Below are 72089 nucleotides of genomic sequence, written 5' to 3'. Positions count from 1 at the left end.
TTCGATTGACATGGAGACCCCTTTTTTTTTTTTTTTTTTTAAAAAAAAAAAAAAAAACTGAATGCGTCGTTCACCACATCATTCTGTTTCCAAGTTAAATTCGTGAGAAAGATTAGGACAAACAGTTTTCAGTCAGCGTGGACTTTTATTAGCTTGTACCGTGGTCAAAGGTCAAAAGGTTTTGAAAGAAAGGCCACACGTCACTCTGAATCTTGTTTGTCTGGCTTTCTCTTGAATTTAAACCTGAAACAAAACTATGTAGTGCTTGACACCTCCACTTCATTTTTCCTTTGCTTTGTTTCCTTTTTTTTTCTCTTTTTTTTTTCTCTTTATATCTCCCTGATCAACGGATTATCGGTGATATGTAACATAATGAAAACTGCCCCAATATTAGGCGTATGGCGAAATCCTTCATCTTATGGGAAACGAAAAAATTAGGGTTCAAGTAATGTGAATGCAGATGCTTTATCAAGAAAAGAACACCGGTTACTCCCAAAACCTTGAATCAGGGAAGTACTCACCAACGGTATTTTTCAAAACTTTTTTTCGAAAATACTATGTCCTTGACAACTTTATTAACAACAAACTCAACATGTAACCTTTTTTTTCTTTTTTTCGTTTTTCCTTTTCGACATCCTCCAGGACCGAGCTTGCCAACCTGATATACCTGTGATGCTTTTATCAACACGCGTTTACTTATTTTCGTTTTTATTTCCCCTTAACTACTTAACAGCTCAGCGTGGCATGCAATATTTCAGATGGAATGCAAACAACCAAAATATGAATGAACTCACGTGAAATTTATTTATTGAATAAAACACAGAGTACAATAAGCGTTGAAGATAATATCAACATCCCCTTAATAGCAACCACTATCACGGAATCATCATGCGTAAAACTTTTTTACTGCATCAGAATTAACTGGCAATGGTAACTCCTCTCCGTCCATTCTCGTGAGAATTAGTGCCCCACCAGAAAATGCTTTCTTCACTACAAATGGCCCTTCATAATTTGGAGTCCATTTTCCTCTATGATCCTTTTGTATGGGTAGAATCTTCTTCAACACCAGCTCACCTTCATGAAATTCTCTTGGGTGTACCTTTTTGTCAAATGCCTTCTTCATTCTTCTTTGGTACAATTGTCCATGGCATACTGCTGTTAGTCTTTTTTCATCGATGAGATTGAGCTGGTCGAAATGAGCTTGAACCCATTCCGCCTCTTCTAATTGGGTTTCCATTAAAACTCGTAAGGACGGAATTTCCACTTCAAACGGAAGTACTGCCTCCATTCCATATACAAGCGAGAAAGGCGTTGCCCCAGTCGATGTTCGTACCGAAGTGCGATAACCATGCAAAGCAAAAGGAAGTATTTCATGCCAATCCTTATATGTGACCACCATTTTCTGCACAATCTTCTTGATATTTTTGTTAGCAGCCTCTACTGCCCCATTCATCTTTGGACGATAAGGAGAAGAATTAAGATGATGAATTTTGAATTCCTCACATAACTCTGTCATCATCTGGTTATTCAAGTTAGTGGCATTATCAGTGATGATCCTGTTAGGGAGCCCGTATCTGCAAATCAACTCCCTTTTTATGAACTTGGTCACCACCTTTCTGGTCACATTAGCATAAGAAGCGGCCTCAACCCACTTGGTGAAGTAGTCGATTGCGACTAATATGAAACGGTGTCCATTTGATGCCTTTGGCTCTATAGCTCCGATGACATCTATTCCCCACATCGAAAAGGGCCATGGTGCAGACAACACGTTCAAGGTCGTGGGTGGAACATTGATATTACTTGCGTATACCTGGCATTTCTCACACTTTCTCACATGTGTACAACAATCATTTTCCATAGTCAACCAAAAATACCCCGCTCTCAGTATCTTCCTGGCCATTGAGTGCCCATTCATGTGCGTGCCAAATGTACCCTCGTGCACTTCTTTTAGTATCAGCTCGGCTTCTTTTGCATCTACGCATCTAAGGAGAACCATATCATGATTCCTCTTATATAGAATATCCCCACTCAAAATGAAACTGCCAACCAACCTCCTTAACGCCCTTTTGTCGTTTTCTGATGCCTTCTCTGGATATTCTCGGGTCCTAAGATAATGCTTGATATCAAAGTACCAGGGTTTACCATCTACCTCCTCTTCGATGAAATGATAATACGCTGGCTTCGCATGACTCTTCATTTCAATCATTGGCAATTCTGCATCTTGATCAACTTCAAACATCGAGCCAAGGTAGCCAATGCGTCTGCTAATTGATTATCTTCTCGTGGTATATGATTAAACGTGATGGAATCGAAATACTCAATTAATCCCCTGATGTAAGCTTGGTATGGAATTAATTTAGTATCCCTAGTCTCCCATTCTCCCTTCAATTGATGGATGACCAAAGCTGAATCTCCATATACATCCAGAATTTTGGCTTTAGACTCTATAGCTGCTCGAATTCCCATGGCACAGGCTTCATATTCTACGATATTATTCGTGCAATTAAAACACAACCTTGCCGTCATTGGAATGTATTGATTCTTAGGAGAGATAAGCACTGCCCCTATTCCATGCCCCATTACATTCGAGGCCCCATCGAATAATACCGTCCAGGCTTTTTCATTTTTGTCCTCTTTATTCTCAGCAAATAAAGCCATGATATCTTCATCAGGAAATTCAGGTTGCATTGGCTGATAATCATTAATGGGCTGATGGGCTAAATATTCCGCTAAAGCGCTACCCTTGATAGATTTCTGAGTAACATATACAATGTCGTACTCTGACAATAGCATCTGCCATCGAGCTATCCTTCCAGTTAGAGCGGGCTTTTCGAAAATATACTTGATAGGATCCATTTTAGATATCAACCAAGTAGAATGGCTCAACATGTATTGCCTTAAACGATGAGTAGCCCACGCCAGTGCACAACAAGTTCGCTCTAACGACGAATATCGTTGTTCGCAATCTGTGAATCTTTTGCTCAAGTAATATATAGCATGCTCTCTTTTCCCGTCTTCATCATGCTGACCCAATACACAACCCATTGAATTATCCAATACGGTCAAATCCAAAATGAGCGGCCTTCCTGGCATAGGTGGACGCAATACAGGAGGGTCTTGCAGGTATTGTTTGACCTTTTCAAAAGCAACTTGACAATCTTCATTCCAGACTACGGCCTGATTTTTCCGTAGTAACTTGAACATTGGTTCACAAGTAGCAGTTAATTGGGAGATGAACCTAGCAATGTAGTTCAATCTTCCCAAAAAACCTCGAACCTCCTTTTCTGTTCTGGGCACAGGCATTTCCGTTATCGCTCTTACTTTGTCAGGGTCAACTTCTATCCCTCTTTGGCTGACAATAAAGCCCAACAATTTTCCAGACTTTACTCCAAACGTGCATTTGGCAGGATTTAACCTGAGTTTGTACTTTCTCAGTCTCTCAAATAATTTCCTTAGATTGAAAATATGCTCCTCTTCTGATTCCGACTTTGCAATCATGTCATCCACATAAACTTCAATTTCCTTATGCATCATATCATGAAAGAGTGTCACCATTGCCCTTTGGTATGTTGCCCCAGCATTCTTGAGTCCGAAAGACATCACCTTATAACAGAATGTTCCCCACAACGTGATAAAGGTCGTTTTTTCCATATCTTCCGGTGCCATTTTAATTTGATTATATCCCGAGAATCCATCCATGAACGAAAATAACGAAAATTTGGCCGTATTATCAACCAGAGTATCGATGTGTGGTAACGGGAAATTATCCTTCGGACTTGCACAATTCAAATCACGATAGTCAACACACATCCGAACTTTCCCATCCTTCTTAGGCACTGGTACCACATTCGCTACCCATTGTGGGTATCTTGCCACAGCCAAAAATCCTGCGTCAAATTGCTTTTGGACATCCTCTTTAATTTTTAGTGACATTTCCGGCTTCATTCTTCTTAGTTTTTGCTTGACTGGAGGGCATTCTGGCTTGAGTGGGAGCTTATGCTGCACAATATCGGTATCCAGACCCGGCATGTCATTGTAAGACCATGCGAACACATCTTTAAACTCCTTCAATAGGGCACGCAATCTTTCCCTCACTTCCATTTTCATACTAGTACCGATTTTCACTTCCTTTATCTCATCCTTCTCTCCCAAGTTGAGTATTTCAATCTCCTCCTGATGGGGTTTTATCTCCTTAGATTCTTGTTCCACTAATCTCAACAATTCTGGAGAGGGTTCCACATCATCTTCGAAATCATCTTCCGTATTATTGATAGGGTGCTCAAAATTAGGAACATTGATATCGTTATTTTCAAAACAATCATTGTCACATCTGCATCATTTAAATTTATGAAAAAGTATAAATAAATAAGATAAACAAAGAAAAATGCCAAATGATGATGAAATGCAACTTTATTATCACGCTGAGTGAAAAGTAAAAAGAATCAATCCGCGAAACCTCAGTTCTAAAGCCCCAATCGAAACTATAAGCTTAATTAAAACTATTACATTTTGTTCACATTAAGCATCACAGGTAAATCCAGTGTTTCCCAATTGTTGAGTTGAGTATCAGGGGAGCAAGCCCACACAAAGCTCAAACTTTGAGGCCTTTCTTCATCCTCCACCGCTGCTATCTGACCAGTATTGATCCACCCAGCACTGCGGAAACTTTCCTTGATGTCAACAATGTGAATTTTGCTCTCTCTGGGCCCTCGTCTTTCTGCACGGGCCAGATTGCGCTCTTTTCTTTCTTCAATCATCCTTTTCCTGTCTTCTTTGGTAGGTTTGTACCCCAAGCCATATCTGTTCTTGTTTTCAACGATTTCTAGAGGGAACGCTCGCCCCTGCCGATATTTGCCCAAACCTTCCCCATATACATAGCCCTCTTTTATCATAATCTTAGCCATCATAATAGAAGCACATGATAGACGAGGATTTACTGGAGACGGTTCCACACAAGCATTTCCCACAATTTCCAACAATTGGAAGGCTGTCTCGAGAGCTTCTTCAGCTGCCTCGATGTAGCGTGTGGATGATGGCCCACTCACTAGAAGATCCTCTTCTCCTGATACTATCACCAGCTTATCTCCTATCATATACTTCAACTTCTGGTGTAGTGTAGAAGGCACAACTCCCGCCGAATGAATCCATGGGCGCCCCAACAGACAACTATAAGCTGGCAGGATATCCATAACGTGGAACGTTATTTGAAAAACACATGGGCCAACTTGCATTGGTAATTCCACCTCTCCCATCACTTCTCGTTTACTACCATCAAACGCCCTCACAATCATTGAACTAGGCCTCATATGCATTCCTTCGCAAGGTAGCTTTTCCAGAGTTGCTTTCGGCATGACATTCAAGGAGGACCCATTGTCCACTAAAACACGCGCAATAACATGGTCCAGGCATTTCACAGAGACGTGAAGAGCCTTATTATGCCCTCTTCCCTCAGCTGGTATCTCATCATCCGTAAAAGTGAGATAATTATTAGCAACAATATTGCCAACAATACCTTCGAATTTATTCAACGAAATACCTTGCTCCACGTGAGCCTCACTGAGTATCTTCATTAGCAACTTTCTGTGTGATGCCGAATGCATAAGCAAGTCTAACAAGGATATACGAGCAGGCATACTGGTTTAATTGTTCCACCACCTTATATTCACTTTGTTGTATGAATTTTAAAAATTCACAAGCCTCCTCTTCAGAAACTTCTCTCCTCTCTTCCTTGTCGGGGATTTCCTTTGTCTGTGCACCCTTCCCCTTTAAGAATTCTTTTGCCTTCGCGGCCATCGTTGCTTCATTATCATTATCCCTTTCTCGTGCCAACTTAGGTGATGTGAAAATTCGACCACTCCTAGTCATTCCCCCTATCCCTGATATGTTTTTGACGACAGGGTCAACGCTTTGCGTTTCGCCTGACGCATGCGTCCCATATCTCCATGGGACGGCTTTTTCGTTCTTGTAAGGAAAAGGAGCTGGTACACGGATAACAACTGGCGACCTTCCTTGAGCTGGTGGGATAGAGGTAGTCTTAGTGAAATGAATCACCAATGGTTCTGGTACAATCATACCGGATTCATCACCAGTTTGTGCAAATACATCACCCTCATCCCTCTTGTAGCGTACCTGCATCAGACCACGATCTAGCAGGTCTTGCAGAATTTCTTCAAACTTAATACACTCCTCAATAGAGTGCTCAGCATCTGGGTGGAGCGCGCATGCCATACTCTCATCATAATCACCCTTCAAGATACCCACTTTCAGCAACGCCTCCAAAATAAACCTCCTAGAGCTCCTGATTTCTTTCACATTTCTCACCAGCTCATGTTCTTTCACTTCGACAGCATTTGTCGAAGCACTTCCATGCCCAGATAAAGGATTGGCCTCGACACTAGGCTTATCCTCTTGGAACTTTAACCACCCAGAATCAATTAGAGTCTGTACTTTATGCTTGAAAGCCAGACACCTCTCAGTGGAATGACCAGCGGCCCCTCCATGATAACTACACTTTGCATCTGCATCATAACCTCTTGGGTACGGAGGCTGCAAAGGCTTCAGGGGACAAACGACAACTAGACCTTGTTTGATAAGCTGAGGCAATAATTCCGTATAAGTTGTAGGAATTGGAGTAAAGTTAACATAATTTCTTTCCTGGTTCCTTCTTGGATAAGTATTGGGACCCATATTCATATGGGAACCTACATTTGCCCCTCCCCTCCAATTATTCGTCAGGATGTATTGTGGTTGATAGTACCCCGGTTGTTGTTGAGGCCTAATTTGATGACCGAATGACGCGTTAGCTGCATGTGGATGTTGACCCCAGTATGGTCGATAGTTATGAGTGGGAGCCTGACCTCTCCACACGGGGGTTGCAGATGTTGCATGCACATCTCCCTCCTTTCTTTTCCCTGAGTTGAAATTGGGTTTTTTGGAATTTGCAACCATCGACGAGCCATATGCAATCTTCCCATTTTTCAACCCGATCTCTATTCGTTCACCTATCACAATGATATCAGCAAAATTTGAAGATACATTTCCCACCATATGTTCATAAAATGGTGGTTGAAGTGTATTTACAAACATTGCCACCATTTCTTTATCATACAAAGGTGGCTCAACTTGTGCAGCCAATTCCCTCCACCGCTGAGCATACTCCTTAAAAGTTTCGTTGTCTTTCTTCGACATGTTTTGCAGCTGTAAACGATCTGGCGCGACATGTGTATTGTATATGTACTGCTTCACAAAAGCATCAGCCAAGTCCGCCCAACAACGAATTCGAGTCGGCTCCAAATGTGTATACCAGTTTAATGCCACTCCAGCCAAACTATCTTGAAAAACATGAATGAGCAGCTGCTCATCGTAAGCATATGCGGCCATCTTTCTGCAAAACATGGTCAGATGGCTCTTAGGGCATGTATTTCCCTTATACTTCTCAAAATCTGGCGCCTTGAACTTATGTGGAATTTTGACGCCAGGAACCAAGCTCAATCTAGAAACATCCCCAAATCCATAACTTTCATACCCCTCCACAGCCCTCAATCTTGCCTCTAGGCTCTCAAGTTTATCCTTTGCCCCATCGACATTACCAGTTACCCCCTGAAACAAAGTATGTGGCGCAGCCCCTGTAGAAAAGCCCTCTCCGGTAATCACAGGCGGCACCGGAGTTACTCGTATTCCATCAGACATGTTTGCATGCATTCCTTCATTTACCATAGGTGCGGACATTATAACAGGTCCCTGAATACTGATTGGCGGTACGTTGGCAGTGGTAGGGAAAGAGAATGAAGTCTGCTCCCCTTCTGTGTATTCTCCCACAGGTGGGGTGTAACCTGGAGGTAATCCATACATTGGGAACGAAACAGATTGGCTCCCAGCATTGAACAACGGAGGGTAATATTGAGCATTTCCCTCAACTTGCGAAGACATCGCCCCTCCCGTAGTCTTCAGGGCTTCGAGAGCCGCCAAAATCTGGGCCATTTGATCCTTCAACTGGCTGACATCAGCCTTAATAGATTCGTGTGACTGCTCCCAATTCTCCATGACCTTCGAGTTAGCTCTGGTCCTGTACGGATGTCGTGGAAAATTTGCCGTTGTTTTCTCACTTGTACTGCTGATTATTTTTTTATTAAATTAAATTAGATAAGGATGAAAAATGCAAAACTAAAGAAAACATGATGCATGCTAGTGATAAGTGGAAATCACAGGATAACGATGACAATACTGATGGAAAATTAACACAAGCCGATACCAAACAAAGATCCCCTATCTTTCATTTAAATAAAATTTGATCCATTACATAGTCTAAGGAACAAAACGCATAATTCTGATGTACATCAATCCCGCGCCCGGGCAATGAAAGATTTCATCTCTCCCACCAACCATTTACAATGATTAATAAACAATTCTATTTCCGCTGGTGAATTACGAAAATAAGTACTAGCTTCAGCATTCGACACCATCCTGGGGATGTCTTCAATTGCCCCATTTGCCAAAGCAGCCAACTGAGCGAAGCTGTCCTTCCAGTGCTTTACAGCCATTTCTTGCTCTGCGATGTGCTCTTTCATTTGCTTTATCAAGGCCTGATGCCTTTCTTCAAATTCTATCGACCTCCATCACTCCTCCTGTTCCTCAATATATTCCTCCATTTGTTTTATCAGAGTTCGATGCTCTTCTTCTGCTTCTGCTAGCTTCCAACGCTCCCGGTTCATATCCGCCTCAAACGACATGGCCATCTCTTTCATCTCATGCCCCGCTTTTTCTACCTGCACCTGCGCTTCTCTTAGTCTCTTCAAGGCTTCTCGTTTATCTCTTTTGGCTTCTTCGTAAAGGTGCTTCCACTGCTTTCCCTCTTCTAAAGCCACCTTCTTCTCATTTACCCTCATGGATAATTCCTTACTTGCAGCCGCTAGATCCTGTTTCACTCGAAATGTATAATCCCTCTCAGCCTTCTGGCTTTTGACAATGTTTTCATAAGTTCGCGACTTTTCTTCATTATCATTCTTCATATCCACAAGATCATTACGCGCTCTTTGTAATTCATTCTCCAACCTAGCATTTCTCACCTTCAATTTCTCCATCTCAGCCTTCAATTGTTGCACCTCTTCACTTTCTGGGGCTTGGGATGGTCCTTCACTAGCTGATTGATCTTTGATTGGCTTGAAAGGCAATTTGACTACTTTCACTCTCTCCAGAATCCAGGTGTGATAACTAACCCTGCTATCCACTACTCCATCCCTCAAGTCCTTCTCTGCTCGAACAACATTTTCCCAGGCGCTTTTAACTTTTCTTAACAATTCGATGAAATGCCCGTCTTCGTAATAAATGAATAGGGTAGCAAGGTAATCCGACGAAGGTGCCCCTTTTATAGGATGCCCAAATTTTCTTTGCACCAAAAGGGGGTTGTAATTGATACAGTACCGGGCACCTATGAGAGGTACATTAGGAAAACTACCACAATGCTGTATAGCCAATTTATTTCCGAGCCAAGGAAGGCGCCATTTTATACTTCTTTCGCTCAAGCCGGCAAGGAATCGGGCCCAATCGTTTCCTCCTTTACCTTTAAGCCCTTGGTGTGACAAAGTCTCCGATAGACTCTTGATGTCGACCATCTCCTTAAACACGCGCGTTGTCATCCATGTATACAACACCGGTAAGCAACAAAGAATCTTCTTTCCCTTTCTCTCATGGCAAAAACTCAAAGTCCCATAAACATCCGCAAGAACTGCTGTTACAGGATTCTCTGATCTGGTTTTACTCGCCACGAAGACGTCTATCGCGGTGTAATCCACAAATTCTTCTATTTTGGGAAACAAGACAATGCCATATATGGTGAGGGCTAATACATCCATGAAAGTTTCCCAATCCTCTTTATCAGCCAAGTGATGTAAATACTGCTCTAAATATCCCTGTGATAACCCATGCACTTGATTCCTCATCATCATCCTGTCTTCAAGCTCCTTGGGATGTAATTTCATGATGGTAGCAATAGTGGGTATAGAGGCATGATGCTCTAAATGTTGATAGGGAGTGGTGCCCTCCAATGGCAAACCCAAGATATACTCGAACTCCTCTATGGTTGGCGCCAACTGAAAGTCTTGAAATGTGAAACATCGAAGCGGAGAATCATAATATTGTGCCAAGGCTGTGATAGCGGGTATTTGTACTTCAACCTCCATTAAATTCAACAAATTTCCATATCTTCTCTGAAAGGTTTCTCTCTTTATAGTCTTAAGCCTTTTGCCCAAGTTTATCAGCCCGGTCAAATTTCCAACATGGGTCCTTAGACTATACTTCTTTCTTAAATCGGAAGAGTCGGTGTGCCGTGTAGCATCGGATCTTGTGTTAACATCCATCTCGTATGAAGTCAAGTAGGTACCTGTGATTTCCCTTAAAATTAACATGTTACTAAATGATGTATGAATATGATGCATGATAATAAAATAACATGACAAAACAAAACACATGCATGGTATGAAATGTAATATCATAAAAAAACATGAACAGTGTGAGGGTTACAGAAGCATATATTCCTCCCATCGTGCCCTACCAAAGGTTCATTGCTTTGAGTTCAAGGTCAAGTATATGCAATCTCACAAGGATGATTTCCTGAACCTAAAGGTCAAAGGTCACTAGAGCTATGGCCCCCTTCATAGCATCTCCACAACAGTCGAGTAATCAACTAGGTGTGAAAACACATATGAAGAGAACAGACTCTAGCTGGAGTTCTCACGATAGACAAACAGGAAGTACATCCCAGAGTGACACCGCTACACAACTCCTCTAATTCTAAGCTACGCTCAGACCCGGGTATAGGGCCCCACTCATGATATGCCAAAAGTGTGTGTGTGAAGGGAGGAAATTATGCACACCCAAACCCTCACCTGCAAAACAACCAGAAAAATTCCCAGGCAGATATAAACATATTGTCTACCCTAGGGTTCAATATTCCACAGTTATTGCATTTATTCTAAATATCAAGCATAGATAGAGAAAAGGGAAAGAAAAACACATAACCAAAACCACACCAAATTCGCGCATCTAATTAAATGGCTCGACTCTCTAAAGGTCCCCAGTGGAGTCGCCATCTGTCGCAACCGGAATCGCGACGGGACGACGATCCAAATAAGAAACGGGTTTTGAAAAGAGATTTGGAGTCGCTACCATAGTTTATTTTGGAAAACTACGGAAAAACCATAAAATGATAAAGCACGGTCCACGAAAACCAAAGATTGGGTTCGGGAGTCGGTTACGCGTGGGGAAGGTGTTAGCACCCCACAACGCCTGCCCTAAGGCAGTACCTTTAACTAAATGCACGAATATGATGCGGTTTTCAAAATGTTTAATTATCCCCTAAAATAAAATCTAAATAAACAAAACATATTTTTTAGTTTTTTGGGCCCGACAAGGATTGACCTTGCTCCTACGTATTCTCATTCAAAATGAGAAATCAGGGTTACGTAGTTCTAGTTAAGAGATTGTTTGTTGTTTGGAAAAGCAGATGTTTTTAATTTTTGGAGATTTTATGTTTTTTAATATTTTTGAGAAAAAGAAGGTAATGAGTACTAGGCCAACGCGAACGGTCGCACGAGTACTCATACCTTTAAAACGATATTTTAATATGTTTAATTATTATTTTTTAAAAAAAAAAAGAAATAACGATATTAAGCACTAGGACGATGCGGACGATCACACGAGCACTCATACCGTTATTTACTTATTTAGGAAAACTTGAGAGTATTGAGTGCTAGGCTGATGCGGACGATCGCACGAGCACTCATACCCTCGTTTAATATTACGTAAATAAGAGAGAAAAGTATTGAACACTAGGACGATGCGAACGATCACACGAGTGTTCAACCTTTAAACGTATTTTTTGAAATTTTATTTAAGAAAAGAAGAAAAAAGGTTTTTAGCACAAGGACGACGCGAGCGGTCACACGTGCGCTTAAACCTTTAAATATTTTTGTAATAATTTTTATAAGAAAAAAGAAGAGGTTTTTAGCACAAGGACGACGCGAGCGGTCACACGTGCGCTTAAACCTTTAAATATTTTTGCAAATTCTTTTATTTAAAATATTGTATTATTACATATATATTTAAGGATAAATAGATGTTTAAAATAAATAAATAGAATAAAATAAGATAAGAGAAAAAGATAAAAATAAAATAAAATAAATAAACAAAAGAAATGAAAATGGCTGAACGGACGTTAAGAATAATGAACGTTCATAGGGGGATATAACGGACGGACGTTCGTTATGGAAGAGCGTTCGTTGGGAAGATGTGGGAAATGGAGGCCGAATGACGAGCGTTCGTTGGGATGATGAGGTTGGATGACGAACGCTCGTTATGGACGAGCGTTCGTTGGGATGATGAGGCGGAATGACGAATGCTCGTTATGGACGAGCGTTCGTTGGGAAGATGTGGGAAGGAGAGACCGAATGACGAGCGCTCGTTTGGGACGAGCGTTCGTTGGGAAGATAAGGCTGGATGACGAACGTTGGAAAAAGGCCAAATGACGTGCGTTCGTTCTGGGCTTGGCCCACCCGGGTGGCTTCTAACCTAGAATCTCCTAGGGGTTCAGTATCTTCCCTTCCATTCCTCACCCACTCAGATCCAACACCCTCTCGTAAGCTCCCTCTCTCATCTCACACACTCTCCAGAGACCCAAGTTTCTTTCTCTCTGACCAGGAAAACCCTAAGGCTGGGAGGCACGCTGCCGCCACCTCGGCTGGAACCGGCCACCGCCACCTCTGCCAAGACCACGACTTGGCCTCGCCGGCGACAACCTGCGCCACCAGAACCACCACCAGCCACGACGCCACCGTCTCCACCTTTCTCTTAGCTTCGAAAACGCCAACCCAGGGACGGGTTTGCCTCCCCGCGCCGCATCTCCGTCTATCTCCTCGGCCACCTCCCTCACAGCCCAGGCCGCCGGAACTCAACGCCGTAGCGCCATTAACAGCGGCCAAGCCCTGCTTCCCCACCTCCTTCGCATATGCACCACTATTCCTTCGAACCAGCCACCGCGCCACCACCTTCTATTAGTCTCGACGTCGCCAACGACACCACACTCCACCGGAGCTACTGCCGGTTGCGGCGTTCAACCCTCTCTTTCCCCTCTCGTGAATGACGAAAACGCACTCCCTGGGATGAACTCTTTCTGATTTTACCGAGACCAGCCGCTGCCGATGAGGTTAAATGGGGTCCTTGCAACTTTCGAATGAAGAGAAAATGGCTTATGGCTTACGGAAGAGATTTGATCAAAATTCCCTCTTGTATTTTTCTAAAACTCAAGAAATTGAAACACACACTAAGGTATTTGCATCTAACTTTAAATGGTTCGTTTCATTTGGCGCAAGTGAGGGATGAATAGAGGACAGGTACCATTGGTTTTATTACGTAGTGTTCTGTGTGAGATCTCTGCTAACTCTAGGAAGATCATACGTAAAAATGGGTTGGCGAGATGATGATAGGAATACGGTAGAGGTTAGGCAGTGAGGTTGGGATGGTTAAGGGTGAGGGAGGTCAAGGAGTTTGAGGTCAGGCCGTGGTATAAGGTGTTGGAGATGGAAATGAAGAGGAGAGGGATGAAGGTGGTAGACCGTGGTCATGAGGTGTATGATGGATGTGGATGGGGTGATAAGCAGGGAGGAGTCAGTACCATGAGGGGATAAAGATGATAGGCTCTTCGTGAGGTGTTTGATGAGTGAAGAGTAAGGCGATGCAACAGTGAACATATACAGTGTATGCAGACAAATATGCAAACAGCAGATTCAACAAAGATATGTGTAAAGGCAGCCAAATAACTCTCTAAACAGCATTACTTACCTCTCGAGGATCTACGTGCTATGATTAATATCGTGCTTCCACTGAGTACTCTTCTCCGACTGACTTCTGTCTCTCTTTGCAGAGGCGAAAATGGTGAAAAAACTCCTCAGCGAATGATCCTCCAAGATGAAGAACAGCGCTGTGTCAAAACCTCCTTTTCTTCTCTCCAAAAATCTAGGAAAAATGCCTCCTCCCCCTGGTCTCCGATTTCTCTTTTTTCCTCTCCCAAAATCCTCCTGCCTTCTTGGAAAAAAAAAATCCTAACCTCCTGGTCTCTCCCCTTTTCTCTTTCTAATCTCCGAAAATATTCCCTAACCACCTGGTCTCCCCCTTTCAGACACGTCCCCCCATCCACGTTTTTTTTATTTTCTTTTTTTTTATATATTTTTATTTAAATTTTATTTTTTTTTATTTTCATTATTTTTAGTTTTAATTTTATTTTTCAATTTTTTAACTATTTTGATTAATTGACTTTATTAAAACAAATTGCAGATAAGAAAAATAGAAATTGAATTAAAAGCAAAAAATCTAAATACATAAAAATAGAATAAAACAAAAAGGTGAAATACAATAAAAGAAAAATAATAAAAACACCAATAAAAACACATTTTTTACAACCCGGACAAAATTGAGTGTTGACAAGCGTAGAGGAAAAACCCTAACAATTAATGAAGTAAAGCATTTATAATATAAATCAATTCAATACATGAGAGTTTCAAAGGATTACATTGTTTCCCCAACAACAATGGAGGTTTAGTTCACCATAGACATGGTGAAACTAGATGAAAATATGGAAAAGAATGAAAGATAAAACCCTAAAAGTTGAAGATCGGAGCTTCCGCATCCAAAATCCACCTTCGAGGGATGAAAGGAGTGTTTTTGCGCCTCTTTCTATCGAAAGATACAGTCTCTAGGTCGTCCAAAACCTTACATAGTTCATAAAACTAACAAAAAAACAGGTCCAAGCCCACGTCGTCGGCGCTCAACGCCCCAAAAGGGTGCCCAGCGGTGGTTGCGGCACTAAACTGACGCTCAGCGGTGGCGCTCAGGCGTGAGACAGAAGAAATTGGCGCTCAACGCCCCAAAATGACGCTCAGCGCTATCTGCGATTCTTCTATGTGCTACTTTTCCAGCCTTTCCTGACTCCAACTCCTTGCTACTTCAACTTCTTCATCCAATACATCTTAATTCCTGTCAAAACAAGGAAAACCAAGCATAAAACCAATAATATCACCTTCAACTCTCTTATTCTCACAACTTAAGCAAAAACATGATTTCAAGGTAGTTTCTAAGTCATAAAGGGTGTTTTTAATATCAAAATTAAGTATAAAAATAATGATATTTCAACCGTTATCATACCACGACATTTAAAGTATGTTTTCTTAGAAGGAGGTGGGAAGAAGTCAATCATCATTAGTAATTATTATCTCTCATAGAAGAAGAAAAGTTGGTAGAAGTATTGAAAGCCAACAAAAGAGCTATTTGATGGTCAATTACAAATCTTAAAGGTATAAGCCCAACTTATTGCATGTACAAAATATTTATGGAAGATGATTATAGACCTGTTGTTCAACCACAGAGAAGACTAAACCCTATGATGAAGGAGGAGGTGAGAAAAGAAGTTTTGAAGCTTCTGGAGGCTGGCATTATATATCCTATCTCTGACAGTGCATGGGTAAGTCCAATACAGGTAGTACCAAAGAAAGGTGGGATGACAATAATTTATAATGAGAAAAATGAACTCATTCCTACTAGAATGGTTACTGGGTGGAGGATGTGCATTGATTATAGGAAGCTGAATAAAAGGAAGGATCATTTTCTTATTCATTTTATGGATCAGATGTTGGAAAGATTGGCACGTCAGGCTTTTTATTGTTTTTTGGATGGATATTCTGGGTACAATCAGATTGTGGTAGATCCAAAAGACCAGGAGAAGACGGCTTTTACATGTCCATTTGGTATATTTGCTTACAGAAAAATGTCATTTGGATTATGTAATGCTCTGGCTACATTTCAGAGGTGTATGCAGGCTATCTTTGCATATCTCATAGAAAAATGTATTGAAGTCTGTATGGATGATTTTTCATTGTTTGGTGACTCTTTTCATGTGTACTTGGATAACCTAGATATTGTGCTTCAGAGATGCGTCCAAACAAACCTTGTGCTTAATTGGAAAAATGTCATTTTATGGTGACTGAAGGAATTGTTTTGGGTTATAAGATTTCTTCAAGGGGAATTGGAGTTGATAAAGACAAAGTGGAAGTCATTGAGAAACTTCCACCACCAAAAAATGTGAAAGGAAATAGAAGCTTTTTTAGCCATGCTGGGTTTTACCGAAGATTCATTAAAGATTTTTCAAAGATTGCTAAACCCTTAAGCAATATCCTTGTTAAAGATGCACCTTTTGTAATGGATGATGAGTGGATGAAAGCTTTTGAGATTCTGAAGAAGAAGCTTGTCTCTACGCCAGTTATTGTAATTCCAAATTGGAATCAAGACTTTGAATTAATGTGTGATGCTTGTGATTATGCTATAGGTGTCAGAGCGGCTGCAGCGGAATGGTTAGCGTGGAATAATAAACCAAGAGGCTTTTTAATACGAACGTGTGCCTTTTAATTTCTACTCAATTAAACTTACCAAGTAAATAATAAAGACAAATAAAGAGGGTAAGGTTGAGAGAAATTTGCACAAATGATTTTATCCTGGTTCGGATCTTACAAATCCTACATCCAGTCGCTTATCTCAAAACAAGATAAACAATTCACTACTCACAAAACAATTACAAATTACAATCACAAAGAAACACTTTGTAAAAGTTTAGAAACCACCTCTCTTGTTACCCCCAAGAGATGAAAGTCACTTCCCCTGTAACCCATAAGGGATGAACACCTCCTCTGAATCTTCACAAAGGATGAACACCTTCTACCAATGCTTCACAAAGGATGATAGGCTTTTAACTCAGCAATAGCAACAACACTCAATCACACTCCCTGTGAAAGTTCTCCCTCTATGCCAACACGCCAAGTTCTCAAAGCCACAACACAAGGGTTCAACAAACCCTAGAACACTTATCACCGCATACTATAGATAAGATTTTCTGAAATACACTTATTTCATATTTTAGAATGAGAGTCCCAATTTGATTTATACAGATCTCACTAAAGGATACCTCCAAAAATCCGTTGTCAACTAATTAATGTGTGATAATCAATTATCCAATTATGGTAATTAATTATGCATTTAATGAATGCACAACGGTAAAAAAAACTTGCTTAAAAATTCTCATAATTGCTCATTGTAATCAATTATGGCAAGTCATAATTGATTATTGATAATCGATTATTATAAATTGATAATCAATTATCTTGAGTATAAAATGAGGTTTTCTGATTCAAAAATAAATTTTAACGCAACCTAAGGCAAACAATACATAGAATCAAATATAAACCACATCCTATACATAAATCTACTAAATTACAAAAGCTTTAATATAAAAACAAGTCTTCATGAAGATCTTCATGTAATAAGAGCACTTGAGACTTGACTTTGAGACATCGTCAAAATTTCTACTCTTCAGCTTTATGCTAACAATCTCCCCCTTTTTGATGATGATCAAAAATATTTTGATTTAAAGCTTTTTGTAACCTGTACTGATATGTAACTCATGCATAACTTAAAGAAGAGAGATTAGTAGATAAGAGATAAATATAATTAAGCCTTTAAAACGTATTTCTCCCCCTTTTTTATCATTATTAAAAAGGCGCTATCTATCATTTAAAAAACTTTCTCCCCATAAATATAAGAACTCCCCTTGAATATAAGTCATAAATAAATAAATAACAATTATCATAATTTTTATTAAAGGGAAACAGGAGGTATAATTCAAAACATAGAAAATACAAAAAATTCAGGAATCATAATAAATAAATAAAAACACGATAAAGAAATACTCCTATTTATTGAGTAACTTCAACAAAATTAAATTGCATTTGATTCTTTAAGGAAGAAAGAGAAGTAGTTAAAAAAAATTCTCAAAATTTTCTTTTCATGTTAAAAACTCCCCCTTAATTTAACAAACCATACTTTACCAAGTTTTGGTGCACACCCAAAAACTTCTTCCTTAATTTTGAAATAACCTGCAAAATAGAAAAAATAATATTTTGGTACCCAAAATACTTATTTGGGTCCTTTAAAGTTAGAGACAAATTATTTTATAATTGGAATCCATGCATATATTCCATTGGAACACCATAATGTTTATTCTACATTTATTTGATGTATGACCATTTTTCATGCAATAAAAACAAGTAACATAATTTTGGTTCCTATAATTTCTATTTTTATAATTATAATCATAATAATTTTAACGCAACCTAAGGCAAACAATACATAGAATCAAATATAAACCACATCCTATACATAAATCTACTAAATTAAAAAATCTTTAATATAAAAACAAATCTTCATGAAGATCTTCCTATAATAAGAGCACTTGAGACTTGACTTTGAGACATCATCAAAATTTCTGTTTTTCAGCTTTATGCTAATAATAGGTGTTGTACTTGGTCAACGATGGGAGAAGGTTTTTCATACCATCTATTATGCGAGCAAAGTTTTTAATGAAGCTCAGTTGAATTATGCCAGTACAGAAAAGGAATTCCTTGCTATAGTATATGCCTTGGAAAATTTTCGACCTTATCTCACTGGTTCTAAGGTGATCATTTACACGGATCATGCAGCTATAAAGTATTTACTAACTAAACCTGACTCTAAACCATGTTTGATTAGATGGGTACTTTTACTGCAAGAGTTTGATGTGGAAATTCGTGACAAGAAAGGGAGTGAGAATGTGATTGTTGATCATCTATCCTGGTTAGTGAATGGTGAAGTCACAAGCAAAAAAAAAAGACATTTGGGAGTCTTTTTCAGATGAAACACTGTTGTATATTCAACAAAGGCCATGGTTTGCTGATATGGCTAATTTTAAAGCAGCAAGAGTAATCCTAGAAGATTTTAATTGGCAACAGAAGAAAAAGTTTTTGCAAGATGCAAAGCAATTTATTTGGGATGATCCGTTTTTATTCAAGATTGGAGCAGATAATTTGTTGAGACGTTGTGTTACTCATGAAAAAGTAGAAGGAATTCTTTGGCATTGTCATTATTCACCTTATGGAGGGCATTTTAATGGAGAAAGAACAACTGCAAAGATTCTCCAGTCAGGATTTTATTGGCCCACTTTGTTTAAAGATGCTCATAATCATACCAGAAATTATGATAAATGTCAGAGAACTGGAAGCATATCTAGAAGACATGAAATGCCATTACAAGGTATCTTGGAGGTTGAAGTCTTTGATTGCTGGGGGATAGATTTTGTTGGACCTTTTCCACCGTCTTTCAATAATGAATATATATTGGTGGCGGTAAATTATGTGAGTAAATGGGTAGAAGCCATGGCATGTCCCAAGAATGATGCTAGCACTGTAATTAAAATTTGGAAAAGACAATTTTTTGCCAGGTTTGGAACTCCTAGGATACTCATTAGTGACGGAGGATTTCATTTTTTCAACTCTCAGCTTGCAAAGGTACTCAAGCATTATGGAATGAAACATAAGGTGGCTTCACCTTATCATCCACAAACAAATGGACAAGCAAAGGTGTCTAACAGGGAAATAAAGAGGATTCTAGATAAAACAGTTGCTTCATCAAGGAAGGATTGGTCTCAAAAGCTAGATGATGCTCTTTAGACATACATGACGGCAATGAAGATAGCTACAAGGCTATCTCCTTTTCAGTTAGTCTATGGAAAAGCATGTCATCTACTAGTGGAGATGGAACATCGAGCTTTGTGGGCTTTGAAGTTCTTAAATTTTGATCCATTTGACACTCATGATAGGAGAAAAAGGCAAATTCTTGAGCTTGAAGAGATGCGGTTGCATGCTTATGATTCCTCTAGGAATTACAAAGAAAATGTAAAATTTTATCATGACAGGAAGCTGGTAAAGAAGGTTTTTCATCCAAGACAGCGGGTGTTATAGTTCAACTTACGCTTAGAGCTTTTTCCTGGGATGTTGAAGTCTAAGTGGTCTGGTCCATTTACAGTTAAGAATGTTCATCCACATGGAGCAATTGAGTTGACAAATTCGTCTGCTGAACATCCACAAAGAAGTTGGGTGGTAAATAGGCAACGTCTCAAGCATTATTTGGGTGGTGAGGATGAATGCCTTTCTACAATCATGGAGTTGGTTGATCTTTGAGCTTATTGGGTCAGGCTCGTGACATTAAACAAGCGCTTACTGGGAGGCAACCCAGTTTTTTAACCTTATTCCTTTTGTTTTGAATTTATTTGCTTTTATTATTAGTCTAGGATGTGATGTACTTGGCTTAAAACTTTATCTGTGATGCAATGGTTTGATGATGATGATGTTTGTGATGAGTGTTTCTTTATGATGCTGATTATATTGATTGATGTTGAGATCATGCATGATGCTGATATATAAGTGGTTGCTCATAATATTGTGAAACAGATACATGATGATTTGTGATTGTGTTACTAAGCAGGATGTTTATCTAAATGTTGGAACTTGAATTAGCCTGTGTGAGGATTGAACTCCAGATTTTTTGATGAATGATTGCTATTACTTTGAAAACATGAATGACTTTGCCCAGGTTTCTATGATAGAATCACTTGCATGCATGTGTCATATGATCAAGGCCATCTGTTGTTATCCCTTTTTATCCAATGCATGATTTTAGCCCAAAAAAAGAGAGCACAATGTGTTCTATCCTTTAAACCTTTAACCTTAAAAATTATATGAAAACCTTTTTGAAAATCTTTACCTTGAATTAAGTTGAGAATATTTGTGTGGTATTGATAAAGGTTCAAGTTTGGGGTTGTTGGGAAATCTGAAAACGGAAAATAAAGAGAATGGGCATTGAGCTAAGTATTGAGCAAATGAAAAGCAAAAGAAAAAGAAAAGAAAACCTCAATGCAAGGCAAAGTTGGGAATAAGTGAGAATGGTTTCTTGAAAAGAGAGGTTTTGTTATGAATGACTCTCTTAACTCAAGGATTTTGTGATCCAGAAAAACCAATTTTCTTCTTAGCCCAGCCACATTACAAACCATAGAAAAGCCCTTGAGATGATTTGGAAGAAGAGTTGAAGTAGTAAGGAGTTGGAACTCAGGAAGAACTGGAAAAGCATGAGAAAGGAGGATCGCAGCAGCGTTGAGCGCCACTTTAGGGGCCCTCAACGCTAGAGTACACTATCTCACGATTGGTTGCCCTTTTTCTGGAGCCCTTAGCGTAGGATACCCTTGGCTCGTGCCTGGACGCCCTTTTCAGGGACACTGAGCGCAACTTCCTCGAGTCACATCACGCCTGCTTGCCTTCTGAGCTGACCCTCAGCGCTAGTTCTGACCCGCACACCGCCTGGGCGCCCTAAGTGGGGCGTTGAGCGCCAGTCTCATGCGCTTGGACCCGTTTTCTATTATTTTTATGTTCTATTTAAGGACTTGGTCATCCTAGGGTTTACATCTTTGGACGAAATAACCACAGAAACACATTCTTTGATCCCTCAGAGGCAGATTTGGATGCGGAAGCTCATATCTTCAATTTCTAGGGTTTTACTTTTCATTCTTTTTCCATTATTCATCTAGTTTCACCATGTCAATGGTGAACTTAACTCTATTTGTTGTTGGGGAATGATGTAACCTTTGTAAACTCTCATGTATTCAAGTAATTCTTGATTATATATGTGATAGAACTCTCTCCTAGCATTAAGCACGCAAGAAGAAGCTCCAAAATAGATGCACAGCGGAATGAGATTTGGTGCATTGAAATGGATGCATAGAAGGTGTTTGATGAAAGTTTGGATGAAGGTGTGGTGTGTGTATGATGCCTCCAAGCTCAGAAGGCCTTCCTACTCAAGAAGGAAGCTAGAGGAGAATGAGAGAATTCGGAATTCTTAGGTGACTGGAGAGTATAAGAGGCTGGAACAAATTCTACAGCATTTCATTACACTCCAAAGTGAAAATTACAAAGGAGAGGCCCTCTTATTTATAGCTGAAGAGGGGCCTCAATTATGGCCTAAATTCCCTCCAAAAATTCAAATAAAAGTTGAGCTTGAGAGCCAAGTTAGTTGGGTAACGCTTCACACTCCAAGCACACAAGGAAAACATGCAAAAATCAAAATCTAATACGCAGTGGCTGAGCCAGGCATGGTTGTGGCTGGGCGCGGATTACAATCTGGAAGCCAATTTCCTTTGCATTTCTAATCCGGAAGCAAAGCTCTCCAATCCAGAAATCACCTCTTTTTCTCCCCCTTTTATCTTCTTTGCTTTCCTTGGCTTCACATGCTTTTTGAGTGGCTCAACCATGGTCTCCAAGCTTTATTAGACCCTACAAACAACCATATAAGTATTTAAAAAGAATCCTTGTAAGACTTAGAGAAAGAAAATCCAGAAAGAGCTTTCTAAAAGTCCTTCTCCAACTTCCCTTTCTTAGCCTTATCTTAAGTTGGTACTCCTTTGAATGGAATGCCCTAAATGGGTTTCCATCATACCCTCCCTCTTGAAAAAAACGATTTGTCCTCAAATCGGGAAGATATAAAGAAGCACAACTTTGGTTTGTCACTTTCCTCCTGGATCAAAAATATATCTATAATAAACATCAAATATATCTCCAATTAGTATCAATCCAAGAAAGAATTTTTTTGTGGAAGTAACTTTAGAATAAGGATTTTGTTTTATGGTTTTAAGGAAATCTGAAAGTCCTAATTCACAAGTTACTTTTCTTTTATCTTGAGTTTCTTGTATCCCTAAGGGTAGCAATAACTCAAGATTTAAATTGTCGTATTTTGAAGAGGGTAGTATAATGAAAATTGGTGTGGTAATTGGTTTAAAAAGAATTTATCATGCAAAGACTTAAAGATAATTGAAGAAGAATTAAAGGATTGGAAACCTTCTCTTTTTGGTTCCCTTTGAATTGTAGGAGTAGAATTTGCCATCAATAGCAATTGCTCCTTTTCTCTCTTTTCTTTTGCTCTTCTTTCTTCTTCTTCTTTTCTTCTCTCGTCTTCTTCTCTCTTCTTCTCTCTTTCCCTTTTCTTCTTTTATCTTTTCTCTCAATTCCTCTTCTAACCTTCTAGTCTCTTTCTTTCTTCTCTCATCCTAGAGTTTCTCAAGTTTTTCTTTAAATTCAATTTCCCTACTAGAGAAACCATCTAGACCTTTCATAAATATTTTTCCCTCTTGAATGAGGTGTCCCATTAATTCTAGGTCTCTCTTGGCTGAAGGAGGAACAAAATTTCTTCTCATGCAAGCTCTTAGTTCATACCAATCATGAATGGAGGATTTTCTACCTTTCTTGACACTATATTGCCTATGATTCCACCACTCACTTGCATGTTCTTTTAATCTAGAAAGATACATGTTAAGAGCATAGGATTCACTATCTCTAGCAAGAAAAAGATGTATTTTATCAATTTTTCTTTCACAAGCTAAGTATGTTAAAGCACTAATGTCTTTACCAAAAAATGGAATATCTTTCCTAGCTTAGTTGTACCTTTCATCCTTTCTTCTTTCTTTTTGTTCACCCTCATTTTGATTTTTCATGTATTGGGCAAACAAGTTCCTAAGCTCACTCATTTCTATTTCTCTCTTGGTGATCATAATTTCCTCAGACATCTTTCTAATTTCAAAAGTGGATTTCTTAGTTTGAAAATGTTTAAGATTTTACCAAGAGACAATTCCCATGTAAGAGAGGTGAGCCAAAGGCCGCTTAAATACCAAGTCTTACCTAGCCAAAATGTCTAAGGTTACTCACTTGACCATTTTCAAAGTAAGATTCACTATTTAATTTAAAAATGGACTCAAACAATCAAAATGAAAGATAAAACACCTAAACTTCTAATTTTCGGACTTCTAATGGAACAAAAGCCTAGAGCGTGAAGATAAAACAAAGGAAATCCTAGGTGAGGCTTGTAGCTTTGGCTAACAAGACACACTCACGTCTACTATCAAAGAAAACAAAGAAAATAGCCAAGATTGGACAGAGCACCAAGGACTCTTCCAAACACACTTGGTCTTAATGGCCTTTTACAAGAAAACAAATGAAAACTAAAAATGGAAATAGATTACAAGTTCAAAACTCAAAAAGAATCAACCTAAACTACTATGTTGCTCCATATATGCACCATTTTTGGAAATTGGTTCAGCTGCTCCCTTGGTTGCATTGCTTAAAATCTGCTCCTTTGGTCTTACAACTCCTTGGACCTGCTGTGAAGAACTGATTGGAAGTCTGCCACGTGTCCAAGATGAAGGCTGCTATGTTGAAGACTTGGTTCTATCCAGAATTGCTTGGATGGTCTGCCAAGAGCTTTAACTTGATGCACTACTGCTTTCAGTTCAAAGAAACCTCTGTTGTAGCAGTTTTCAAACACATTTTTGTAAAAACAGCAAGTTCACCATCTGATCAATATTCACCCCTTTTAGATCTGAACTGGATATTGCAGAATATATTTTCTGCACTGGAACAGCTTGTATTCAGCCCTTGATATGCAAATAGATATAGGCTTGATGATCTGCAGGTTTCCTAGCCAAAGGTCTTATGACTGTTGCATAAACGTTGATCAATTGTCCAAGCACTGAACACCAGCATAAGGCTGATTTTGTTCTGCATTTTATGCTGTTTGAACAACTGAATATCTTCCTTTAAGATTCACAGACCTGCATTGTTATGTTAAATCACAGCCAGCATATACTCCAGACAGAAATAAACTAGCTAGCACAAGAAAAGGAACAATTTGGTTTAAACGAAGTGTGAAGATATCTGTTTTGAACACTTTGATAGACTGAAATCTGCACCTTTAATTGTCAAAAACCAGTTCAATCAACAAGTTTCAAAACATTTTTGATCATTTAAAATGTTTCTCAAATCAGAAACTGTATAAGCCAAATTGATAGCATAATTTAATTTGAGAAAATGAATTTTTCAGTGCCAAAATTTTCCTCTCGGCCAAGACTATTTAGCTTTAGGTGCAGCCTCACAAACTCTATTTCTGAACTGTTTTAGGATGTTGGCTCTCCTCTAGCAAGTTTCTTTCAGGTTCCAAACACTCAATCTCTCATTCACTTTGGTATGGAGCTGGTCTCTCAAAATTTGGTTATAGGAGTTGCCAAATTTCACTGTTTTTGCTTGCTGGACAGCACACTTGAATTCCAAAATTCTGGTTCCTCTCCACTTCCTAAGATGCTACCTTGGTAGGGAAAGGGTTCTGCAACTTGAATGCTCCAATTGGACTTCACAACACCATTGCAATAATCCAAAGCAGTCACCAAACAGATTAGAAATCTGCCACCAAAATTTGACTTGAATTTGACAATTTAAGAGGCCAAAAAGCTTAAAAACAATAAAAATAGGTTTAGAACAGAAGTAGGCACTCAAATGGATCCTAAGAAAGGTGCTAGAACAGATTAAGAAAGCAAAGAAATCAAAATCACAGATTAAACCAAGTCCAGATCCAAACTGTTTGATATTTTGCAAAGGTGTTTGATAAAATGCCCCAATGAATTTCAGATTTTGAGTTTTTGAATTTCTGGGCTTCTAATCTGGATTGCAAGGTTCTATATGCTTTTTATCACTGGATTATAATTCTTTTGATCATTCAATATCATTTTTAAACATTGAACCAGCTTTTACCAATCCATAATTGAATTATGCAAAGTTATAGACCAAATAGTGGCTAAAATTGGAATTCTGCACCAGAAAAGTGGACTGATTTTGGTGGTTTGATACCCAAAATTGTATGGAAGTGTCTTAAACTCAAAACTAACAGTTCAAGCAACTTTAATTGATCATTTTGAGTGTGTTCAAATTCTGAAACAACTTATAAACTGTCGGCAACTCAAAATCATCATCCCACTTCCATTTTAACTCAAAAAATATGGTTTAAAAGGCTAATCTGCATATAGACTAAAATAGGACCAAATGAACAGTGCTAGCAAGTTTCAAACATCAAACTTGTTCAAGCTTTCCAAAAGCACAGAAACAACAAGATTCGAAAATCACCCTTGCTATAGCCAATTTATGCAGCAAAATACACCATTATACCACCCAAAATCAATTTTCAAAGAATCAAAAGGTTGGACAAAAATTAAAATGACTCAAGAAGATGTAACTCTACTGAACTAAGCTAGAATTGATATGTTTAGCATGACGAAACTCAGATTACACAATTCAAATAAATTGAGCACGGTGAAAAGCCAGAATTCAAAACTGAAACAATGAATTGCTAAGGATTTTGAGCAACCAAGCTATGCATATTGCATTTCATTGCTTATTCTGGTTTGCCACACCTTAAGACACATTCAACAACACTAAACAATGTTGCTCCAAGCTTCAGAATCAAAGAAAAACCAACTGAAACAGATTTGAAATTTCAAAACCAGATTTTAATTTCTTTAGCAAATTTGAAACCATAATTAGTTTCTAGTGCTTTTGCTTATCAACAAGGATAGAACATGTTCCCATTGCCTTATTCGGTTGATTTAAAGCTTTTCCAGCACTCTAAGCTCAAGCAAAACGAAAAACACAGCAGAACAGATTAATACTGGAACAAACAGAATTAAGACTGCATCAGAATGTGCACATGACTTATGACAAACTTGAAATTGAAAGATAAGGCTGACAATGACTCAAGCAAAGAAGATTCACCGTTTAAAATGAAAGATAAACATGATTAGAAAATGGAAACACAAAAATAGTGACTGGAAATAGCAAAACAGACTGAAAATTAATTCAAAACAGAAGCTGGAAATATGAAACAGAAAGCATAACAGAATGCAGAAATGAAATAGAAAATGGAGGAAACAGCTTAGCTCCTTATGCGTGGACGATCTAAGCTCATGATACCACTTGATAGAACCCTCTCCTAGCATTAATGAGATTTGGTGAAGTGAAATGGATGCATAGAAAGTGTCTGATGAAAGTTTGGATGAAGGTGTGGTGTGTGTATGATGCCTCCAAGCTCAGAAGGCCTTCCTACTAAGGAAGGAAGCTAAAGGAGAGTGAGAGAATTCAGAATTCTCAGGCGACTGAAGAGTATAAGAGGCTAGAACAAATTCTACAGCATTTCATTACACTCAAAAGTGAAAATTACAAAGGAGAGGCCCTCTTATTTATAGGTGAAGAGGGGCTCAATTATGGCCTAAATTCCCTCCAAAAATTCAAATAAAAGTCGAGCTTGAGAGTCAAGTTAGCAGGGTCACGCTTCCTACTCCAAGCACACAAGGAAAACATGCAAAAATCAAAATCTAATACGCAGTGGCTGAGCCAGGCATGGTTGTGGCTGGGCGCGAATTACAATCCGGAAGCCAATTTCCTTTGCATTTCTAATCTGGAAGCAAAGCTCTCCAATCCGGAAATCACCTCTTTTTCTCCCCTTTTTAGCTCCTTTGCTTTCCTTGGCTTCACATGCTTTTTGGGTGGCTCAACCATGGTCTCCAAGCTTTGTTAGACCCTTCAAAACAACCATATAAGTATTTAAAAATAATTTTTCTAAGACTTAGAGAAAGAAAATCAAGAAAGAGCTTTCTAAAAGTCCTTCTCCAACTTCCCTTTCTTAGCCTTAGCTTAAGTTGGTACTCCTTTGAATGGAATGCCCTAAATGGGTTTCCATCAATATGCTTCTTTCATTAATTGTTAGGGTAATTCTTCTTCGCGTAATGTTTGTTTTGTTTAACTCATTCATTAGCATCATGTATGATTTGCATGAGTATCGGAAGGTATCTTACAATTCATGAACTGGAGAATTATTCCCAAAAGCAGTATTGCTCAGGAATGGGGGTAAGAGTTTTGGTTGTTGTAAGCTTCTGATCTTCAGAATTAATTATTAGGAATGCTAGGAATTGTATGAACTAATAATTAAGGATAGGGTTTCTTCGCCGAGGAATCGGGTTTTAAGTATTTTAGATAGTGACCTTGACATTAATGAAGAAGTAGAATTCGTATATACATGAGAGTAAACTAGGTGAAATCTAACCCTAACAACATATTCATTCCATAATATCAAAACCGTTCATCTTTGCACTTTTGTCCAATTGATCAAATTGCATGCATATTTACTTTTCAGTATTTTCATTCTAAACCCAAAAGAGTTTGTTTTCAAGTCTTATTTAATCAAGAAATCACATAACTGTTTAGGCCGTGAGTCTCTAGGGAAACGATACTTGGTCTTACCATGTTTATTACTTGATACAATTCGGTACACTTGCTGGAGTCCTAACACCTACGCTGAGGGCTCCAAAAAAAGGCCAGCCAAGCGTGAGACAATGTACTCTGGCGCTGAGGGCCCCTAAAGTGGCACTCAGCACTACTGCGATCCTCCTTTCTAATGCTTTTCCATTTCTTCCTGAGTTCCAACTCCTTACCACTTCAACTCTTCTTCCAAATCATCTCAATTCCTGTTGAAAACAAGGAAATCTAGCACAATACCATTAAATTCACCTTCAACTCTCTTATTCATCAAAACTATGATTCCAAGCTAGTTTCTAAGTCAAAAAGGGTGTTTTTAGTATCAAAATTAAGTATCAAATAACGGTAAATTCAACTGTTATCAAACACCAACCAAAATCTTTACACCAAAAAGATCTATCTTCTCTTCTCCACTTATCCTTGCTAAAATCTTCTGACTTCTACAACCCTTCATCTTCTCATTTATAACTTGATCCACTTTTAATGCATAACCATTGGCTTTCCTTCTCAAAACACAACACTTCTTTTGAAGGCCATAACCACCCAAAACGAGTTGAAACAATCAAACCTCTCTTGTGATCACATCTCAAACCTAGGAAAGAACAACATCATAACTTCTTCACTTGCTTTCATCAGATCTTGGATTCCCATAACACTTGTTGTCATCTTTCACTTAACTACACTTGATGCATCCTCCTTGCTTTCCTTCCTTGCCAAGAAATCACTTCCTATAAACCTCAAACCTGAGCTCTTATACCGACTCCACCAACGCCTCATCACTTAGAATTTGTCATATACTCATCAATGCCAACGTAGCTTACAACCTTCTCCCAGAATCACCTTTCTCAACTCAGAATCATCAAAAATACAAACCCTACCTTTAATCCTCTGAACCTCAGAATATCCTTAACCCGTAACATCAACCTTCTGCCTTTATCTGAACTTACCAATTTACTTCCTTCTGTAACTCAACATTCAATATCCACTTCTCTCTTGATCAAACCCAGCCGGTCACTGAACATTACCATAAAACACGGCCCGAAGAAAACTAACTTTACCCCAACATGCCGCTTCATAACCCTGAACATCTCAATCAACCCGGATTCTTTGATTATTCTTGATACCCTCTTTAGAAACTTATACTGTAACCACCGTTTGTCATCTGTTCTAAGACCTTTCTTCTCCATTCCTCATTTACCATGCTCTTAATTCTCTAACCTTACACTTTCTACCAAACTGACATCCTGATATACTCCTTCCTGCAACACTTGAAAACTTTCATCTTAGTCAATGGCCAAACCTTTCTTCTATCCGAACCACCAATCTTGAAACATCACTCTAAACTTGACTATACAATATCCACTTGTTGATAAGACCTATCCATCTCCTTCTAATCATTACTTAACTCCAAACCTTTACGGTACTTCAATTATCTTCAAAAACTTCATGTTCTCTCAAATCGGAAATTCTGACTTTTAATACACCGCCCTTACATCTGCTCTTATGTTTTACACAACTGCTTTTTCAAATTCTTCTTCTTCTAATTCCTTTCTAAATATTGATTCCCTTTTCTCCACTTCAGAATTCATTTTTCCCCCTTAACTTAAACTTCCCACCATTCACCACTTTTCTTATTTAAATCTCAAACGTCGCCGATACACCGAACCATGTTGCCAAATTCAACTATTGTTGCTCTGATGCTTACTAATACTTTCCTTTCTTTTGACCTCACATGCTGATACACTAAACCAAGCTGATTTCTCAAATCTTGCGACACCAATACTTACCCAAATCTCGTCTTATTATAGCCTTTGAACTCAACCCTTCTTGTGAAATGTACTATCTTTGATCTCCTGACTTTATCCTTGAAAACTTCTTCACCCAAAAACATAACTTCTAAATTACCAATATCTCTACCCATCTCGCGGAACTTAAATCCTGGTCTTCCAATTCCTTATCTTCGAGGCAAGCAATTGTCTCAAAGGCTTAAACCAATTCTAATGAAGGTATACAGGTCAAGTTATTCTTGAATATGCATTCCTCTACTACTATAGAGCACAATACACTACCACAAAGGCAAGAACAAGACAGAAATTACTATAGGAAACAACACTGGAACCCCAACTGTTTCTTACCCCAAACGTTTAGAATTAAGAAAGAAAAACCATCTCTAGTAAAAGTCATGAGTGTGCACCCTCATCACTCCTATCAAGACGTTTTCTATCCTCAAAACTTCCAATTAGATACATAATTTTACCATCTAGACTTGGAGAAAATGGTAGAACATACCATTTAGACTCAACTTTCCACAGGAAAGGCATGGTAAACTCACAACTCACAAGTCATCCTAAGGACGAATTGCTATGATACCATTAATGTAACATCCCAAAAATATAGTATGAAACTATATTAATGAGACATCACATAATAATAAGGTAGAACAGTTACAGTAAAGAAAGTTAACTTACAGTTACTCTAAAATAACCGGAAGATTAAAAACTTTACAAAATTCCTATCCTGATATGGAACAATGTACAAGACCGAAAGGTCTTATGCTAAACAGATGGATCCTCTCCTTCCATTGCTTGCTCCAAACGGAAACTCCTCTCCCTCTGCTCACATCCACAGGATGATCATTGCAAAGGAAAAACCGAACGGACAAACATGACAAGACATTAATCATGCAATTTAAACACAAGACATTAATCATGCAATTTAAACAAATACATAACCATGTGTCAACTGAGCATTTCAAGCATACAATGACCGACCATACATTACAGGCAATGACCGAACACTTGACTTGACCATCCGGATTGTATGAATATGTAGCTTGGGGTCGTTCGTGCACCCGGGTGATGTAGTAACTAGATATCCTCAGCTGCCACCCGAAGTTAGTCCGTTATAACTCACCTACGATACCCTATAGGCTAGGACCTCCTGCTATTCTCACCACATGACTTACCCATCCCTACTTGAGAATTGGTAATCATTAGAATGTCAGGATGAACGCCATGGATTTCACTGTCCATATTCATACTTTACAACTACCTTGATAACCAAGCATTGAGACATTCCTCCTTGGAATTCTCTTTCATAACCACTTTAGAAATCTCATGCCATACTTTAATATCAACATTATTTCTCATACATAATAAATTTAAACAACTAAAATAAACACTCAAAGTACAACATAACCGCAACCCTTTTTAAAGACCGAATGCTTCATAGTAAGGTCAAACCGAACGATAAAACCACCACCACCAATGAACACGACCGAATGGAAAGGATCAACATAACCTATGAACAAGACCGAATGGAAAACACTCATAACATGCAAACATGACCGAACGGTCATTGAAAGAGCAAGGCTCAAACATGAGCCAAATACAGTTTGAGGGTCGAACACTAGACCAACCGAAAACTAATAACTTAGATCGAACACATATGGCATAGACCAAACACTATGAACTTATACCGAATACTCAGGTAAGACCGATCATTAAAGCATGCCCGAACGATCATTAACAGGTAAGGCCCCTAAGAGGCCGAACGCAGTTATGACCGAACACCAATACGAACTGAGTACTAGTGTAAGGCCGAGAACTACTAAGAGACTTAGTGCTAGTTCAAGATTGAGCACTATTAAGAGACCGAGTGTCAGTACAAGACCGAGCACTACTAAGAGACCAAGTATTAGTTCAAGACCGAGCACTATTAAGGGATCAAGTGCTAGTTCAAGACCGAGCACTATTAAGAGACCGAGTGCTAGTACAAGACCGAGCACTACTAAGAGACCAAGTGCTAGTTCAAGACCGAGCACTATTAAGGAACCAAGTGCTAGTTCAAGACCGAGTACTATTAAGAGACCGACCACCCACCTAAGACCGAACGGTCATGAGCGGGTAAGACTCTAAAGAGACCGAACCCAGTTAATGACCGAGTACCTGAACATGACTGAGCGGTCAACAGCAAACGCTTAGCTTTCTGCATGATTCTGCTGAACTTTTGTAGAATTAAGAACACGCTAGCATTATTTTAATACATCTATCTACTTTATTACTTCTATTTTTCAGAGTCCATATTACTGTGAGAGAAAATACTTATATTTTTATTTTATCTATTGGAAGTTAAGCTATTGTCTCTAAGATAAAGTATAATCATATTTTAATACTTAGTTATTTTTAGTTCTAAATTAAAATCATATACCTAAATAAAAAATTAAATATCAATAAAATTGAATTTTATGTTCTAACTAAATATTTGAAATTTTAAACTTTAAAATAAAAACAATTCCATTTAATATATTTAATTTTCTTAAAAATAGTAAAATCTTGAATCCAAATAAAATTCTAAACAATTATAACGGAAAGCAAATTTTATACATTTTAATTTTTTTTGAAATTGTGACATTTCTCGTTCAAATATATAGTTAAATTAACTCACATTCAAAAGAGAATATAAATAAAGAGTTTAAGTCAACAAAAAAAATTACAGTATCATTCAATTCTAAAAATGTTATATTTATCAATTTTGTTTAAAATATATTTTAACTCATGATTCTCACCTTTAATTCTTACTACAAATACAATGGTAAATTTGTATGCATTTTTCCTTCTTTTATTTCTTTTTAAATTAATATAAATATAAGCCAAACAAAGAGATAACCATTACAACTGAGCTATTTCCACCTTTACAAAAACCAATCTCCTAATAAAATGTTATCGCTAATTTAAACCACTTTTTAGCTCTTATGACGTCCAACAATGGATTATGGGATATTGGACCCTTTTTTTCTGATTCAAATCTTACGCACTTATGTGCAGAAGATCTTAAGTCTTCCCCCTTAACCACTCGGGCAAACCTGCTCGTTTAATTAATTTTATTTTGGCTTAATACCTGTTTTTGTCCCTCTTTATAACGGAAATGTTCAATTTCGTCCTACCTTTTTCAAAATGTTCAATGTGGTCCCACTTTGTGAAAAAAGTGTCCAAGTTAATCCTTTTTGGTCACGGCGTTAAATATTTAACGATCCTGTGCAACGTGGCTGTTTACCTTCATGACGTGGCAGTGAAAGTGTTTTTCATTAAAGTTGACGTGGCAGGAAGTGATTAAAAAATTGTGCTCCGGCCCCAATCTCATCTTCTTCCTTCCCCTCCTTTCATCTTCTCGTTTTCACCATTGACGCCGAATCTGTGAGTCCTAAATTCCCATTCCTCTCCCTTTCGATTAATGACACAATCACGTTGGACCAAGCTTTGAAATTTTCCTCTTTCATTTTTCTGTCGCTTTTATTTTTTGAACTGTATTGCGACCTTTGTTGCTACAATAGGGTAATTTTGAATTCCAATCTCAATTTCTAAATATTCTGAATTTTTTCTGTTTTCTTTTTAGGTTTGGGATTTTGGGGTTCTGAAGTTTCTGCGTCTAATAGGTATTCAAAATCGTGAGAGTGAAAGTGGGGGTCTGTGGTTCCGTAGGTACTGCCCAAACGTGTTCCAGTCGCGTCGCTTTTGGTTCTCGTAACGGCTCAGAGTAGTGGGGGAGGAGGAAGGTGGTGATGACGAAGATGAAGGTGGTGGTGGTGATGTGAAATTGGAGGTGTTACCTGCTGAGAGGAAAATTTAACGATCCTGTGCAACGGCGTTAAATATATTTTTATAGATTCTATGAATCATGAATATACTTTCATAGTGATGTATGAACTTCCCTGTATGGATTTATACCAAAGAGGGTTTGATTTCTAACAAGTATGTCCACTTACATCTATATCTCTGCCTTTGAATGTGGAAGAAAGTGACGATGAGTTTGATATTGAGGAAATCAAACTTTTTGCAGCACATAGATGTGTTGTTGAGAAACCAATTACCAAACATAATTGGTTGAACAGAGAATGAATGACACGAGTTAGCAAGACTCAATCAAATCACTATATTCACAATTTCACACCAACCACTGAGAAACTTTCCAAAAGCCATTTCATACTATTTGAATTTCAAATGTGGTTGGCAGCGTACCAACTTACCCTCCCAGACTCATAAATATAAAACCCTGGAACCTGGACTCCTTTTCTTGTCTCACTGCCCTTCTCTTCTTGTCACACTTCAAAATATGCCTTTCTTTTCCATTTGTTTCCATTCTCACAATTTAATGTGCCCCCTCCTATTTTTTCCTGAGTCGTTGGCAAAGTAAATGCCACCATATTTAAGGCTCTGCATCTCTCTGTTTCTCTCTCTCTCTCTCTTCCATTATATTTTAAGAATCTCACAGGACACTCTTTACTTACTTCAAAGGAACATGCTTTCTTCATCAAACTTTCCAAGTATTATGCTTTCTGGTTATGATATACTGCAGTCACCATAAGGGGTTAATAAAATAACTAAAGCCATAAAATAATGTATTTAACAAAGGTCGCAATACAGTTCAAAAAATAAAAGCGACAGAAAAATGAAAGAGGAAAATTTCAAAGCTTGGTCCAACATGATTGTGTCATTAATCGAAAGGGAGAGGAATGGGAATTTAGGACTCACAGATTCGGCGTCAATGGTGAAAACGAGAAGATGAAAGGAGGGGAAGGAAGAAGATGAGATTGGGGCCGGAGCACAATTTTTTAATCACTTCCTGCCACGTCAACTTTAATGAAAAACACTTTCACTGCCACGTCATGAAGGTAAACAGCCACGTTGCACAGGATCGTTAAATATTTAACGCCGTGACCAAAAAGGATTAACTTGGACACTTTTTTCACAAAGTGGGACCACATTGAACATTTTGAAAAAGGTAGGACGAAATTGAACATTTCCCTTATAAAGAGGGACAAAAACAGGTATTAAGCCTTTTATTTTCTTTGTTTTACAACTTAAATATTAATTATAGGTTTGACACAATTACCTTTTTATTGTCTTATAAAGAAAAAACATAAAGAATAAATAATGACGCGCCAGATAATGCAATAAGTTATTTAGCAAAAAAAAAAACGAAAGAATGCAATACATTATTTACAAAATAATATGCGACATTCCATAAAAAAATATAACAAAACAAATTAATCACATTTTGAAAAGTAATCTAAATTCTATTTGAAATCAATATTTTAGAATTTTTAATTTAAAAAATATGTCATCAACTGATTTTTTTTCTATAATTATACGATTTCTTAAAGTATTTATTCTGTTACGTATTTATTCTCAACAATTTTGATTAGAAAAAAAAATTGTTTACATTAGAAATATTATAAAGGGTTAATTTCAAGTTAAAAACTGTTTTAAATTTTAAAAGTTTAAAAGCTTCTTTTAAAAAATTATCATTCACATTATTTTAAAAGAGTGAATAATATTTTTAGCAAAAATAAAATATAATTATCTCATCGGCTCTTGAAATATAAATTATATTATGAATTCAAATATTAAAGAACTAATACATTGTAAATAAAACTTAAATATTTTATAAAATGAGTTATTATTAATAAATCAACTGACAATTACTTAAGTTACTATTAATCAATATTAAGGTTTAATACAATTTTTTTCTATTTTCATCCATTTTGTTTAATGTGAGGCTCAACTTTTTTGGGTGTTCAATATGATCCTATTTTTTGTAATTTTTTTTATTTTGGTTATTTTCCATGACAGTGTCTACATCGTTAACGACACAGTGTCTATGTGAGCAATCAATGAATGGATTGTCAATTTTTGACATATGTGGTAACTTAAAGAAACGTTGATGTGGAAATGTGGAATTTGAAAGTGGTTTTGTTCGTGAAATCCATTAAAATGGTTTCAGGAGTAGAGTTTCCTTTCTGAAAAGGTCTTGGGTTTTTTGTGGTTTGGTAGCATTCTTTCCATGATTAAGCAAAGTCCTTCCTCTAACATAAGTTGTGGTGGATGATTGTTGAGGTATGTTTGCTTCCCAATCTTGTTCGTCTTGTTCTAATACCTAGGGCTAACAAATTTGTCATTCCTCACATAGTGGTGGTTCAGGGGGAGGTGGGATACCCATTGCAATTGTGGTGACATTATAGTAATAAAAGTGGCAAGAAGTTCAAAGAATGTTGGCAAACAATGTTGGGGTTGTTGATGGAAACTTAACTAGGGAAGTCATTCAAAGAAGTAGCAACTCAAGCTAAGGCTAAGAAAGGGAAGTTGGAGAAAGACTTTTAAAGGCTTTCTTGAATTTCTTTCTCTAAGACTTATAAGAATTATCTTTTAATATGTTCATATTTTGTTTTGTAGGGTCTAAATAAAGCTTGGAGGTGAAAAAGAGGTGAATTTTGGATTTAGCAGCTTGGCTTCTGGATTGGAAACATGAAGAAAATTGCCTTCCATATTCTGAAATGACCCAACCAAAAACCTTCTTGGCCTAGCCACTGCGTATCAAATTCTTGATTTCACATGCTTTCCTTGTGCGCTTGGAGTGGGAAGCGTGTCCCAACTAACTTGGCACCCAAGCTCAACTTGTATTTGATTTTTGGAAGGAAATTAGGCCAGAAGTGAGGCCCCTCTTCACATATAAATAAGAGGGCTCTCCTTTGTAATTTTCACTTTTGAGCTTTAGTGAAATGTTGCAGAATTTGATTCCAGCCCTGTATGCTCTTGAGTCACTCTTTCTCTTCACTTTCTTTACACTTTCCTCTAGCTTCCTTCAATATTAGGAAGGCCTTCTGAGTTGAGAGGTCTCCACACACTTTCCTTCCACTAAAACACACCAACACACAAACCATCTTGCTTCCATTTCCGTTGGACTGTTTGGTCTATCCATGGAGTTTCTTCTGGCTTGATTCTAGTTGGAGTTGGCTTCCATCAAGTGGTATCAGAGCTTAGGTCGTTCACACACCAATAGCTAAGTTATTCTTCCATCTTTGCACTTCAATTTGGTGTTTTCTATTGTCCATTCTGATTATGTTTCCAGTTTCTGTTTTGAGAATTTTTGTTTCTGTTTTTGCCATTTCCAGTCACAGTTTAGTTGCTTTCTCTGTGTGTTCATGTTTACTTTTCATTTTAAATGGTGAAACTTCCTTGTTTGTGTCATTTCCAACTTTATATATTGTCTAGTTGTGTGCACTTTGTTGATGCAGTGTTATTCCTATTAAACTGTTTTGTATTCATTTCTGCTGGTTAAATTTGTTTTGCTTGAGTTTAAGAGCTAGATAAGCCATATATCAGCCAATAAAGGCAATGAGAAGTTGTTATAGCCTTGGTTATACAAGCTAAAGCACTAGAAATTGATAACAGTTGAATTTACCGTTGTTTGATACTTAATTTTGATACTAAAAACACCCTTTTTGACTTAGAAACTAGCTTGGAATCATTGTTTTTTATGAATAAGAGAGTTGAAGGTGAATTTAATGGTTGTGTGCTAGATTTCAGTGTTTTCAACAGGAACTAAGATGATTTGGAAGAAAAGTTGAAAGTAGTAAGGAGTTGGAACTCAGGAAGAGATGGAAAAGCATCAAAGAAGGGAGATCGTAGCAGCGCTGATCGGCACTTTAGGGGCCCTCAGCACCAAAGTACACTGTCTCATGCTTGGCTGCCCTTTTCTCGAGCCCTTAGCGCAGGATGCTTCTGGCTCGCGCCCCGGCGCCCTTTTTTAGGGGCGTTGAGCGCAACTTCGTTGAGACGCATCACGCTTGCTTTCCCTCTGAGTTGACCCTAAGCGCAAATTTTGACTCGCACACTACTGAGTGCCATAAGTGGGGCGTTGAGCGCTAGTCTCGTGGGCTTAGACCTGTTTTATGTTATTTTTATGTTCTATTTAAGGACTTGGACGTTCTATGGTTCACATCTTTGGACGGAATAGGCTCAGAAACACACTATTTTTGTTAGAATCTCTGCAGCGGAATTGTTAGCGTGGAATAACAAACCAAGAGGGTTTTTAATACGAACGTGTGCCTTTTAATTTCTACTCAATTAAACTTACCAAGCAAATAATAAAGACAAATAAAGAGAGTAAGGTTGAGAGAAATTTGCACAGATGATTTTATCCTGGTTCAGATCACTAGGATCCTACGTCCAGTCGCTTATCTCAAACAAGATAAACCTTTTTCACTATCACAAAACAATTACAAATATTAGTCACACAGAAACACAATTTGTAAAAGTTTAGAAATTACCACCTCTCTTGAAACCACAAGAGACGAACTTACACCTCCTTTGAATCTTCACAAAGGATGAACACCTCCTCCGAATACTTCACGAAGGATGAACACCTCCTCCGAATACTTCACGAAGGATGATTCTCTTCCGAACACCTCCTTAGACACACCAAGGATGAACCAGCTATTCCTCTATCACCGTAGCAGTATTTCACCAACTCTACAGACAGAGTTTCCTTAGCTGAGCAAGAGCACACAAGTCTCAATGATTTCTGAGTACTAGAGCACAAGGGAAGAGTTGTTTTTGAGATAAACAGAGAGCCAATTTATAGACTCAGCCAAATACTCTTCCATTCTTCGAAAACGGGCCATCTAACGCATTTAATCGATTAACATAAGTATTAATCGATTAAAATGAGTACAACGGCTAGTTTTTCAAATCTGAAAACCCCAACGGTCAGTGTTAATCGATTATTCTCAAGATTAATCGATTAGCTAATCGATTATTATACACTTTAATCGATTATTCTAGTGGCGCTTGGGTTTTCAGGGCCAGCCTCTGTTTTAATCGATTAATACTTGTTTTAATCGATTAATACAGTGCGATTTTGACTCTGGACATTAATTATATAATATAAAATTACATGGAATCAAAACCACTAAAAATCTAAGTCCTAGACACTAAACTACAATTATTACAAAAGCTTTCCATAGCAATACAAGTCTTCATAACATCTTGAATCTTGATTTCTCTTGACTTGATTTGGACATCATCAAAACTTCATCTTCATCATTTTGCTAACAATTTTCTCCCTCGAAGGCGGATTTAGATGCGGAAGCTCCTATCTTCAATTTCTAGGGTTTTATCTTTCATTATTTTTTCATTCTTCATCTAGTTTCACCATGTCAATGGTGAACTAAACTCTATTTGTTGTTGGGGATCATGTAACCTTTGTAAATTGAATTGATTCTTGATTATATATGCTTCTTTCATTAATTGTTAGGGTAATTCTTCTTTGCATAATGCTTGCTTCGTTTAACTCATTCTTTAGCATGATGTATGATTTGCATGAGTACTGGAAGGTATCTTAAAATTCATGATTCGGAGAATTATCCCCAGAAGCAGTATTGCTCAGGAATGGGGGTATGAGTTCTAGTTGTCTTAAGATTCCGTTCTTCATAATTAATTATTAGGAATCCTATGAATTGTATGAACTAATAATTAAGGATAGGATTTATTCACCGAGGAATTGGGTTTTAAGTACTTTAGATAGTGACATTAACATTAATGAAGAAGTAGAATTCATATATGCATGAGAGTAAACTAGGTGAAATCTAACCCTAACAACATATTCATTCCATAATATCAAACCCGTTCATCTTTGCACTTTTGTCCAATTGATCAAATTGCATGCATATCTACTTTTCAGTATTTGCATTCTAAACCTAAAAGAGTTTGTTTTCAAGTCTTATTTAATCAAGAAATCACATAACTATTTAGGTCGTGATTCCTTTGGGATACGATACTTGGTCTTACCATTTTATATTACTTAATACGATTTGGTACACTTGTCGGAGTATTAACAAGTTTTTGGCGCTGTTGTCGGGGACTCGTGGTTTAACTATTCTATTTGTGTGATTATTGATTAGCTTTGACTTGATTTTTTTGTTTTTCTTTTTAATTTTGTTCTAAATGAGTTTTCTAGGGTTTTGTGTTTTGGACAAGAAGTTAACAACTTGGACACTCAATTTCATCAAGGTACTTTCAACCATGGGTGGTTACATCATCCAAGCATGGAACAAAGTCAATTTGGGCAAGCCGCTGAACAATTCAATAGACCACTACAGCAGCAAGAATGGCAGTAACAATGCTCTCTGTCAGAAAGAATTGCAAAGCTAGATGACACACTTCAACAGTTGATGTAGATGTTTGTATCTCATCATAAAAGCATTGAATTGGCACTTAGAAGGATGGAGAGGCAGATTGGTCATCTAGTTCAGAAGGTGGAAGATTTTGGTGGTAAAAGAGAGGAATGCAAAACCATTGTTACTAAAAGTGACAGAATTTTAGATGAGAGAAAAATAGAGAGAAAAGAAAAAGAAAGGTTGAGTGAAAAAGAGAAAGATGTAGAGGAAGAGAAAGAAAAAGAAAAAGAAGAGAGTGAGAGAGAAGAAAAGAAAAAAAGAGAGGAAGAGAATAAGAGAAAAAAGAAAGAATTGTATGAAAAACCTCTTCCTTACCCGAAGAATTATTCTAGGAAGGAGAAGGAAAACCAATTTGAGCGTTTCATGGAGATTTTCAACAAATTGGAGATTAATATACCCTTCTCTGAAGCTTTGCAACAAATGCCTTCATATGCTAAATTTTTTAAGGAACTCCTCACTAAGAAAAGGAAGTACATTGAAGAGGAAACCATTGAAGTACACGGAAATTGTAGTGTTATCATACAAAAGCTTTTACCTCCCTAGTTAAAAGATCCAGGAAGTTTCACCATTCCTTGCACTATAGGAAATATATCTGTTGGAAGGGCATTAATTGATTTGAGAGCCAGTATCAATCTGATGCCGCTCTTTATGTTTAAGGAGATTGAAGGTTTAGAACTCAAGCCTACTCGGATGACTCTTCAACTAGTAGATAGATCTCTAAAATATCCTTATGGGGTAGCTGAAGATGTGCTTGTGAAGGTAGACAAGTTTCTATTTCCTGTGGACTTTGTTATCATGGAGATGGAGGAGGATGTGAATGTTCCTCCCATTCTTTGGAGACCATTTATGAAGACTGTAAGAGTCTTAATTGATGTGGAGAATGGCAAGCTTAAAGTAAGAGTTCAAGATGAAGAAGTGAATTTTGACGTGTTTGAAGCCATGTCATATCCCAAGGATGATAAAGCATGTTTCCAGTTTGACACACTTGATGAAGTGTGTATGGTGTAAGAGAAGATGGTAAGTTGTTCTTCTCCTTTAGAGAAGACGCTCATTGATGCATGTGAAGATTTGAATGAAGAGGAAGAAGAACTAACTGATGAGTGCTTGAATGACCTAGAGGTGTTAAAAGAACTTCCATTGCATGAGGCAAATTTTGAGAAGATTGATACTAAGGAAGAGGTCAAGGAAAAGAATTTGGAGTTGAAGGTATTACCACCACATTTAAAGTATGTTTTCTAAGAAGAAGGTGAGAAGAAACCGATCATCATTAGTAATTCTCTATCTCTCATAGAAGAAGAAAAGTTGGTAAAAGTGTTGAAAGCCAACAAAGGAGCTATTGGATGGTCAATGACAGATCTCAAAGGTATAAGCCTGACTTATTGCATGCACAAAATATTTATGGAGGATGATTATAGACCAGTTGCTTGTTGGATGATCGGCAAGTGTACCGAATCGCACAAGTAATATAAAATGGTAAGACCAAATATCGTATCCCAGAGGACTCTCGGCACTAGACAGTCGTGTGATAACTTGATTAAGTAAGACTTAAAGAAAACGAGATCATCGGTTTCAAATGCAAAGACAGAAAATTAAATATGAATGCAGTTTGATCAATAGCACAATAGCATAATGAACGGATGTTGTTTAATATGAGATGAATATGTTGTTGAGGTTAGATTTCGCCAAGTTCCTTCTCATGTATGTAAGAATTCTTCTTTATGCATTACTGTCAACGTCACTCACTAAATCACTTAAACTCGATCCCTCGACGAAGAAGCCTGTCCTTAATCACCAGTTCATTCAATTCCTAGCATGTGAAGATCAAGAGCTTTAAGACGACCAAGACTCATACCCTTATCCCTGAGCAATATTACTCTTGGAGAATTCAACAAGAACCTGAATTGTAAGGAACCTCCCGACACTCATGCAATTCATACATCATGCTATGAATGAGTTAAACACAACATGTAATAAGCATAGATGAATTACTCTAACAATTAATGATAAAGCATATGGTATTAAGAATAAATTCAAATACATGAGAGTTCACAAGGTTACATCATCCCCCAACAACAAATTGAGTTTAGTTCACCATAGACATAATGAAGCTAGATGAATAATGGAAAAACATGAGATAGAAAAACCCTAAAAGTAGAGGATGGAAGCTCCCGCATCCAAATCCGCCTTCAGAGAGTGAAAGAGTGTGATGTTGTGCTACTCCAGCCAGGGATACAAAACATAGGACGCTTGGGTCCTTTAAATAGAGCGAAGACAGAACAGAAACAAGCTCAAGCCCGTGTCGCTGGCGCTCAAGCGCCCCACTTAAGGCGCCCGGGCATTGAGCGGTGGTCTTCCACGCTCAAGCCACAGTGAGGACGCCCAAGCTTCGTGCATTCGGCGCTCAAGCGCCCCAAAAGGGCGCCCGGGCGGTAACTGGTGGTCTTCCACGCTTATCTAATCACCGTACACACCCACTCCTATCTAATCACCTTGCTACTATTCTCTAAAGAAAAGGACACTCATTTCTCGCTGGTGGTATAAAAATCGTGCACACCAACACAGGAAGCTACATTCTCCCGTCCAAGCCGTGCACCACGCTCCCCTCCGTGAGCTATTGCACCTTCATTCTCCTCCAAGGGTTTTTTTTTTTAAATCCTCATGTTCATTCCCTTCATTCCTTAATCACCGTGCACACCAACTCTAGACCACCCGCTACCCCCCATGTGCGTCCTCTCTTTTCTAATGAAGGATGATGTCCCCCGTTTTCCTGTTGGAGCCCTTGCTTTTCTCCACCCAGTGAAGCCCCTGGACCGTGTCATCAGCTGTTGGACCGAGTGCACCCCCTCAACGTGCTGGACCTCTTCCGCTTCTGCTGGATGCTGGACGGTGATGCTTGCTGGACCTGCACCCCTTTTGCTTCTGCTGGAACGCCCCAATGTAGGCCGTAACGTTGCTCATTTAATATCCTACTAGATGCTCCGAAAATAGGCCTCTTCGCTTGCTGGATGTGGATGTTGCTTCTCCTTTTCTTCCTTCCTGCACCCCCCTCCTTTGGACTCTACCTACTGTCAGCGTGTCCAGTGAAGCCTCCCTCTTTGCTGGAAGCTACTCGTGTCTCAAGTGTGGGCCGTTGCTGTTGTCCATTCACGTGCACCCCTCAGCTATTGTGTGCATCGCTTCCTTGTGTGGGCCGTGGCTTCACTCTGCTGGACATCCAAATCTCCGTGTGTAGCTCTTTCTCCAAATATTCAATCATCTCCTCTGCTGGGTTGCTTGCTGGACACACCCCCTCTGCTTCCCATTCTCGCGTGAAGATTTGTCTTGCTATTGCTGGACTTCATCTGGACATAGCTCTTCATTTCCCCAAGTGCACCTTGCTTGTGTGAAGGCCGTGAGCCTCCCTTTTTCTTCCAGCACCACTTCTTAGCTTCTCCAACCAAGCCCATCTCCATGTGCACTCCCATAATTTAAATCCACACCACCTCACTCATTTTAGTTTAAAGTATATTTTATGTGACATTTTCTTTTGACCTCCAAAATGTCCCAAATATTATCCAACAATTTCCCTACAATCAATAATTCAAATAATAAGCTCAAATAATTCAAATTAATTAAAATAAGAATTTCTGATCACATTAAGCACAATTAGCAAAAATGGAAAAATATTGGATAATTAAGCACATTTCCCGAATAAATCCGGTACAATAAACTAAGTGAAGTCAAGAAAATATTGACTCATCACATACCTTATACTTCGAGCATCCCCAAAATTGCTTGCCACGATTCTTCAAAGTTTTAGCAGTTCTCAACACACATCTCATTCCATAGTGGAAAATCGGTGAACACACATTACGGTTTTCCTTCCGCCACACATTGCATGTCGACGGACAACAAGAATGCTCCTTCAACAACGTCTTCGAACAACAGCGTTTAGCATCCACTCACCTGCGTCGCACCAAAACACCCTCCAATAAGAAGCAGAACAAGGTCGAAGACAAACCTCGTTCTCCTCAGGGATTTCAATCTTCCAATTTAGGGATTTCTTGAAATCCCAATTATTTTCCCAAATTTCCCCAAATTCCACACCCAAACAACAATCAAATTAAAAAAAACCTAACTAGTCATCTGTTTTTCATAAATAAAACGATGCGTTTTGATTAAAGTTAATTTTTTTAAATACGTGAATAAAGAAAGCCAACTCACGCTCCAATGTGTGCCACGTCAGTACCACTTGCTCATGTCACCAAGCAACGCATCAAATTTTTTAGCACCGTCCAGCCTAGTTAACGGTAAGGTCTAAATTGGTTAAATTTTTCACAATAAAGAACCTATTTGAGAGGATTTAAAATACAAGGACCTATTTGAGATGATTTAAAATACAAGGACCAATTTGAGATGATCCTGCACAAATAGGGATGTCGAAAATGATTAAACCTAAAAAATACGGCTTCAACCTTCAATCTCCGACCATTTGATGGTGTTGACAGCTTGAAAGATGAAAAACCTTAACAGCGACGGGTGTCGAAACTTTGGCAGTGGCGTTGAAAAACGCTAATATAGAAATACATTTTCAAATACCATAAATCCACCTCATTGTAACCTTGAAGTGTCCACGTTAGCTAATAAATCACATCTCATTCATTGATTGCACAAGTGGACAATTGGTAGTTAACGATTTAGATGGCGTTTGCAAAAAAGACTAAATTGAACACAAATTACAATATTTAGGACTACAATGAACGGTTTAAAAAAATTAGGACCATTTCGAATAAACCTGACAAAAATTGGGACCATCAGTGTTATTAAGCCTAAATATAAATTCCTTAAAATAATTTAAACAAATAAAAAAAAAGTAAGAAAGAGAGAAAATTGGACAAGTAATTTTTATTCTTGTTTGGATCATAGAGATCTTACATCTAGTTGTTAATCTCAACGAAGAATTAACGCTTCACTAGCACAAACTAACAAACTATTGCAATCACAAAGAAAATAAACAAGTTGTAGGTTAGGACACCTCTCTTATTACCTCAAGATATGAAAGTCACTTCCCCTGTAACCCACAAGGGATGAACACCTCCTCTGAATCTTCACAAAAGGATGAACACATCCTTCGAATGCTTCACGAAGGATGACAAACTTTCAACTCAGCAACAACAACAACACTCAATCACACCCCTTGTGATAGTTCTCGCTCTATGCCAACAACAACGACACTTAATCATACTCCCTATGAAAGTTCTCGCTCTATGCCAACAACAACAACACTCAATCACACTCTTTGTGAAAGTTCTCGCTCTATGCCAACACGTCAAGTTCTCAAAGCCACAACACAAGGGTTCAACAAACCCTAGAACACTTATCACTACAACCTGCAGAAAAGAGTTTCAAAAGTACACCTTTTTGTATGTTTCGTATTTTCGTATTTTAGAATGAGAGTCTCAATCTAATTTATAGAGATCTTACTCAAAGATAGCTCCAAAACCGTTGTCAACTAATTAACATGTGATAATCAATTATCCAAGAGTATAAAATGGGGTTTTCTGATTCAAAATAAATTTTAGCGCAACCTAAGACAAACAATATATAGAATCAAAGATAAACCACATCCTATTCATAAATCTACTAAATTACAAAAGCTTTAATATAAAAATAAGTCTTCATAAAGATCTTCCTGCAATAAGAGCACATATAGACTTGACTTTGAGATATCAAAATTTCTGTTCTTCAACTCTATGCTAACAAATTTGATAACAATAAATGAAATAACAAAATGATAAAAGACTTTAAAATGATTTTAATCAAACAGGTTGATTCCACGGTTGTTATCCATATATTATTGTTTAATTGATTATTTTTGTTTCTGATTTTAAATTAATTAAAGTAAGTTATTAATTAACTTGTTGACATTCTTCCCAATAACCAAAGTAGATTCTCAAATAAAATCAAGAACTTTTTAGATTATTCATAATAAATTTAATAAAAATATATTCTCATTAAATTCTAGTATGTCTAATCATGTTTATTATTTTTCTTCCTTATCAAATAGAAAGCTAATTAATTAAACTATATTATTGATTAATTCTTGTTAAAGTTTTTACCTTTAATCAAAGTATATTCTCAATTATTGACAAAAGCTCATTTAATAACATGAAAGCTCTTAACTTTCATCAAAATATATTTTCAATTAAAATTAAAAATTATTAGACTCATATATTCAGCATGCATATATATTAAGATTGAGTTTGGATTCTAGCTGATCATTTACAAAAGTGATGGATCATAAGACATGACATCATCTAATTGGATATGATCTGGTGAATGGTAGGATGAGTGAAAGTAGAGAAACATGGGGTGTAAGAATAGATTTTATGTCACCCATATGAAAAAAGAGTGTATAAGTAGAGACTAAAAGTACATTTAGGTCCTTTCCATAATTTACTAATTTTGGCCTTATTTTATAACTTGAAAAAAACTTAATTTCACACAATCAAAATTTAACTAAGTTACATCAACAAACATTATAATATTAAAAAATAATTTATACAAATAAATTTTTTTTGTAAAACATTTCTATTTCACAAGTTCAATTATTACAAATACTATTTAAATCAATCTTTTAAACATAAAAATTTAATTAAAATTTAAAATTTAATTTTAAATAGATATAAATCATCACCACTCACCATCCAATATAACTCTATCTCATATCTCACACTTAAACAATGCAAATTTCACAATTTAAGTTTCAGATTCAACTTAACCAAAATTATTAAATACATTAGTAGCAATTATCATATAATTATTATTCAATTTATTTTATTAACTAAATATTTATTTTATGAGATATTAAATTACTTAAGTATTCAATAATGTTTTTCTAAAATGTTTTGAAAATTCAAGAAAAATAGTTTTTTTTTCAAATTACAAATCTTAGTAAAAGAATTAAAATTTGATAATCCAATTGAGCAGCTCAACTAATCCAACTAAGAATAGGTTAAATTGAATGTAATTTAATAAAAAATTGCAAAAAATACTCCACTCGATTTAACTATATACTCCTTGTAGATGTTATATGTATTGATTTACACACACACTATAAATTATGAAAAAATAATTTATAGACACCTACAATATTGATTAAGACTTAAAATACACCTATTAAAAGACAAAAAACCATAGATTCATAAAATATATAATATGATAAAAAAATATAAAAAAAATAAATGCATTATATATATATATATATATATATATATAATAAAAGAATACGTATATCATTATGTCTCATTTTTCTTCTCTCTTTTCTTGATACTTCCATAAAAAAACAAAACTTGCTCTCTGATTCTCTTTTTTTCTTTTTTTTAACGTTCCTCATCCAAACTAATAGTTCTTTTTCCTCAAAAAAAAAAAATCCTCAACCAAACTTAACCGTAACAATTGTATAACTAATCGAGTCTAATTCAAGGAAGATATCTCATATCTTTATCATAATGGGACTAAAATGGTGCTTGGTTAAACATGATTACTTATTGAAGTGATCTTATATTAGCACCACTTATCATAATTTATAATTTTTTAAAGTTTACATTAGATTAATAATTTCAATGCTAAATTATTCTATATTAATAAAAAAAAACAGACAAACAGTATATAAATAATGTATTTTAGAGAAGTGTCCTACTAAACATAAACAAATAATTGCACTTATCATAGGATAATGAAAAAGATTTTTCATACTGAATTTTCACGTTATCATATTATATGAAAAATTCATGATTATCTCTCTCTTTATAAGTATACACAAATTTTAATATCATTTCACCTATTTAGTTTTTAAGAAAAGAAGGATAAACCCAAGATTTCCACTACATCAGAAAATTGAACAAGAATCCATGTCATAGAACATTACATTTGATGCACCTGTCATACAACACTCTGATCCGCTTGAAAAATCTATATGAAGAGTTTTGTTACCAAAAATATAAAAAAATTGCAGTAGATTAAAGAAGCCACGGAAAAACGAAATTTTAATTTTAAACAGAAAATGGCTGGACTCAGGACTAGAGTGTAGATCGCAATGTTCAATCACGTTTCATCTGCGGCTGAGAGTGTTTAAAGTAGCAACACAGCCCAGTCTAAAACCTCGAACTTCTATTGAAAAGTCTCAATTTTGAGCTCACTCGGAAGTGATGGAGTCCAACGTGGATCTGAGTTTTCTCCTACACGCTCTCATGCCTTCTTGGAACTCCGTTAGTCCTTAATACTCAACCCCAATCTTTTCGATTTCACCGATTATACGAAAATAATGATCAATTTACAATCTTTTCCCCCTTTTATAAACTGGGTCAGGTTCCTTTGCTTACGGGGTTCTTCACTTACTTGGCCATTGCTGGATCCATTCTCCCTGGAAAAATTGTTCCTGGGGTTGCTCTACCTGATGCAACTCGTCTTCACTATCGCTGCAATGGTCAGTTATAATATGTGCATGTTAACGACAATGTGGTCGTTTTTAATATATAAATATGAAAAAGTGTGTTTGTGTTTTTAACTATGTTTACATTTTCTCAGGTCTGCTCTCGCTTCTTCTGTTGGTTGCGCTTCTTGGGATCGGTGCCAATATGGGTTTTGTGTCTCCCACTGTATGTGTTTCCTGAATTTTTCTGTTTTGTCTAGTTTTATTGGAGTGAACTCATGAAATGGAAGATGGATTAGATTGTTCACCTTTTTTCTTGAAGATTGAGGTTAAGATGTTTAATGTGCTTTTGTGGTAATTCTTGCAGGCCATATCAGACAGAGGACTTGAGTTGCTGTCCACAACGTTTCTCTTTAGTTTTCTTGTATGTAAGCTTATAATTGATATTTGCAGTGTCAAATTTTGGCATCTGATCATTTGTTGGACTAAACTTACATGCTCTATAAGTGTTTTTGGTATTAATCAGAATTGAAATTTCGTATCAGTAATGTATGTTGATTTTTAATGTGAACTTTTATTACTTGTATTATCGGGTTGAAACTCTAATTTTGATTAGATTACACCCAAAAGCACCTGTAAAACTGAACTTGCTTGTAGTTTTTGTGTCATTCATTACTTGTCATCTTTGTCTATTTAAATACTTTAAGTGACATGTATTCTTGGATTAATGTCTCTTCTCGAGATTAGCAATTTGTTCACAACTTACGGCTGATTTGAATGTTACGTTTTGATGCTAAACTAGTATAGGTTGAACATTAATTTGTTTGTTTTTCGTATTTAAGGTTTTCTACTTTTCTTCAATAGGTTACGTGCACCGATCTTGTTGTGGAGGTCATTGCTTCACCAATAATGGGTCTCATTTGTAAATACCAATTTGGTATAAATAAATTAGTTTTCAATTCCATCCTACAGATATACTAAATGAAAATATGAACATATCCCATTTTATAATCAATCAACAATATAGTCTTATCCTATTGGGTGGAGTTGGCCACTTACTCCATTATTAGTAAAAACGGTTAGAGTGTGGTCTTTTCAAATGGTTTGTCTGAAATTTTCTTTGACATTCCTTCACCTGTTTAATTGAACTATTCCATTCGATCCATTTTTAAACTTAATTGATGAAAAGAAATTATATGCCCAATATTTGGACATTAATACCTTCTCCCTCCAGTTAGTGTTCAATCTCTTCTACCTACATTTTGGTTATCCCCTTACAATTTTGACATAAGATGGTTTATTTCAATCATCATTTATGATGTTCTTACTATTCAGCATGGCATGATAATTTTATATCCTTTTGGTTGTCAGTTTCGTTGATCTTTTGCGAATAAATGGCAGGTGACTCTGGTATTGTATTTTTCTGGTTGCGAGTCACAAAGTAAAGGTTCATCTCTAAAACCTCATATCAGTGGGAACCTGATACATGATTGGTATGTTCTAAATTGAGATTACTTTAACTAATGGCTATTTTAATTGAGAAGTGGGGCCATCATTTTGATGTTGGAAGCATCATATATTACTTTTCATCTCCTTAAACAACAGGGAGTTGGCAGAAGAAATATGTACATGCTGTAGGTTACTCTATGACCCGTATTCTCTTCTATTGTATTTCCCTGACTCTCGGCACTGCTGCAAAATTTGTGGCTTCAAGAGATTATATTAAGTGGTAGAAAACATACTTAATTTAAGGCTTATTTAATATGTAAGTAGCTGTGTGTTCGCATTTAGAGGCAAAATGCTGTCTGTTTGCATTTTCTATGTTCTATATTTCTGTGTATGGTAATTACTGGCATGCAATTAGTAGCATGGTCAACTTTTCTCCCCAGAAGGAATTACTTTTCTATGGTTAATCTTGATGATATTTGCTTCCTTTTTTTTTTTTAAATAGGTGGTTTGGAATACAACTAAATCCTCAATTCATGGGTATTGACCTCAAGTATGTGATTTTCCCAAATTTCTTGCTTGATCTCATTTCACTTGACTGTTTTCAATTTAGGCCATGTTAAAAATATATTTTTATTCCCCATCTCTGCCATTGAAAGATTTATTTTCTTTTTCTCATTTAACTTGACTGGTTCAAATGTGATTTATGATCTTACTATGAATGATACATCTTGCCCCAACCTACCAATGAAATTTGTATCTCATCTGGAATTCCATCATGATTATTCTGAATACCTAACGGTGGCTTTTATATGATCTGTAGATTGTTCTATTCTTTTCCTTGTGAAACTTGACTCAGTTTTCCCTGCAATGTTTATTAACAACCTACATGTCTCATGTTTTGACATCCTATTTTTTAATACTGGCCAAACAGACTAGGTCTTAAAAAAAGTAGAAAGCATAAATGTGTTTTTGTTAGGGATGGAGAGTTTACGAGTGAAGGAATAAAACATTAAATGCCCAACTGCCTTAACTGCCTTAGCAGTTAGGAAGAGCGGGGTTATTGGTTGTATAAATAGCAAATAATCAATTGTAGTGGGGGGTCGATTGTTTGATTGTAGTCTAACAGGGTTTGTCATCCTGAGGAGGGAGGTTAGGCTCTCTAGAGGGAGGTTATGCTCCCAAACCCAGTCCTTGTAAAGAGATTCGTTTACGGTGAATAATAGCAAAACTCATTCTTTCATTTCTGTTTCTATCTTTTGAGTGTTTTCTTGTTAGGTTTCAAACCCAGGAACCTAACAATTGGTCCGACCTGCCGGATATCCTTAGGAGAGGGGTCAAGAACGGATCAAGAAGTGGTCAAGAAAGGGGGAAGCATGGAAGGAAGAGACAATTCTTGGGAAAGGAGGATCAGCGAACAGAAAAGGGAGCTAGCAGAATGGAGAAGAAATATGCAAGAAATGCGGCAGGAAACCAGAGAACTCTTGTGAGTTCTTGGAGGAAGGGTGTGGAACCAGGAAAAGGGATTAGAAGGCAGTCCAGGGTTTGTAGATGAAGATCAACATACTGTTAACGAGAATCAGAGAAGGAGAAGGGAGTGCTCGGGGGAGGAACGAGAGCGAAGACAAAGAGGGGAAAAATTAAACGCACTAGAAGGAAGAATGGAGGAACGAATGGCGGCAATGGAGCCGTCAATGGATGGACGAAAGGCGGAGATGGAGTCATCAAGGGAGGAAATGAAGGTGAAAACGGCGGCAGTTCGACAAGACTCGGTAGCCACACGCCAGGATCTTCAAGAAGTGAGGCGATTATCGGGGGGACGACACCGCATTCAAGGGGAACTGTCTGACGACAGTCAGGTGCCTGTGAACGCCAATAGGAGTACGAGACGCAAGGACGAAATTGGGGGTGGAAAAGGTGAGCGGTTCAATTGGAGAAAGAGGGTGGAGCTGCCCGTGTTCGAAGGATTAGATACATTGAACTGGATCAATTTGGCGGAGCGATTCTTCGAATTTCAAGGAGTAGCGGAAGAGGAGAAGGTACGATTAGCGTATGTGAGCATGGAGGGGAGCGCTGGCTACTGGTTCAAAGCTTGGAAGGAGAAAGCCAAGAATCGTTCATGGGATGGTTTGAAGGAAGCCTTGATGGTTTGGAACCATTGTTGAGCGGCTGACAGCATTGAGACAGACGGGGACGGTGGACGAGTATGTACAATACTTCAAGATATTGGCGGGTTGAACGAAGAGGGTACCGGACGAGCAGCTGTTGGGATATTTTCTTGTGGGATTGAAAGAGGACATCCGGAATCAAGTCTGACAGCATGAACTGCAGGAATGGATGGTGGCGATGCGGATCGCAAGGGATGTTGAGGAGTTCCAGAAAGTTGCCGAACGGTCTGAGGACAAGTGCTATAGCCCATACCGATCGGGAGTGGCCGAGCAGTCTAAGGCCATAGAAGACCAATTGTCTGGGGGACGAACGTGCGGTGAGGTGACACGGTTCGAGGCCAATTGCTATAAACCAAGCAGATCGAAAGTTGCCGAGCGGTCTGAGGACAAGTGCTACAGCCCATGCCGATCGGGAGTGGCCAAGCGGTCCGACGCCATAGAAGACAAGTCGTCTTGGGGACGAACGAACGGTGAGGTGACACGGTCTGAGGCCGATCGCTATAACCCAGGCCGATCGAGAGTTACCGAACGGTCGGAGGCCAAGCGCTATAGCCCAGGTCGATCGAGAGTGGCCGAGCGGTTGGTCGGATCTGAACAAGAGAAGACTGCTGGACCCAACAGGAGAGGCTTGACGAAGCCGAACGGGCTAGCACTACAAGCTGCGAACCCGAGAGGACTGAAGGAACCGAACGGTCCGGAAACGAACGGGAAAGAACTGCCGAATCCGAATGTGAAAGGACAGGAGGAACCGAACGATCTTACATTTACAGTCAAAGGCCGAACGGTTTTACACTCAAAACGATCTCCTAGTCATTGGCCGAACGGTCTTACAGTTACATTCAAAGGCCGAACGGTCTTACAGTCCAAACAATCTCTCAGTAATTGGCCGAACGGGCTTACAATTAGAATGAAGGCTAAGGAGGGAAAGGTGGATGGAAGAATCAATGGTCGGGAGAGAAGGATGGATTTTGTGAAGAGGTGGACCAGCGAACAAAAGAAGGGCCTTGCCGTTCGTGAGGCACCTGCAGAGGGGAGAGAACTTTTTGAAGCTTTGAAAGACATCGTAGAGCATTTCTTCAGGGATTATAATTCTGGAAAAGAGGTGACCAGAATGTTGGAAGCTAATAAAATCCAAGAAGAATGGAAGTCATTGGAGGAGGAATTGCCACCACCCAAACCTCCAGACCTGAGTTGGAGGGCAGTTGCCAGAGGGTTCCATTCATATGAGTACACGATGATGAAGAGGAGCCATGAGATCAAGCCTCCCGTTTCCAACCTTGAGGACAAGGTTGTTCGGCAGCAGGGTGTAATGTTAGGGATGGAGAGTTTACGAGTGAAGGAATAAAACATTAAATGCCTAACTGCCTTAACTGCCTTAGCAGTTAGGAAGAGCGGGGTTATTGGTTGTATAAATAGCAAATAATCAATTGTAGTGGGGGGTCGATTGTTTGATTGTAGTCTAACAGGGTTTGTCATCCTGAGTAGGGAGGTTAGGCTCTCTAGAGGGAGGTTATGCTCCCAAACCCAGTCCTTGTAAAGAGATTCGTTTACGGTGAATAATAGCAAAACTCATTCTTTCATTTCTGTTTCTATCTTTTGAGTGTTTTCTTGTTAGGTTCCAAACCCAGGAACCTAACAGTTATAAAGAATAAAAATTGGAATTGTTATACTGGGCACTATACTAGTAATCATATAATAGAGCAATCATGGATAAGAGATGTTTGTACTGTGTTGTAATTTTAACTTACAAAATTGATTACTAGTATAGAATGACAAATAGTTTTCAAATCGATCTTAAGACATGAATAATAATTCTTTATGTTACTTGCGCCCTCCTGCACCCTACTCTCATGGCCAGATTTTAATTTTTTTATCTTTCAATGTTTGCTCTATATTTCATCATTTGGCTAAATTTATGATAGTATCACTGTCTTTATTTTCTTAGGTTGCATATTTTTTAGATTTTTTTTTTCACTTTATTTGTACAACTTAAGATTAAAAACAGAGAAATATATTTTGGAGGGCTTGAGAGATCTCTCTCGTAATCTTCTATTTATAATAAAAATGTTAAAAATCAGAGTTTACGAATAAACGGAATAAACGAAAATATGAAGTGTGAAAAGTGGATTGGTGAAAATTCACTATTATGATAAATCAGAAAACTCAGAAGGTTCCAGGACCCTCTGCCCAGAGCCAAGCTCTTGAGAAGAATCGTAATAATTCTTCTCCTCCCACTCCACCGAAAACAAAACGTGTCCCCCCTCACATCCTACACCTCATAATATATAACAACCCATACTCTTTTTCTCTCTCTTCTAACTAACACATTTCACTCACAAAGTCACGTCACCCTTTTCTCTCCTCTTATAAACTCTGCCCCACCAATTTTTATTATTTCCTCCTCCTTGGATCAAGGGTTCATTGATTTCCCTAACACCTGGGTACGTATCAAAAAACCTGATACAAAAGTACATGAAAGATTAAGGGACTGCATTAGGTACATAATCAGGTACAACTATACGTAGAGCTAATAAATTGACTGGTACACTACACCCTACTTGGTCTTAATAATGATACATAGATGTAATTTTTCTAACAGTTCATAGATTTCTCATGCATGTCAAATGATTTTTGCAAACAAGATTACATTATCAGCATATTTAACGAGGTGTGAATGATGACTGAAATCAATCTGGCATTTTGTGATGGATTTAATGGATTATCAAATTGCAGATTTTTCTTTGTTAGAGCTGGAATGATGGGGTGGCTACTTATCAATTTATCTATTCTTATGAAGAGCATTCAAGATGGTACTTTGAGCCAGTCAATGATTCTCTACCAGCTATTCTGTGCAGTAATCTCAAAAACTTGAATGTCTGTTTTAAAATTAAAATGTATTATATTGTGTGCTTGACATGTGAATTTCTGCATTTATGTTCCAGCTATACATCCTGGACTATTTTGTACATGAAGAATACATGACATCCACGTGAGTTACATATGTTACACTAGAAGACTTGCGTTCTATAAATTTCATCATGCATTACTTGTCATGCTATGTTTTAAGATGATGATACTCATTCACTTTGTTGTAAATTAAAATTCTTAAATCAATGAGAAACTTTCATACGATGAATTTTTAATAGAATCTACCTTTGCATCGATCCATAATTTCTTATAAAATTTCACATTAGTTTGAAATTGTTTTCTTATGCAATTTAAATGTGTTAAAACTAACTTATAATATATTTTTCAAATGAACAAGAACATCAATAAGTTGGCCATCGAAAGCAGGCTTGAAAATGGTAGGTTTTCGTGCTCTTTTCTTTTTTTAATATTTTTGGAAGGGGTGTGGTGACATTGGAAGTGCAAGCACCTGGATGGAGAAGTATACATGGCCTAGTGGATGGTCAAACTCAAACCATCACCATCACACCTCTAAGCCCTAAATACATTTACAATATTTTTAGAGGAGAGGGAAGGGGGTGGGGCGTCTGTGACACTAATGCTAATTTATTTAGCTGTAAAATGTCTCAGTACTTTTGCTATGATCAAGTTTGTAGCCACAATGCATGAATCACTTTATCTGTCTGCATCAAGGGAAGAAATAATAATCTTGCTACTATGGGTACTAGTACTACTACCCATTGTAGAATTTCTGAGATAATAAATTGACATAACTGAATTATATGCCATAGCTGCATTAGGTGGATGAGTAGATGTATTATCTGCTGTTCGTATTGGATAAAGCCCAGTTTTGGGTTAAACATGATTTTTAAAATTCCCTTCAAAGCATTTGATTGTAAAAGCCAGGTTGTGAACATACGAGTATAACTTATAAGTACCATGTCCAAAATACAATGGACCTATTTGGGTTAGCTTCTTTATAAGCATTTTTGGAAAAACAAAATAAGAAGGGAAAATAGAAAAAAAAATTATACTCTAAAATTAACTTGTACATGAGTTAAAAATCATCTTGTAGAGAAGCTACTATGAGAGAACTTTTATGAATTAGTTTATGCATAAGCTAAGACAAAATTATTTACAGAAAAGTTTACCTGAATAAACCAAATATTATGAAAACCCGGAATCTAAGTTCAGCACAGTATATACATAATTTTTCATCTAAAAATTGACAAAGATTTAACCGAACAACATTTCTCCTGAATTTTCCAGTGAACTATGATCAGGATATCCACTTGATCAATTACATATGATCCAATTCCCCTTTCTAACCTTATCATTGTTTTGTCTTTTGCAGCTGGGACATAATTGCAGAGAGATTGGGCTTCATGTTGGTGTTTGGAGATTTAGTGTGGATACCTTTCACTTTCAGCATACAGGTATTTGTCATACTTGTGGGTTTGGATGAGAAATAGAAAAATTTGAACTTCCAGTTTGTTTGTGTAAGCAGAGGAGATGTTACCTTTTTTGTTCATAGTCATACCTACTGTTGTAAACTGAACTTTTCTATATATGAACTTAGTTTCACCTCCCAAAGGTGTTTGAGGAGCTCTTTTGTTGACATTGAATACTCCATTCTGTTTGTCATCTTGATTGTGGATTAACTTGAAAGTGATTTTGGTAGATGGTCAATTACTACTTAGGTGAATTAGGTTTGTATTAGGCTAAATCTAAAGGACAGAAAATTCTTACTAATGTTATTCTTGTCCTTTATTACCAGTTGAGGATCCTATAAGGACTGAAACCCAACGGTTGGAGGATCTGCAACATACACAAGTATGATCCATAAAACACAAACAAGAACAATATTTAAAATAGAAAAAAACCTAATTGATCAAATTTTCCAATCAAATGGACTTCTGATCTTTTGCTTGGGCATGGATGGAGGTTCCATAGTGTCCGTGTTTGACAATTGTGTTGGGCTTTTCATCTATTATCTGATTTTTTTTTCTTTGTTTATTGTATTTATGTGTGATATAACTTATTTTCTACTCTGGCCACTTTCTCAAGTTCTAACCTTTTGTGAATAAATCTTTTGGTATAAATTATATAGGACGAAGCTTGCCAATTCATGTAATCATTTTTTGTGGACACGTAAAAGAATTTAGTGAGAGGGAGTCCACGATTATTACTTGTATTGATTTCCAGAGCACACTTTTGTCTTGTCAATTTGAACTATGACATATGTTCTATTTGGGTGAATTGTGACAGTCGATGTACAAGTAATTTATTATGTACAAGTAGTAATGAATCATGATCACATCATCTATTTAGAACTTGGTATAGTAGTTTTATTAGCTGTGGTACACTGTATTTTAAATTGTTTCCTTAATAGGAATATTTGCTTAGGTAATTGTGAGGATTTTGGTACGTTGATTTGATCTTAGTCTTCTGACTTATTATGATTCTGAATACTAAGTCAATTATTCAAAAAATGGTATCCATGATATGCCACCTGGATATTTGCACATGTATGTTGTTATGCAAGGTCCTTTGGATGAGGGTGCTAGACCCAAAAGAGTGGTGAAAAGACCAGCTGGGTGGTCTGATTTCATTCATCACTAATATATCCCAATTTTAATTGTCTCTGTTGGTGCCAGATGTTCTAGAAGAAGTTAGTTAGAGTTTTTGTTATTTTGTTATTTGGCCTGTGTGACACCTGTCCTAGAGGAATCTTTGGAGTAACTATTTTAATTGCTGTACTGTGCTTTGGAAAGGCAGAAAAATATATTTCATTCTCTTCTCTTAATTTCTTAGGAGGTACCTGACCTCGAATTCAGGGTTCCCTGTTTCATCCTATAACATTTGGTGCTCTCGTTGCGTTCTCTTCCATGGCAGACAACACGCACCTTAAAACCCTTTCTGATAAGCTTGATGAAATGCTTTCACAGATGTCAATCTTTTCCACCCAAATGACTGATATGCACAATCGTCTTTCTCACTTGGAATCTCCTTCAACCCCTCCACCATTCCATTCCATTGAAAACACACCTTCACAATGTCATTTCTTGAAACTGGATGTACCCCGTTTTGACGGTACTGATCCTGTTGGTTGGATTTTTAAGATCACCCAATTTTTTGACTATCATAATACACCTGAAGAGGAACGTATCACTGTTGCATCTTTCTATCTTGATGGGGCGACTTTGGCATGGTTTCAATGGATGTACCGTAACGGCCAAATTCTTTCCTGGACTCATTTGCTGCAAGCTCTCGAGGCCAGATTTGCTCCCACCGCATTTGAAGATCCAAGGGGTAAGCTCTTTAAGCTTTCTCAGACATCTTCTGTTTCTGCTTACCTCAATGAATTTGAGGCCACGACAAATCGCGTGACTGGGTTGTCACCACCTTTCCTATTGAGTTGTTTCCTCTCCGGCCTCAAATCGGAAATCCACCGTGAGGTGGTGGCTCAACAACCACAGACGTTGTCGCTAGCAGTGGGTTTGGCTCGGTTGCAGGAAGAGAAATTATGGGATCTTTCTAGGGTTCAACGTGTTAAACCACTCTCATCCTGGCCATCTTCATCTCCTACGCGCACTGTTCCCACTCCTATACAGCAACCACCACCGAAACCTCTTCCTCCCATTTTGCCTTCTCCATCTCCAAAAACTCACTATCGTAAGTTAACGGAGACAGAGATGGCGGAGCGCCGTGAGAAGGGGCTTTGCTTTAATTGTGATCAGAAATACTCACGCTCTCATCGGTCCCAGCTCGATTCCTTCTTCTTATCGCTGAAGAGGATGATTCCGCGGGTGGGTTGGCCTCAGATCCAACGAGTTTGAATCCTGAACCTCGAATGGATGAACAGTCGATACAACCCATGGATTTATTGGACTTATCGGCTCAAATTAGTTTACATGCTTTGTCTGGCGCTGGGGCCCCAGAAACCCTCTGTCTCACGGGTCATATTGGCCAGAACCCGATCCGTGTGTTGGTAGATGGGGGTAGCACCCATAATTTCATTCAAAAGGAAGTGGCAATTCGTTTGGGCTTGGCCCAATCCCCCACCACATTTCTCAAAGTACTGGTTGGGAGTGGCGAAGAGTTGGCCTGTACTACAGTGTGTTCTATAGTAGAGTTGTTAATACAGGGGCATTCTTTTCACATAGATTTGTATGTGCTCGATATGGGGGGATCTGATGTAGTCCTTGGGGCCGAATGGTTAAAGCAATTAGGGCCCATATTAATGGATTATCAAGCACTCACTATGAAATTTGTTTTTAATCAATCTATCATCGAACTCAGAGGAGATTCTGGGCCACAACCCACTTCCATTTCCTTGCATCAACTTAGACGTGTTGCTCATTCAGATCCAACGGCCCAACTTTTCTCTTTAGCTGTTCGGCCAGTTTCTACACACTGCTCTCTTCCTGCACATTCTGATCCCAGGGTACAACAATTACTCACTTCATTCTCCTCCTTATTTTCTGAGCCAACATCTCTGCCCCCATCACGTGGAACTGATCATGCCATTCCCGTTTTCCCTAATTCTCATCCTGTCAATGTACGGCCTTACAAGTATCCTCACTCTCAGAAATTGGAGATAGAAAAGCAGGTTTCCAAAATGCTTGCATCAGGGTGGATACAACCAAGTTCAAGTCCGTTCTCTTCCCCAGTTCTACTCTTGAAAAAGAAGGACGGCTCGTGGCGGATGTGCGTGGATTATCGCGCCTTGAATTGCCATCACCATCAAGGACCGATTCCCACTTTCCACTGTCGATGAGTTGTTGGATGAGCTGGGATCTGCACGTTGTTTTTCGAAATTAGATCTCACCTCCGGGTTCCATCAAATTCGACTCCAACCCACTGATGTCCACAAAACGGCTTTTCGAACACACGACGATCATTATGAGTATTGTGTAATGCCCTTCGGTTTGTGAAACGCTCCAGCAACATTCCAATCTACTATGAATGACATCTTCCGGCCCTTGTTACGCAAGACCGTTATTGTATTTTTTGACGATATCTTGGTCTTCAGCACTGATTTTGCCCAACATTTGTCACATCTTCATCAAGTATTTGAGATACTTGAACGCAATCAGTTCTATTTGCAACCTCAGAAGTGTTCCTTTTTCCAATCAGAGATCGCCTATTTGGGGCACATTATAGCTGAAGGGGGTGTGTCTCCAGAGCCTGCAAAAATCCAAGTTATGATTCAGTGGCCAACTCCCTCTTGCATTAAGGAATTGCGTGGATTCTTGGGATTAACAGGGTTTTATCGCAAATTCGTACGTGGTTATGCGGCAATTGCCCAACCCTTGACAGACCTTTTCAAGAAAGGGAATTTCACCTGGTCTTCCACATCTCAACAAGCATTTGATACATTGAAATCCGCTATGACTAGTACTACTATTTTGTCATTGCCTGATTTCTCTAAAACATTCTATGTGCAAACTGATGCCTCTGGATTGGCGATGGGTGCAGTATTAACTCAAGACAATCATCCGATCGCCTATTTCAGTAAAGTGTTCTGCCCTCGTTTATCCAAGTCCTCTGCTTATGTTCGGGAGCTTCATGCCATTACGAGTGCAGTGAAACGGTGGCGTCCAGACTGATCAGAGGAGCTTGAAAGAGCTATTGACTCAGGTTATTCAGACCCCAGAACAACAACATTATCTTGTTAAGTTACTCGGTTATGATTATGAAATTCAGTACAAACCAGGAAAGCTGAACATAGTGGCAGATGCCCTTTCACGATCTGATTTCCTTACTCAGGGTGAGATGCACATGCTCACTATCCCTCAATTTGTGTTTTTGCGTGATTTAAAAGAATCACAGTTACTTGACCCAGATTTCATCCTCATGAGGGATAAATATCTCTCGGATCCTTCTTCGTATCCCAAATTCAATTGGAATGTGAATTGCTTCTTTACCGTGGCAAAATTTGGCTCAACGACAAGTCCAAATTCATTTCTTTGTTGTTAAGAGAGTTCCATGAAACACCTATCGGAGGCCATGCTGGGGTCAGCAAAACTCTGAAACGGCTAAGTGCAAATTTTTATTGGGAGTCTATGGCTAAGGACGTTAAGGCATTTGTATCTCAGTGCAATGTTTGTCAGCAAACTAAGTATAGTACTAAGCGTCCCAGAGGTCTTCTACATCCGTTACCCCTCCCGACGGGTGTTTGGGAAGACATTTCTCTAGATTTTGTAACTGGCCTTCCTCCTTCTAATGATTACACTGTGTTATTAGTGGTTGTGGATCGCTTCTATAAAGCTGTCCATTTGGGCACTCTACATTCAGGCTGCACAGCTTATAAAGTAGCAGAGTTGTTTGTCAATTTGGTTTGCAAACACCACAGGTTGCCAAAGAGTATCGTTTCGGATAGAGATCCAATTTTCATTAGCCGTTTTTGGTCTGATTTGTTCAAGTTCAGTGGCACCCTTCTCCGAATGAGCTCCTCTTACCATCCTCAAACGGATGGACAAACCGAAGTCATGAATCGTACCATTGAGCAATACCTAAGAGCTTTCGTCCACAACAAACCTAATCATTGGTTCAAATACCTTCCTTGGGCAGAATACCACTACAATACTTCAATCCATTCTGGGTCTGGATTGACTCCATTTGAAGTGGTTTATGGCAAGCCACCTCCCTCTATACCAGCGTACATTGAAGGCACTTCTTCTAATGCAGGTTGTGACTCGGTGCTTACATCCCGTGAGGAGATTTTTTCACTCCTCAAAGCCAATTTGTTGAAGGCACAAATCAGAATGAAGAAGCTTGCAGATTCGAAGCGTAGGGATTTGAAATTTGAGGTTGGGACATGGGTGTATTTGAAACTTCAGCCATACAGACAAGTTTCAGTTTCTGGACACAGGTATCATAAACTAGCCAAGCGCTTCTATGGCCCTTATAAAGTGCTTGAACGTATTGGACCAGTCGCATATAAGATTGATCTTCCGCCACAATCCAAGATACACAATGTATTTCACTGTTCTATGTTGAAACGTCATGAAGGACCCGTTCCTCCAAGTATTGATCATCTTCCTCCTGAGTCTGTGGAGAACAGCCCTCTTGTCACTCCATTGGCTGTTTTGGATTTTAAGACAGCTCCTGTGGATGGTGTTCCCACTCGTTTTGCCTTGGTTCAGTGGAACGGGTTGTCTCCGGATGACACGTCGTGGGAAAAATGGCAAGAACTCAAATCATTGTATGACCTTGAGGACAAGGTCCTTGCTGAAGGGGATGGTATTGTTATGCAAGGTCCTTTGGATGAGGGTGCTAGACCCAAAAGAGTGGTGAAAAGACCAGCTGGGTGGTCTGATTTCATTCATCACTAATATATCCCAATTTTAGTTATCTCTGTTGGTGCCAGATGTTCTAGAAGAAGTTAGTTAGAGTTTTTGTTATTGTGTTATTTGGCCTGTGTGCCACCTGTCCTAGAGGAATCTTTGGAGTAACTATTTTAATTGTTGTACTGTGCTTTGGAAAGGCAGAAAAATATATTTCATTCTCTTCTCTTAATTTGTTAGGAGGTACCTGACCTCGAATTCAGGGTTCCCTGTTTCATCCTATAACATATGTAAAGTGCAGTGCTTTCAAATGCTTTAAATCATGTTTCTTTTCTTTCCTCTATTTCTGTACAAAAGTAAGCACGAGAGCATCAATCATATACAGTTAATTCAGTAACCAAATACTAGGTGTATTACTCATCGGTGACAAAATCAGGTGAACAAGATAACCTACTGAACTAAAAGAAAATTAGTTGGAAAATAATGCCAAAAGGCCTAGAAAATGGGCCTATGGAGAATTTGAATTTGTATTCCTATTAGAATAATGCTTCTTTTTCAGAGAGCAGCCCCTGACTTATATTTTCTTTAATGTGTGCATAATTACCATTACAATTGATAAATATGAAATGTGTGTTATTTATGTCTTCCTTTTAGTTTGCTTTGGTTTCTGTCTGACATTTTAGATTTCTATAAATGAGGAGACTTTCAAAATCATTTTCCAAGAGACTCTCTCTCTCTCTTGTTAATGCATGTTTTTCATATTTAAATAAGACAAATTTCTCATGCTGAATCCATATTGATTATTTTCTTTTGTGCGTGTGAGCTATGGTCAAGACTTGATAGTGACCAACAAAGGTATGTACATGCTTTAGATGCACGCTTCAAACATAGTTCACTTGTGTTGGAAATGAAACTTGCTACTGATTTAGTTAGCTCCATATTTAACTTGTGTCCATCTCTTCTGCATTAAAATCTTGCATGTATTGACAATCTGCAATTGCTATTAGGGGTGGTGGCTATTGAAGAACAATGTGGAGTTAACAACGGCTGCCATGGTGGCTAATTGCTTTGTCTTCTTGATCGGGTAACTTGTAATATGTAAAAGTGAATTCTGTAATGCATACACTCCTGAAGTGACATAAAAGAAAATTTTATGAAGACTGAAACTGATCTAATAAACTCGCACATTTTTATCAGTAAACCTTATAAACTGTAATTTGTGTAATATAACTGTGCAGATATATGGTATTTCGAGGGGCAAACAAGCAAAAACATGTGTTCAAAAAGAATCCAAAGGCTCCTATTTGGGGTAAGCCTCCAAAAGTTGTTGGAGGCAAGCTACTAGCGTCTGGTTATTGGTAAGATTTCATTTATGTTGAAATTACAGGGTTTTAGATATAGGGGAAAGGAGAATATAAAGTAACACTCTGAAACTGATATTCAGTATGATGTTTTACAATGTGATACAATAGATAAGCACTGGCCTCGTTCATTCAAACACTAGTAACCAGACTCTTAATTCTAATGAAATAAGGAAACATATCATGAAATATAAAGAAACATGGAAATTTAAGAAACAGGAAAACTGATCCTAAATTTGGTTCGATATCTCTTTTTCTTGTTCTCTAACTAATTCTGATGTTAAGAGGCAAAAAGAAAAGATGATTGTCTTGTCATATGTTTATGGGATTCATATGCATGTCTGGCTTATTTTTTGAACCCTTTATCTAGCTCAAAATTTGTGACACTTATTGCAAGAATTTATATTTGGTGCTGTCTGTGATCATTTGTCATCCTAGAGCTGGCTATTGCAAAGTTCATATCCTTATTCTTTTTCTTATTGAAGTCATCAATCTTTCTTATATTTATTCTTATTATTATGTTGAAGGGGTGTTGCTAGGCACTGTAATTACCTAGGGGATTTGCTACTTGCTCTCTCCTTTAGCTTACCTTGTGGGATAAGGTGATCTCCTTAACTAGTTGCTTTATTATGTTGACATAAATCATGGATATTTGTTATTTTTCTAAAAGAAGTTAATGCCAAACAGTTGTATTTAACTCATTTTTGCAGTTCCCCAATTCCATACTTCTATCCAGTTTATCTTCTTATTCTGTTAATCTGGAGAGAGAGAAGGGATGAAACTCGCTGTGCAGAGAAGTATAAAGAGATATGGACAGAGTATCGTAAACTTGTTCCATGGAGAATATTGCCTTATGTTTATTAGGAATATAATAATGGCTTCATCTTGCCAATGCTACTAAGCATTTTGATGTAAATTGGTTCTTGGGGTTCCCAATCTTGGATCTTTTTCCTGTTTGTGTATGGATTATCATGCTCATGGCTTTCTTTTTGATGGCTATCTCTTTTGATATTTCTCTTTTTGTTTTGAAATGAGAATGACATGGTGCAAGATCCTTGGCTTATCTTACCATTACCATTAATGTTTGGAATGACATTCCTATTGGAATCAAGTTGAAGTCTCATTCCAAAGTAGTTGTTTCCTTAAAAAAAAAATTAAAGAACTGTTGGATTCATGGTAAGAAACAAGATGTATTGACTAGGAGGAAAGACCTTGATTAAACTGGTCTGATATTGTTCATGAAAAGGCAATTTGCTTAAAAAAGAAACAAAATCCTTGTTTCTGCAGGTTCTACATAAGGACGCACCAGAAGTGCTGAAATTCAACTACCAGCTCTCAATGCTCCAAATCCCTTTTCAATTTTCCGATTACAATGAACATTGAAAATGGTAATTATAAAACTAAGACCACAACTAAGAGCATGAAGTTAACATGTGAATACACAAAAAAAATTCATAACATTTTCGTTGTTACTCTCGTCCTGAACAAAAGTTGAATATGTTTTTGTAAATTTCACGTAAGTTCACAAAAGTTGAACATTTTCGTTGTTATCTTCATCCCTCAAATGTTTTCTTCACATGACTAATGTATGCTCCATATGTATTAAATTTCATTTGGAGGGGACCAATTTATTTAAATAACATTGTCTTCTTTCCTTGACCTGCAAGGAATAACAAAAGCCTTTAGAATTTTAAAGTTAGCAATGATACCTTGTTCAAAAAGATTTACAACACTGAATATTATATTCTAAATATGTCGATAATGTATTCGAAGCACCTCGGCTTGTTTTTGCTATTCCAAATCCCTACTACTTGTGTTACAATGAATAACATCATGGCCGGTTAGGTTCTTGGTGTTAAGAAATTTAAATATTATCTTAGAATATATAATCACAATAGAGATACACATTAAGGAAACAATTTTATAGAATGAAAATATATTGGAAGCCATCAATAGCAATCAAGAGAAAACATTCCCTTACACGAAACAAATCCTGTTTCTATAATAAAACATTCAACAACCACAAAAATACACATCCACCTCCTTAAAAGAAATAAAAGAAACATATCTAAGAAAGGAAATCATCAACTATGAAAAAAACTACCCCTATGAGCTATGAAACTCCTCCTAACTCGCCCAACCACCACTTACTAACTATCATGTTTATTTTTTCTTACATAAACCTTCAAACTATAGTTTATCTGTACTTTTTTAAACTCAAAAAACTTAAACTAATTTTACTAAAAACTAATTATACTCATTAACAGTTCAGTTTAAAAATACTAAATTGTTTTTATTTTGAGTACAATTAACTGTGGTTTCAGTTTTCCCAATTCCTTTCTCAATCACAAATCTCAATCAAAATTAGGTTTTCCTATTTCCTTTCTCCATCAAAATTTTCTCGGACCTCTCGTTACGTACCGTTCGTCAAAGGCTGTCGTTGAAGACTTGGTGTCGTTGAAGGTTCGCTGTCGTCGAAGGTTCGCTGTCGTTGAAGACTCGCTGTCTTCGAAGACTCGCCGTCGTCGAAGCCTCGTCGTTGTCGAAGGCTTTGGCGCACTCTGCCGTCGCCGAACTGTTGAAGGCTCTACCACCATCGTCGAAGGTTCTGAGAACACTTCTCGTTGGAAAGAGAAGCAAATCTGCAACCCAAAGGTACAAATGTTTTTCCCTTTCCCTAGTCGCATTGTTCGATGTGATTTTCAGCATTTTTTTACCTTGGCATATTTGTGTCTTATTTAGCTTTTGACAGATGGAATCCATGCTTTCCTAGTATTTTTTTTCTTGTGTTGATTCTTACAATCTGATTATTGATATTGACTTCTAAAGTCCTTTCGTGTTGAAATGATTTGCGAAATAACTGCATTTTACAAAGAATGCAGGGTTCTTCATAAACATCTTCTTAGCTATATTTAGCTTGATTGCTAGGTGTTGTTTAGGGCTAGAATTGACTGAAGAAAAGTTTCCGAGCATATGATTGTGTTAGCTTTCTATAGAAGGAATATATCTTTGGATTTCCTAAAGTAAAGACCATAATTCAGTGGCTTATATCTTTGGGTTCTTGACCCAGTAATGTTCTGGTATGGCTGCTCTTATTTCAGCAATCTTGAATGGTGGAGGAGCACTGGGATCAAAATTTTTGGGGTGCCATTTGCAGCATAGGCTAAAGGCTCTGTGTCTTTAACCATTTCTGCTAGGTTCAATGGTTCTTAGATTCAGGGATGTGTGGTGGCTGAGTGGGGTAGTGGCTTTATGCTCTATAGTCCAGAAAAACCAAGAAGCATAAATCTTGGAAAAATTTACTTATGGGGTAGTGCATTTCTGTAACCGCAGGTTGTAACAGTTGTAATAATAATATAATAACACCCAAACTTTGTACTTTTACTTCATTTGCTTCTCCACTATATATGTTGCTTTGCCTATAACAACTCAAACCATGTTCTAGGTTTCAAAACACAGTTACAATTACACTTTACTATTCTACCTTTTTTTGTTTTTTTACTTTGTAAGGTAAATAATGTTATTTATATTAAAATTGTAATAATTATGATTAACATGTTGATTAATATTGTTCAATGTTTATATTTCTCATATTGCACAATAATTATGGTTAATTAACAGTTTTTCTCTATTTAATTGTTTCTAATTTAAGAGAACATTAAAGAACTTCTATATGAAGATGAGAAAAAAGGTTGCATTTTAGTAAATATTTTAATTAGCTTCAAAATATAGTATTTTTATACTTTAATATATTAAGAGCCTGAATAAAATTATTCTAAATAGTTGAAATTGGATTTAGTTCATACATTAAAAAAATTATAAATTAAATTTCCAGGTTCATAGGAAGTGAAAGTAGTGTTTAGTGGGTGTTTTATGATTTGAATGTGATGTTTTGTGGCTATTTTAAGTAGGTGCAATTTTGGAAAAGAATTGATATTGCTCAACTATTTTAAATGATATAAAGGCTATGTGATGGATAATGAATCTTTTGATTATGTTCTAATGCTAAATTCTCAATTATATGAATATGATATTATTGTGTATTTCAGTTTCCATATATCTGATATGACTATGTTTGTATGGGCTAGAGTGGATTTGATTGTGCTCCTTGTTAAAGGTTATGGCAGACCATTATTAATGATTTCAGTTTCCATATATCTTGATTTGAGTTTATTAAAGTAAATGAAATAATAGTTGTTTTTTATCATTCTAGCAGCTTCCAAATCTTAAGTATCATCCATTAGTGACACATTTAGGCGAATATAAGTTGAGATTCAGTGTTAACATTTCCAAAAGTTTTATGCTTTTAGTGAGTGTTGTCTTTGTTAATATTTCACATGAATGAATTATTTCGTTAAAATTGTAGCAAAGCACCTATATGTAGGAGTGTACCACACAATTAAGTGGGGGTTCCCATCACAATGAACTAGATTTTCCCATTGGAATTGGAATTACTTCTACCATCCCATTTCTAGACACCTTCTTGGAAATTTCTGAATTTGTTTTCAGAGTTTATCACAATACTTTCATCAATGTAGTGACGTGATTTCTGAATTTGTTTTCAGACCTTATATCATCATCATTTAGATAAATTTGCCTTTTGTTTGATTGAACTCTTAATTAATGTAGTGACGTGAATGTCAGAAACGGTAGAAACCCTCACACCAAATACTTCTGAAATGGATCATTTACCTCCTTGTATCGATTCATCGTCAACGGAGAATAGTAAGGGTCGATCAGATGTGTGGGGACATTTTACTAAACAAAAACCTTATTCTGAGAAGAAGGCCAAATGAAATTATTGTGGTGATTTGATTAAATATTTGGCTGGAACAAGCAGGATAAGGAATCATTTGGCGATATGAAAAGAAAATTCTAATAGAGTAGCATTCAAAAGGCAAAAGCTTTTATCCTCAACTACAGAAGTTAGTGTTAGCCCTTCACCAACTATTTCTAAATTTGACCAAAATGCATCTCGAATGAATTTGGTGAAGATGTTTGTGAAGTCCGAGCTTCCTTTTCGATTTGTGGAAAATGAGGACTTTCGTGACTTTGTATGGTCCTTGCAACCACGATTTGAAATCCCATCCCGCACTACATTGAGGCGTGAAATGTGGGAACTCTATGAAGAGGAAAAAGCAAAGTTGAAAATGTTTCTATCAAAGCAGTGCGAGAGGGTTTGTTTAACTACAAACACAAGGACTTCAATCCAAAACCTAAATTACATGAGTTTAACAGCTCATTTTATTGATAATGATTGGAAACTTCAAAAGAAAATTTTGGATTTTTATCAAACAACGAGACATTCAGGGGAGCTCATTGCTAAACATCTTGAGGCTTGTTTGAATAATTGGGAGTTGAAGCGAGTTCTTGGTATCACCGTAGATAATGCTACAACAAATGATGTTGGGGTCCAATACCTCAAAAGAAGGATGTTATCATGGAATTGTCTTGTCTTAAAGGGAGAATATCTTCATATCCATTGTTGTGCTCATATATTAAGTTTGATTGTGAAGGATGGCTTAAAAGAGATCAAAGATTCAATTTCAAAAATCCGGAGTGCAGTTAAATATGTGAAATTTTCTCCCGCTAGATTTGCTAGATTCAAGGCATGTGCTGAACAAGAGGGAATTTCTTACAAAGGTATTGTTTGTCTTGATGTTGAAACGAGGTGGATTTCAACTTACTTAATGTTAGAGGCAAGCTTGAAGTACAAAGATGCCTTTGTCTTGCTAGATATGCAAGATAAGAAATTTAGTGTTGAAATGGCCAAAAGTAATGGTGGTGTGCCATTAGAAGAGGATTGGGAATATGCGAGGTCTATTCTACCATTTTTAAAGATGTTTTATGACTCTACTGTACGCATTTCTGGTTCTTCTTATGTCACGAGTCATATGTATATGAAGGAGGTGTTTGGAATTGGTAAAAGGATTCGACAATATTCTGAGAGTAGTGATGTGAGCATAAAATTGATGGCAATGAGGATGAAGGGCAAATATGAAAAATATTGGGAAAATCCTAATGGAATTAATATTTTATTATTGATTGCTATTGTGCTTGACCCTAGGAGTAAGTTGGATTTTGTTAATTACTTCATTAACTACTTCTTTGAATCTAGTATGGCCAGTGAATTGAAATCAAAATTATTGTCATCTTTAAAAATACTTTATGAACAATATCAAGGTATTGAGGAGGGTTCTCAAAGTAGCCAACAAGAATCTCAACTAGATGATGATGATGATGATGATCCTCATGGCATGAGTTTCTACCTAAGAGCTACAGGACGTAGATTTGATTATATATAAGAGCTTAATAAACACTTGAGAGAGGATCCTGAACCTTATATGAAGTCAGTTGAGCTTGATAATTTACATTGGTGGAAAGTCAACTCGACTAGATTTCCTATCCTTGCGAACATGGCTCGAGAGGTGTTAGCCATTCCTATCTCTACCGTAACATTAGAGTGTGCATTCAGTACAGGAGGAAGAGTGGTTAGTCCTTATCGTAGTTGCCTAAGCCTAAAATAGTGGAAGTGCTTGTTTGCACACAAGATTGGTTAAAAGGAACACCTTTCTCTATACTTTTTGATGAGGATCCTAAAGAACTTGATAAATTTGAGCAAGGTGAGATTATATGACAAATTTATATATTTTTTAATTTATATTTTAAGTGTTCAAAAATTATGAAATATTTTATTTTATTTTTGTAGAGATAACCTCTCAAGATGAAGTGGGACCTTCAAGTGCTGCTATTAATTTGGATGATTGAAGCTTTGCCACAATTTGTTAGTTATATAAAGTACATGTGCGTAAGACTATAACCTTAATTCTTTGTTTTTCATGTTGTTTTGGTTTGGAAACGGTACACAAATGCTCAATACTGTTTTTTTAAAACTACTACCTTTAATGTTAATTTCAATATTGTGCTATAGGATGATTCATACATTGAAAGCTACATAAGCACCATCGGAGTTGATTTTGTGAGTACAATATAACACCTTTTTAACTTGTCATTTCAGATTGTTGCTCAATTGATCATCATTTTACTTTGTGCAGAAAATTTGCACTGTTGAGTAGGATGGGAAGACAATTAAACTAAAGATTGTATGTATGTATCTGATTGGCTTGATATTATTTTTCATAATAGAATTCCCTCAAAGTAGTTTTTCCTCTTGTTTCCTGCTTTTTCTAAAGATTGGGATTAGCAAATATGCATAACAAGTTTATTACCAAATATGCCTCCACTTTGTTCCTTTATGTTTGACCTCTTTACCAAGCTTATACTTCATTAATTTGGATGTTCTATAATTGTGTATAGTATATATACCATGTTTCTCTTTTTATGAAACCAAGTGGTTGGTATCTTCTGTCTTTAGTGGATTTCAGTTTGGTCAGTGTTTGGTGGTTCATCACATGACAAGTTCTATAATTATTAGTCAGTGTGTGACTGATAATAGGAAAAAGTTGAAATGGGAAAACTTGGTTGGATGTTTGACAAGTTGTGTCTTCCTTCTTGTTCAAACACCTGCTTCTGTGTTAATTCCATGGAATTTGAAGATGATGAGTTTGAGAGCAAGCCTTTGATTGACAGTGATCTTAAACTAAGACTCAAGGATGTAGTTGATGGAAAGTAGACATCGGCTTTCATTCTAATTTATAGTTAGTAGATTAGTTTTAAATTTCAACTTTGCATGGTGAATATTTGCATAGTAATTATTTGTATTGTTTTTAAGCTTTCTAAATTAATTTGTTATTAGACAGTGGTAAAATCAAATTTTAGAACTAGTGCAGTTTTATTAATGCAATTTTACTAGTTAGGGTCGTAGTTATTAGTGTTGTATAGTTAGTGCAGTTCTTGGTTAAAATTATTATAATTCAGTTCAAAATTAGTATAGTTAGTAGTTCAGTTAAATTTATATTGTAGTTTAGTACAATTTAGTATAATTCAGTTCAGTACAGTTTGATAAAACAAAAAACAGTTCAGTTTAGTTTTTCTAAACTATTTTTTAGTGCAGTTCAATTTAGACAAACTAGTTTTTAGTTCAATATAGTTTTTAGTAGTGCAGTGCAGTTCAGTTTGATTTGCCCACCCCTACTTCCAAGACCTATCAACATTGTCAAGGGTCTGAACAACCTTGTCTGCAAGGTTAAAATTAGGAAATTGATCTCTAATCAGTGCTTCATCTTCCCAAGTTACGTTGTTAAGACCCCCTTCCTTCCATTCAGTAGAATTGGAACATTGAGGCCTTACAAAGAGTGTAATCTACGATCTAAAACCTTGAGAGGGACACAACTTGGTTCCTTGTACTACAGCTCACCTGAAAATTCCTTCTATACTGACAAATGGTGATTCCCCATCGTTGGCTTAAGTTGGGAAACATGAAAAACTGGATTTATCCTTGTTG

At 37.3% G+C, this 72089-nt stretch overlaps 3 protein-coding genes and 1 pseudogene across 4 annotated transcripts; all 4 read left to right on the top strand.

Moving 5' to 3' along the window:
* The first annotated feature begins 40461 nt into the window (after positions 1-40461).
* Positions 40462-41106, top strand: LOC124845786 (uncharacterized). The gene is made up of 2 exons (XM_047322992.2): positions 40462-40593; positions 40642-41106. The coding sequence occupies exons 1-2, from the start codon at positions 40462-40464 to the stop codon at positions 41104-41106; spliced, it is 597 nt and encodes a 198-aa protein (XP_047178948.2).
* A 6971-nt stretch (positions 41107-48077) lies between these two features.
* FK (Ergosterol biosynthesis ERG4/ERG24 family) lies at positions 48078-64748 on the top strand. 2 transcript variants are annotated; one of them, XM_047322678.2, is made up of 13 exons: positions 48078-48347; positions 48448-48565; positions 48667-48737; positions 48879-48935; positions 49913-50004; positions 50463-50510; positions 54859-54979; positions 55068-55114; positions 56387-56468; positions 63332-63408; positions 63563-63682; positions 64213-64287; positions 64396-64748. In XM_047322678.2, exons 1-13 carry the CDS (start codon positions 48288-48290, stop codon positions 64547-64549), a joined length of 1122 nt encoding a protein of 373 aa, XP_047178634.1. In that variant the 5' UTR covers positions 48078-48287; the 3' UTR covers positions 64550-64748. The 2 variants fall into 2 exon arrangements, 1 of the variants encoding a protein (XP_047178634.1); XR_015781562.1 differs by lacking the exons at positions 48078-48347; positions 48448-48565; positions 48667-48737; ... (6 more) ...; positions 64213-64287; positions 64396-64748 and adding an exon at positions 56478-63179 and having other exon boundaries at positions 63563-63625.
* Positions 50907-52195, top strand: LOC148193913 (uncharacterized; annotated as a pseudogene).
* Positions 52295-53797, top strand: LOC148193912 (uncharacterized). Its single transcript, XM_088096270.1, has one exon. It carries the CDS (start codon positions 52295-52297, stop codon positions 53468-53470), a length of 1176 nt encoding a protein of 391 aa, XP_087952396.1. The 3' UTR covers positions 53471-53797.
* Positions 64749-72089: the final 7341 nt, after the last annotated feature.

Source organism: Vigna umbellata, chromosome 8 (assembly GCF_029865625.1).
Source record: "Vigna umbellata cultivar VRB3 chromosome 8, Vumbellata_1.0, whole genome shotgun sequence".
Taxonomy (NCBI): domain Eukaryota; kingdom Viridiplantae; phylum Streptophyta; class Magnoliopsida; order Fabales; family Fabaceae; genus Vigna; species Vigna umbellata.
This window is presented reverse-complemented; position numbering and strand designations above follow the sequence as displayed.

Bases quoted from the DNA above. Each gene is read 5' to 3' on its own strand.
- LOC124845786 (XM_047322992.2), top strand. From the start codon at position 40,462: ATGGAGATTTTCAACAAATTGGAGATTAATATACCCTTCTCTGAAGCT. The intron at 40,594-40,641 runs GTACACGGAAAT...TTACCTCCCTAG, and splicing joins TTGAAGAGGAAACCATTGAA to TTAAAAGATCCAGGAAGTTT.
- FK (XM_047322678.2), top strand. From the start codon at position 48,288: ATGGAGTCCAACGTGGATCTGAGTTTTCTCCTACACGCTCTCATGCCT. The intron at 48,738-48,878 runs GTATGTGTTTCC...TAATTCTTGCAG, and splicing joins TGGGTTTTGTGTCTCCCACT to GCCATATCAGACAGAGGACT. The intron at 56,469-63,331 runs GTATTTGTCATA...AATTGCTATTAG, and splicing joins CTTTCACTTTCAGCATACAG to GGGTGGTGGCTATTGAAGAA.
- LOC148193912 (XM_088096270.1), top strand. From the start codon at position 52,295: ATGGTGGCGATGCGGATCGCAAGGGATGTTGAGGAGTTCCAGAAAGTT.